This window comes from Symsagittifera roscoffensis, chromosome 1 (assembly GCF_963678635.1).
Source record: "Symsagittifera roscoffensis chromosome 1, txSymRosc1.1, whole genome shotgun sequence".
Classification (NCBI taxonomy): Eukaryota; Metazoa; Xenacoelomorpha; order Acoela; family Convolutidae; genus Symsagittifera; species Symsagittifera roscoffensis.
In genome coordinates, this window is record NC_087062.1 from 52,581,541 (window position 1) to 52,653,629 (window position 72,089).

General features: G+C 39.1%; 3 protein-coding genes across 3 annotated transcripts; all 3 read left to right on the top strand.

The window, feature by feature from the left end:
- Positions 1–17,085: 17,085 nt before the first annotated feature.
- On the top strand, positions 17,086–42,035 carry LOC134845505 (SAP30-binding protein-like). Its single transcript, XM_063862419.1, has 6 exons — positions 17,086–17,381; positions 27,442–27,660; positions 29,976–30,071; positions 30,552–30,674; positions 31,379–31,575; positions 41,504–42,035. The coding sequence occupies exons 1-6, from the start codon at positions 17,099–17,101 to the stop codon at positions 41,690–41,692; spliced, it is 1,107 nt and encodes a 368-aa protein (XP_063718489.1). The 5' UTR covers positions 17,086–17,098; the 3' UTR covers positions 41,693–42,035.
- A 91-nt stretch (positions 42,036–42,126) lies between these two features.
- Positions 42,127–44,502, top strand: LOC134856791 (WD and tetratricopeptide repeats protein 1-like). The gene has a single exon (XM_063873069.1). It carries the CDS (start codon positions 42,176–42,178, stop codon positions 44,285–44,287), a length of 2,112 nt encoding a protein of 703 aa, XP_063729139.1. The 5' UTR covers positions 42,127–42,175; the 3' UTR covers positions 44,288–44,502.
- Positions 44,503–53,908: 9,406 nt separating this feature from the next.
- On the top strand, positions 53,909–54,466 carry LOC134838729 (ran guanine nucleotide release factor-like). Its single transcript, XM_063854116.1, has one exon. The coding sequence runs from the start codon at positions 53,909–53,911 to the stop codon at positions 54,464–54,466; it is 558 nt and encodes a 185-aa protein (XP_063710186.1).
- The last annotated feature ends 17,623 nt before the right edge of the window (positions 54,467–72,089 follow it).

Below are 72,089 nucleotides of genomic sequence, written 5' to 3' on the forward strand. Positions count from 1 at the left end.
AGATCAAAATACGATTCAAAGATTCGTCCAAAAGGTGGTTTTTTAGCATTCTCGCCCTCTGTCTCTAGTTCTCCGGTTTCTCTTGCCGATTTCAATTTTTTTATTATCAGATTTTCGGTGTGGGTGAGTCCTACCCCCACTCCCCGGACAAAAATATCCATCGACGTCCCCGTCGATCGCCCAGAGTTTAGGAGATCGAGGTTGGATTGTGGAACACGTAGAGGACCATCTGGGGCGACCCAGTTGGACTCGGTATTGTCATGACTGATGTATTTGACGCCGTCTTTATCGACGTCCTGAATCGTCAGGATCGTCTCTTTTGGATCTGTCGGCAGATCATGGAGCCATTCGAGCACGCGCAAATTTGTTAGTTCCTGCTCATGAGTCTGTTCCGCTTCTGGTTCGAACTCCACTTCCGGTTCTGATCGATCGTCGATCCAATCTTGATCCATATCGTTCACAAGGTCGATTTCTTCTAGCATCGCCACTTCGTCCAGTCCCACCAGCGAGTCTATGATATCACTTACTACTATCCTGTCTACAACGAAGTCCTCGCCGTACGGATTGTATTTCTTCTGGTTTTTTCCTCTCTTGCTTTGGCGTGTTTCCATAGTGAGAGGAAAGTCAGGCTGTATTCCTTTGTCAATTTCGGTTTGTTCCGGGCAGTCCCAGTCTTCTTCGGCATAAGGTAGAGTTTCATCATCCACCTCTACTCGCTCGGTCAACTCGAGATCCAGTGGTAGATCGCAATCGTCCACCACCTCATTCCCGTCGTTCTTGTCGCGAGTACCCCTTTCATTATATCACAAGCAGGATCCACTATCAAATAGTCTCCCTCTTGCATTTCCGCTGGGATGCACCAATCCTCTGACGAGGCATTGTGTGGTTTGATATTCTCGTAATGAGCTGCTCTTCCAGTGCTCAATCGATAAAAACGACCTCCTTGGTGCACCTCTGTTATCTGAAATGGACCACGCCATTTCTTTAATAATTTCTTGGTTCCTTTTGGTGGAACCACTTCCTGGAACACCCAGACGTAGTCGCCAACTGAGTAGGCCTTCGCATCAGCTGTCCTTTTGTCAAACCTCCTTTTTTGTCTAATCTGCGCCTGTTGCGTATTCCTCCTGCATAAGTCATTGAGGTCCTGCTGTCTTCTAATAACATCCCGCACGTACGTTTGCGGTGATGTCCTCTTCCCCTCATATTCAGGGTAGAAAAACGTCAACGGGAGCGCTTTTTCATGACCCGTTAACATCATGTGCGGACTTATTCCCGTGGTGGAATGCTCCGTGCTGTTGTAAGCACCCATCACTTGCGGCAAGTGCTTATCCCAGTCATCCATGTAACGCGATCAATAGACTCTCAGCATGGATACCAGTGTGCGATTTTGCCTCTCGACTAGGCCATTCGTTTGCGGGTGATAAGTGGTCGAGTGGGCCTGCGCTACCTGCGACCTTTTCATCAACTCCTTCGTGAGATCGCCCACGAATGCTTTGCCATTGTCCGATTGGAACGTGATGGGGCAGCCATGCCTCGCTATCCACACATTTATCAAATGATCGCATGTTTCTTCCGCCGATGCTGTCATGCAGGGTGCTGCCTCCGCATACTTCGTAAAATGGTCGATCATTACCAGCACCTGATTATAGCCCGTTGCTGTCATACAGATTTTCTGATGATCAATTTGCACCACTTCGTTGAAACCTGACGACTCTATTGACTGTAGGGGGAACCTCAGCTTCCTGGGATCCTTCGCCTGCTCACATGACAGGCATGCTGCGATCCACTTCTCACAAGCCTTCTTCAATCCCGGCCATTCGAATCGTTTCTGTATCCTGTTATACACTTTGTCCACACCTTGATGGCCCATCTGATCATGTGAGCGAAAGAGCAATTCGGTCTGGTACAACTGTGGTAACACTATTGAATTGTATTTATAGAGGACCTTGTCCTCCTCTTTCCGTTTGCAGGCTACGATTCCGTCCTTGTTCAGGTACAACAAGTCGTTTCGCTTCAGGTAGAAATGCTTCAGGATTTTGTAGCTGTCTTCTTCCAAATCTCCCTTGTCAGGTGCTCCATTCTCGATCCATCTCTTCAGACTGCTCGTCATTCTATCATTTCGTTGAGCCCTTAGGAGATCCGACAGCCTGTACCTGGCTTTCAAATACGTCTTCACCACGTTCATTTGCCCACTCATTATCTCCGGAGCATGAGCATCGTCCATCAACTTGACACACCATATCTTTTTCAAAGGCGTCGCTTCCTGCACAGATGGTTCCAGATTGGTACGGACGACCGTACCATGTGGCAGCAATCTGGTTGAGCGTTTCGAAACTGCTATCAGCTCGAGCTCGTCTGCGGCATTATCTACCACAGTGCCCTCTTCATCTGAGGTGTATCTGTCCCTGTCTGGATCCTGATGTGTTTCTCGGTCCAGCCCACGCTGCTTCCAGTCTACCAATAAGGAGTGGATTGCGATCTCTGATATATCGGAATTGGAAGTTGTTTCAGACGTGTTGTCCCAGGACTGGGGTCCCGAGTCAACACTTGAGTCGACTGATTCTCCAACATCATACTCCAAGTTGTCTGAGATGTTTCTCGACTCCCCGGACAAAACTCTGTCCATCGGTCGCTTTGAACCCGACTCCCCGGACAAAATTCGGCCCCTAGGTGGTCTAGTCAACCTCTCCCCGGACAAGTCGTCCTGCACGGGCTCAAAGGTGTCCGACTCCTCAGACGAGTCGTCCTTGACTGGCTCGAAGGTATCAGACTCCCCGGACATTGCCTCGTCCACGGACGAACAATCTGGGCTCGGCTCGTATTCCTCTTTTGCATCCGTGAAGTGCACTCTCCTCGTGAAGCTAGATTTCGACCTGATCCTGACTTCCTCAGTAGTTTGGTTCTGATTCAGTGTTCCATATTCAGTGAACGAAGTTCTCAACAAGACCTCCTTCGGCATCGAGCTCACCAGCTGGTTGACAATCGACCTGCAATCCCGTTCAACGCCTCGGCTGCGAATGGACACTGGCCTCTTCTCTGTTCTCTCGGTGACAGTCAACTGCTGCATGGTCTCCATCCATTCACGATCATGTCTATCCACTTCCCTTTCCAACAAGTCACGGATTTTTCCCATGACGTCCGGCGCCACGTTCACCGTCCTGTTCAATAGAGCCATGCTGTTTATACCCAGCCTGGTTAGTTCTTGCTGTACCAAGTTGGATCGGACTAGCAGATCCAACGGAACGGGCTCGCCTCTAGCTAAAAGCTTTATCTCCGCGGCCGTCTCCACTGGAAGGTCAGGGTGTCCAGGTATAGGATGTCCTGACTTGTGTAACCACCTAGTAAGTGGCAGTTTGTCGTAGGTTTCTTTGTCCAGAAAGGAAAACCCGTCTTTGATCTCTGATTGGTTAGCCTGTTTATCCTCGAGGCGCTCATAAAATTCTGTCTTTTTACTGAGGCTATCTGCGTTCTGATGCTTGTCACGGGTACGGTGCTCTATGATCATGTGGTATCCATCCAGGCGCACGATCCAACGACCAATATAACTTTGGTCCATCGAATAGGTTTTCAGCCAGGCAAGGGCACGATTATCCACACGTAACTTGAAGGGAGCACTCCCCAAGTAGGCCCTGTATTTTTCCACGAAAGTGATCACCGCAAACATCTCCGCTTTTGGTGCGCCGTACTTCATTTCAGTATCACTCAGGACTTTACTCCCGTAGGCTATCGGACGAAGAACCGTTCTCCCGTTCCAATCCTGCTCTTGGTGAAGTATGCCCGATATCGCAACCACTGATGCATCCGTGTCCAGCACGAACATCCCCTTCTCTGTCGGCATGCCGAGGACCGGTGCCTCGCAAAGTTCACGTTTGATGTTTTCAAATGAAACTTGCGCCTCCTCAGTCCAGGTGAACTTTTTGCCCTTGTTTCTCATCAACCTCTGCATGGGGTATATTTTGTCAGCATACCCCTTGATGAACTCTCGATAATAATTAGCGAATCCCAAAAAACTCATCAGCTGTGTATCTGTCTTAGGTGCCTTCCAGGTCAGCACCGCTTCAACCGCTTCGGGATCTGGTCTCACTCCATGTTTGTCAACCAGGCGGCCCAGATACTTTATGGAATCCCTGAGGATTTCACACTTAGAGGGTTTACATTTCAGACCCGCCTGCTTCATGCAAGAAAACACCTCCTCCAACATCTCTATGTGGTCTTCTAAGGTTGGTGTTGCAATCACGACATCATCGACACAACACATGATGAGATTCCCGTATTTCTTAGTGACGCTCGTGAGTGCCTGGGCCATCAGTCGCTGGAATGTGGCCGTCGCGTTGCACAATCCGAATGGCATCCTCTTCCACTGGAACAATCCCAGCTCACACGCGAAGCCTGTTTTCTCTCGATCTTGCTTTCTGAGTGGCACTTGCCAGAATGCAGAGCCCAAATCCAACGTCGTGAAGAACTTCGCGTCTCCCAGCTTGGATAGGCTCTCATCGATGCGGGGAATCGGGTATGCGTCCTTTATAGTCACTGCGTTCAGATAACGGAAATCACAACAAAATCTGAGTTGTCCCCCTTTCTTTTTCGCCATGACCACGCCACAAGCCCATGGGGACTTCGACGGCTCGATCATGTCGTACTCCATTAACATCTCGATTTCCTTCCTACACGCTTCTGACTTGTTTGGGGTCATTCTTCTCGCCCCTTCCCTATGAGGTACCGAGCCCTCTTCTATCTCAATCTCGTGCTCTACAAAATTGCAACAACCTATGTCAGCCTTATGTTTCGAAAAAACGTCTGCGTTCCAATTTAGCACCGCCCTGAGCGAATCTAGTTCCTTGTCTGATATTTTACCCTTCAGATGTTCTATTTCAGGTAGCACAAGTTTATTCACTGCTAACTCTGCCTCCGTCGGTCTCTCAGGGAAGTTGGAACAACTAGACAGCCCATCATCTGTTTCCGACTTCATTGAAAACAATTTCCTAGAAGACTTCAATTCATTCACTCTTTTCATTATACATTCTTGGTTCGGATGCAATGGACATTTAGTTACATCAAACTTTTTCAAGTTCTCCACACTCTGAAAGTCTGTGTTCAGAGGCAAAGCGTAGCCAAGTTTCTTTCCCCTCTGTATTGTCACTGTTGTTGCTTCTGTGTTCAATAACACACTCACACACAGTCCGCTCTGAGTGAGTGAGAAGCTTCTTCCTAAAATAGCCGAGCTTTTACTGTTTGGATTTGGTACCAGGCACACCTGTCTGTCATTGCTGAGTTCATTCTGGTTCCTCATCCTAAACGTCGCTACTACGGCTTGGTTTGGTTTTAATCTAACTTTTCGATCCAGAAAAATTGGCACCTTGGCCTGATTAATTAAGATCTTATTAAGGGGTCTTTTTTCATACTTTCTCTCAGGATCCTTGATCCTAATCAATCCGTCATTGAGATCGATCGTGACGTCAAAGTTGCGAACGAAATCCCTTCCTAAGATGAACTGGTCGGATTTGTCCAAATTCTCTACTACTAGGAAGCTCATCCAAAGATGTCTTCCTCCGAGCTGTAGTGAAATGATTGGGGTTCGTCCGGCGACATAGATCGCTCCCTGATTGGCAGCTGCCAACCTGATGTTTGTCGGTATGAGATCCGACCTTTCGAAACCCATGTCGGTCCAAGTTTTGACTGGCATGACACTAACCACTGCTCCCGTGTCTAGCAGTCCCTTTACTGAAAGTTGTCTGCCTTGCACGTCCAGAACGTGTGCGGCCAGATCGGCCTCGCAACCAATATGCACCGCATCTTGTTCGAGCATCGCGTTGTGTCCGATTCGTCTTACCTTCAGTTCCTCTTGACCAATGTATATCCGGCCAATCTGATCGTTCGCATCAGTTATGTGAGCTTTCGTGTAGATATTGATGCCATCCACATTCATCAGGATCGGGTAAGGGCCATGGACATCGATATAATGTCCGTCCACTTTCATCAGCCTCGGACCTCCCGTTGTGAGCAGCGCTCGCACTGCCCTGGAGTCCAGTTTGGGATCCTTCTCCTTCAGGTAGTCGGCATAGATACCCAGGTGGACTAGTGTAATCTCGGATGGTTCACTCAAGTTCTTGACCACCTGGTGCCCTGCGACCGAGATGATGGACATTTTTTTGGTCCCCTCCTTCGTCTTGCCGAAAGTCCTACCAGATATAACGTTCAGTTTTAGTCCCTGTTTCCTGGGTTCCTCTTTGTCTTCTACTTTTGTCGTTTTACCCAGAACATTAAAACTTTCCCGAAGATCTGTGCCTTCCAGCTCCGACCTTACCCATTGCTCCACTTCTTTCGTTTGACATTCTGCAGCGCTGTCCTTGCCGCCAGGCCGTAATCCACCTTGAGTGGGCTAGACGACTCTGCTTCGAGGTTCGAGGCTACCACCTCGTCAGGCCATGTATTAACCTTTTTGGTCGTGAAGGTGCTCGGTGTAGTCTCCTTTCTCCGAGATTCAGCCTCGTTCATCAGACGTGCTCGACTGGCCTTGACACCCGAAAGCGCCTCTTCATGGCGGGGATGTTTCGCGTCCGCTACTGCATCCCAAAATTGAGTACAATCCGACTTGAAGTGTCCCTCCAAATTACAGAAGAAACATCTCGGACCATATTTCATGATGAGCCCTCTGACGTACTCTTCATGATCCTCGTCGGTCGCGTCGGCGTCCTCGAGAAAGTAGCCTATGGCCTTCATGTTCTGTTTGTATGCAGAACACGCGGAAACGTGATGGTCCATCGAACCACAATTCGCACACGACCTCCTCTTTTCCATGTCATCGCGAGGTTTGTACCAACTGGATTTCGCACCAGTGTTTGTCCCGCTATAGTTGCTATAATTGCTGTAACGGTTTTGCGCCCTCGGTTTTATTACTAAATACTCGCGTGACTACGCAAGTCGTCGGGCGTGGGTACCTGGTCAAGCGACAGGGTGAAGTGAGTGGCCAACATCGTCTTCAACTCCTCACTCCTTACTCCATCCATAAACTTCGAAGCAATCGCCAAGTTTCGCTCGGATATTCTCTCATCCGGGTTGCTTCTCCTCCTGAGCAATTCAAGGTCGTCCAAGAATTTATCTATTGATTCTTCATCTCTTTGACGCCTCTTCTCGAACTTCACCATAGCCTGGTGCCCTTGTACTCCAGAGCCGAAACGATTCAACAGGATGTCGAATATCTTGCGAGCGCTGTCTCTCTCATTGGCTCTTTTCGCCATTACACAACTTAATGCAGTACCCTCCAGGTTGCTCGTCAGCGCGCTGCACTCTTGTTTCTTGGAGAGATTCTCTTCCTCAAAGTGTAACTTCATCACCTCTATCCAAGTATCAATGCAGCCGTCTGACTCGTCTTTATATGACTTCGGCTTTTTCAGTGTCCTCCTTGACCTCTCTCCTCTCTCTGTTGACTTCGAGAGCTTGGTGATGAATGTTTCAAGAGATCTGTTCAGAGGCTCAAACATCGAGGCATACATCGTTGTGTCTTTTGAGACTGTAGTCAGATCCGGTACTGAACTGACTTGTGGCACGGTTGGCAATCTTGTCTCCGGGGTGGCATCTGCCTCCGGCGGGACTGGATTCGTCCAGCCAGGCCTCTGCGGGGCTGCCCTTGGCCGCTCCTTGTTTCTAGGTTCGTAGTTCGTTCTCGAGCCTTGCTGGGCTCTGGCATTGCTGCCCGTACCATCTCCAACATTCGCATGGCGTGAGCGCTCCCTTGGGTTGGAATGCTCCTGCCAACTACTCCCATTCAGGATCGCGTCAAGCTTCCGCATCATTAGGTCAGACTTTGCATCTAACCTCTTCTCCAGGCTAGTCATCGTGTGGGCGGTGGGCGTAGGTACTATCATGATCGCTCAACAATCGTTCGATCTCCCTGGTCATCCTAGCCTCTCTTTTGTATGACTCCTTGCTTGCCTGTGCCAGGCTCTCCGCCAGGCATTGATCGGTGTTGCGAATCAACTGAGCTTGATCAACCCTCGCCTGTGACTTCACGTGCGTTAGTTCATCTCTGAGATTCTCTTGACCCTTGTGAGCTCTCTCATCAACCTGATCTATTCTTTTAGTCATGTCCCGTCTCAGTTCATCCAGACCATTCATTACGCCAGCGAACATGTCACTTATGTCGCCAGTGGCCCCAAATGACGGGGTTAGTCCCAGAGTAGATGAGGTCAACTGCGGCTGCAGCCTGGTGCTTGACGACGCACCGCCCTTTTGCTTGCTCATGGACGTCATTAATCTGTCGAAGGTTGATGACGCTCCCATCGTTATCCCATCTGACATGGGCCTGGTCGGCGAGGCTGATAACGCCATCCCGTTCTTATCGTTCCTTGGGCACGGTGTGAAATTCACATCCGGATGGGATGTCTCCGGGTAGTCATAACTGGAAGTTAAACCTACAGTTGGTAGTGACGCCATGCGCTTGTCGTACAATGACTTCCAACTCTTCTTGGCCTTCGAACCCGGTTGTTCTTCACTCGGGCTTATACTCGACATCATTGCATTGTTGCTCTGCTTGGCCAGGGATGAGTGGGTACTAGCCGAATGTGAGTATTCTCCCCTCCACCTGTGACTCTTGGTCTCCGATATGGACATTCCCTTGAATAAGACTTCCTCTCGCGGCTCGACCTCGGAACGCTCCGAGGTCTCCTCCGTCCTTTCGACTTCCTCCCGCTCGAGGTCCTCGCTCGGCTCAAAGTCGGGTCGAATGAGCGTCTGTTCTTCCTCGTCAAAGGGGTCCACAAGCGTTTCGCTCGCGGTTCCGGTTTCGGCGCTCCGCCTTTGATCGCTATCGAGGTTTTTCTCGCTCCTCAATCTCATTTCGCTCACTGAAAGATCGGGTTGACCTTTAGTCGATTCGTTTTCGGCAAACACGTCAGAGGCGCTGCTAAATGAGGACTGGCTACTCCTAGTTTTAAATTTTCGCGTGCTGCCTTTACTCAGCCTGGGAATCTTAGTAGTCGATCCTAACGAGTCCCTGCGCTGCATGCTTTGTTACAAAAACAATTTTCGTATGATTTAATGGCGATGCACACGTACCGCAAACAAATTCAAGTTAAATTACTTAACGCTGCCTCCTCGATCTCGTAAGTATCAAGAGTGTCTCTTAGATTTCTCAATGACATAATTAGTGACTCCGTTAGAGTTACACACACACAGGGCCTGCTCAGTATTGATATAATGCTAGCTCAACCCTTTCGTAAATTATAACAGTATCACAAGATTTTCACAAGATATAATCAACACACCAAAAACAATAGATAATCAGATAAGAATATCCTACAGGTGACAGCGACCTTTTGTCAGTATCAATTTATCGCCACACAATTTATCAAGACACTGCTTTGTTAAAATTAAACAATCTTTGATAAAAAGCAGTGATGACTCAGAAACAGATCAATAAAACTTAGTGTTAAAGAAAAAAGACTTCCCTCAATCGGAACGATCCGAAAGAACAAAGCCCAGGACACAGTCTTCTCAAGTGGGTGTGTATTTGCTTAATACACCCACCGAGGTCTTCTTTTAGGTGCCCTGTAATTGCCCGAGCTGTCCTATTAAATGGCTCAAGGCAACCTCTGATCGAAAATTTCCAAAGTCTATGAAAAAGCTCTCCCACACCCGGACTGCTCCAAGTGCACGAGAGTAGGGAACAACTTTTCTTCTCAAGTGAGTGTGTATTTGCCTAATACACTCACCGAGGTATTCCTTTATTTGTTCCCGGATTGCCCGAACTTTCCTATTAAGTAGCTCAAGGCAACCACACAACCAAAATCACAATCAAAAAAAAATTTTGTTCGGGTACTTTTGATACACCCGGTCTAGAATCCAAAGTTGATCACAAATTTCCGGGTCAAAATGGGCTCTTATGATCCTAATAAGCGCCTAATATCCTAATATGACTTTGATTAAATTGATATTTTCCGTTTCCCAAATCGCCACGGAAGATTTCCTCAAATTTCTAACTTTGGGTTGTTTAGAAGGTTTAAGACACTCCGGAGGGTTACTTTGGAGGGTTGTTAAGACACTTAGCCTACTTCGGAGGGTACCTTAATCACCCAAGTCACTTCGGAGGGTCCCCCTAAAATTACTAAGGAGGGTCAATAAGATGCTTAATATGCTCCGGAGGCTTACTTCGGAGGGTACCTCCAAAATTTTCAAATTTCTGAGCTTCACTCAGAAGGGCCTTCAATTGACTTCAGGAAGCGTCAAAACAAGCTAAATTCTCTATCAGGGGGCTGTCTTAACTTCTTTGGATAACCTCGTGGAGATTTTCCACTAAGGAGGGTTGCTAAGGGCCTCAGCTGACTCCAGAGGGTTACCTCGGAGGGTTCCTCAAAAATCAAGAAAAAAGGTTATGTCCCCGCAACAAAGTCTCCAAAAGCGGTTTACCTGACTTAAAGCTAGGTTGGCTGACACGGTCAACCTTCCCAGTTGAATAGTTGAATAAAAAGATGTTTTGATAAAATTTTCTGCCGCTCGGAGGGTTGCCCGTAATTTGGACCCTCCGAACCAACAAATTCTAAAAAAATTTTCTTTTCCGAGATTATCAACCCAAAAACGGTTGCGGTCCGGAAAAGTGGTCCAAAATATCGACTTATGGTACCAAAATTACCCCGATCGGATGACTAGTCTTTGAGAAATCTCCAAAAACGTGTTTGTCCAAATGGCCTTTTTTCACCACCTATATAGGTTCTGAGAAACTTTTTCCGCAATTCCTATCGAAAGTGCCTAAAAATAATTGAAACGAGCGTAGTAGCCCTGTACGGCACTGGAATAGTGCAAAAAGTTGGATCAAAATTGGTTTGGAGACAAAAATTTGGCCAATAACTATCAAATTTGGACCCTCCGATTCCTTCCTTTTCCGATCCTTAAGTCGTTAGCTCTATCTACGGAGCTGATCGGAGGGTTACTCAAGAATTTCTCTAGTATACGAGCACGTTATGCTAGCACGCTCCTAACGCAAAAAATTTTATTGCTCTAACTCTAAAAACTCAAAAACTCGATCCCCAAAACAGATTGACAAAATCCGGAAAATTATCGAAATTTTGACCGAATTTTTTTTTTTTTTAACTTCTACTGAGTCTTTTCTCACGCGGTTTCCTTAGTTAGGGGGATCGAACTACGTAGCTACTCCCTATATAAATGCTTTTTGTTGTTCGGAAAAGCTCGGATATCCAAAAATTAGGGGGTCTACAGTTTGATCGAAAATCGATGATTTTCGACAAAATTGGGTGTTTTTTGGGTCTAACTTAGGAGATAAGTAATATGTAATAAGGATAATAACCTATTGGTAGTCGTTAATGAATAGTACTATACCCTCCTTTGCACCAAAATACCCGAATTAAGACCCTTAACTCGGAAATTTGTAATCGATGGAGGGTACAATCGGACCGCGCCAATCGTGCACCCCACCACTTAAGTTTTAATGAAATAGTACCCGAACGATACTAAAATTGCTTCACCGATACCCAACAGTCGTTGCGGATGTTGTCCTTGATGTCCCTGTTGAGTGTGGAACACGCTGATCAGCTTGCCACTCTACCCTCCGGCCACCATTAATCACAATTAACGTGCTTAAACACTCAAATTACACTCGAGGGAGGGTATCCAACCCTTCACCAAAACACACAATCTTTCTATCAGAAACGATATAAATCAATCTGAAACAACAACAAATAGGAAGGTCAGATCACATCTCGTCCGGAAACAATATATAAACTGTCACTTTACATTTTTTACTGTTTTTGGTCTTTTTTTGGATTTTTTACTGTTTTTTGTACTTTTTTGTTTTCAAATAAATTTATTTTTGGCTTTTTCTTAGTTATACACTATTTTTGTTTGGTTTTACGCTTTCTCTTTAATTGTTTTTAGTCCCGGGACCTCGGGACAAGCGGGTTCATGACTTCCCACCTAACCCTCCGGCCCCCGGAATTTTCGGTGTTAACTAAGTTAAAAAACTAAATTGTACTGGACGGAGGGTACGCACCTTCCCCCCAGTACAATAGCGGTCATTAAGGCCTCTAACTCGGGCATACGCCCGGAGCGGAGGGTTCGTCGCTGAAACGCTTGCTGATCATGATGGTCTTATGCCTTTGACAGGCCCACCCAGGAGCGCCATAAAAACGTCTATGTAACATTCGCCCAAATACTACACAGCGACGGAGCGTAGAAAAAGTACCTATTAACGACTGGCAGGCGTCAGTTACCTTAATCCTACTCGCTTTTCACCGTCTCGACCTTGCCAGTTGATTTTCTGGTCTGTCTAGGGCAAAGTAAAAAGTTACCATTTTTAGGCCATCAGTCAAACGACTTTTGATCAGCTTTCGTTTACATGCGAACACAACCACATAGCTGAGTCTCGGATCCTCAGACTACGTGATTGTCATTAAAAACACGGCTCGAACAACCTATTTTACTATATTTTTGTGTGACAGTTTTATATTAAATCCTTTGGAGATGGATTGACCCTTTCCTTTTTCTAGCTACTCATTTTCTGAAATATCAAACAATAACGGTGTTAATTAAGAGATCTATGACATTCCAGCAGCTATAAAGTTAGTTTATACAGTCCCTTCACATAGAACAGTCTCTGGGGGACCAAGCCTCCGCTCCCGTAATATTCCTGAGATAACGCTCTTATCTCCTCTAATTTGTGTCCCGGGAGGGTTCCGTGGTGTATTTCTTCCCCCACTGAAGCCTCCTTCTCCACCAATATCTGTTGACAAGTGTCTTATCGTGCGTTGTTGCCACGATAAAAGGCTTCGTATTTTCCGTCTCTGGTACGACTGTTTTTCACAATATCTGTCGTTGTTCTCATTTTCGTCACTTTTTCAGTCAAAATGGCCGTTTTTCGTATTTCTGAGAAATATTCTTCTTCCAATCGAAATTTTAAAAATAAAAAATCTAGAATATTCCGACCCTCCTTCGCAATACTTTTTCGTCAATAAGGCCTTTAGTCGTTCTTTTTTACGTCGCCGGAAGGTTGTGCTGTGCCATCTGGCAGAATGGCACACTTCTAAAATTAATTAAACATTTTTAAACTAATTTGTCTGGAAGTTTCTGAGTCATAATTTCGATTTAGACATGTACGTTTTGAATAAAAAACCAAAAATTATTTTAGGACTCAATTTTCAGTGTCAACTCCCTGCTCCTAAACTCATCGCGCTAACACTAGAGGCAATACATATCAGGAAAGAGAAACCGGGCTTGAACACGCGCGATGAGTTTAGGAGCAGGGAGTTAACACTGAAAAGTTAGTCCTAAAATAATTTTTGGTTTTTTATTCAAAATGTACATGTCTAAATCGAAATTATGACTCAGAAACTCCCAGACAAATTAGTTTAAAGAGGTTGAAGTAATTTTAGAGGTTAAAAGTATTTTAATCTTAATAGTAATTTAGAGTTCAACTGTGATTGGCTAATTTTTTATCATGATGGTTTAGAACCAAATTGTATGTGATTTATTGTAAATAACATTTGTAAATTGATGTTTTATCGTCATTTAGAGTAGTTTATTGTAAAAATCCTGACGATGCACATACATAGTTGCAAAAACGTTAGAAATTTACTTTTTAGCAAAAATTTCTGCCTTTTAGAATGTAATAAGTAGGTAGGCGGTACTGCTGAGCTGAAGTCTGAGATTATAGAACAAACAGCCAACACTCATAAGCTACTGACACTAGAGGCGTTGCATATTTGGAGGGAGAGGCCGAGGATCAACACACTCGATGAATTCAGGAGCCGCGAATTAACACTGAAATTATAGTCTACATATAACATGGCTAAAAGTTAAAAAACTGAGATGTCAGAATCGAAAATATTCCCAAATCGAAATTTTATAAACATGCAAGAACAAAAAACTAAGAAATCTCAGAAATTTACAGGAAAATGTTATTCATGATTACGTAATGTATTATGTAATTACAGTTGTATAAACGATTGGTGTGAGAGAAAATATTTTCTCCTGAATTTAAAAAAAAATAAGTTCAAACTAAGATGATTTACCATGGGAGACCAGATGATATTGTTAATGGAAAACGAATGGAATCCAGCCTCAAAATCTTAAGTGTAACTCAAATTTGGTAGTCATATTGAGTCAGTTTGAAATCGCGCCTCACAGAGCCTCTATCTCTTGTATAAGCTCAAATGTCTAGGTTATGCGAAAAAAGAACTCGAACTACTATACAAGTCGCTGGTTCTGTCTGTTATGACATGTTGCCTTAGCGTTGGGGGTGGATGAGTCGAGCACAACTGGACAAATTGGACAGTGTTCAGAGAAAGGCTGTGCATTTGGGTATCTTGGAGGATTTCAAAACGATGAAGACCATTCTGCAAGAAAAGAGATGCTTGTTTTTTTTTGAGAAGATATCAACCCAGTCTGAACACGTGCTGAAAAAACTCATTCCAGAGCGCTCTTGTTTTGTGCAAACGACAGTCCGCAAAAGACTACCGACAACATCTGTGGTTACTCAAGGAAAATATAGACGGTTTTTTCCAGATAGCATTTTTACTCCATTAATTTCTTTCAACCTGCCCAATTATATCTCGAATCTTCTGATATGATTTATTTTGTATTCTCAGTTGTCGCGAGAAACCCGAGCATGACAGGGTCGATTCGAGTTTTTGAACAATTACTTTTTATCCCAAATCAAGGCCGATTTTCAAAATATGACCGACTGGCACAATATGATAGACCCGAAGTCGCATGTCAGGTCAGTCTTATGGAGTCACTTTCAATTTGGTTTGTTCTGTGCTGGTGTTAGCTTTCTCAATGTGATTGGATTGATCTCTAACCATCTGAGTCTCTTTAATTCTATCCACATTATACTTAACTCTTCCATATCTAGAAAAATGGTTTTGACTGGATAATGCGATGAAGGGACTTCTGACTGTAACCTCAGTTTTTATGATATTTTCGACTTTCTGATTCCCCCACAGAAAAACAGTAAATGATGAACAGCAAATAATAGTCCATTTTCTGAAGCAGTAAGTTCACGGTGCTGGGGTCTGAGTTTTATTTGGAACTTTTTTTTAGTTTTCCAGATATAAGAATGGATGGAAGCTCCACTACAGGAATGCTGTCTTCATTAGCAACTTATGCGGACTCAGATGAAGAGATCGGAAACACACCTACAAATCAGGCTACAGAAGGCGTGGCTGAAGTGATTATAAATAATGTCGACGACCGGAATTCTATTGAACTTGATGGTAAAAACATTGAAGAGATGAGCGAAAATGCCTCAGTAATGGGAAAACCAGAGGGTGGTAGTCAAGGCGGAGAGTACAACATGCTTCCTAGTGAATTTGATAGTGATTATGATAGAGATTTTTCAGGTCAGTGTCCTTGCTTTTTCTGGAAAGAGATAATAAGATAAATTAGATAGGATCTGAGCTCACTGCTGGAAAGGGTTCACAATGAGAGCCTGAGCAGCAATTTTTCTAACGCGTTTTTTTTGATGCGAGAATTTCTTTGCTTGATTTAGCCCAATTTTATTTTACTCTTTTTATTGTTCCGATCATTGTCTCCGGGTTTGATTTAGTTATTGTTCCGACCATTTGAAATATTTGGACGAACTTTGTATTCGGGTGTATTTTTTTTGTTTCTCACGCAAAATCAAGCATCACAAAAGAATTAGTTTTTAATTTTTGGTCTAATTTTGAGCTAATAAGTTTTGTCAAATGTCAAAATAAGGTTTGCAGGCTTACGATAGCTTTTTTAATCTTAACTTAAGCCGCGTTATTTAGTTTTTTCGAGAAAAGTTAGTTTTTGATTTTCGGCATTTTGGGAGTCAAAAACTTCAAAAGTTCAAAGAAGTTCTGCTGTTTTTCTCTGGTATATTTTTTTCGTTTTTCTAGTAATTTGCCAACAGAAACTGTTTTGCAAATGGCAAATTTGATTATGACTGTCGAATATACCTTATTTCTATTTTTTCGTTTAGATCTTACTATCACACCACACAAAAACGATACTAATTTATACAGTTAGAATTAAAATAACAACGTACCACATAAAACTGAAGCTTTTTCGTCAAAATGACATCATCAGTATCAATCTGAAGTAATATGTTTGATAACATTGCAAACCAAAGTAAAAAAAAACAAAGGAAAAGATAAAAAGAAAAAATAGAATAAAGGATTTTTGTCGTCAGAATACTCTGATACAAAGAAATAAGGCCTTATTTCTTTGTATCAGAGTATTCTGGCGAGAAATATCCTTTATTTTTTTCTTTCTTTTTATCTTTTCCTCTGTTTTTACTTTGGTTTGCATTGTTATCAAACAAATAACTTCAGAATGATGCTGATGAGGTCATTTTGACGAAAGCGTTTCAGTTTACGTGGTACGTTGTTATTTTATTTCGATCTGTTCACTTATCAACGTAATGTAACCTTTCCACTTTTTACGAAGTTATTACAAAACCGCAATCAGCACTTTTTGCGGGTCAACTACATTAAATGGTTGAAGAAAAGACGAAACATCTCTTACCGAAGGTCTTTCGTGTCGGAATGTCTGGCGAACGACCTTATCCCGAGTTTTTTACGGTTCCGAGTACCAGAAAGTTGTTGTTTTGAGCAATCGATAGTGCAAATTCCAGAACCGGTTGCTGAAAAAAGAACTCTCGCAGGTGAGTAAACAGCTTCCGGTGACTTTGCTGCGCCTTGATGAGGCAAGAAAAATTTTGGCCGCCGTTCTCCCGCCGTTGCTGACGCAAGGAATGGAACTCAAAAATTTCTCACCGCCACAGCAAGAAGATCACAGTGCTCGCGGACAAGCAACAGAAACCCCTCCGTGCCGTGGGCAACACAGTGAGAGTGTTGGGAGATATTAACCATCTGAGTCTCTTTACTTCTATCCACATTATACTTAACTCTTCCATATCTAGAAAAATGGTTTTGACTGGATAATGCGATGAAGGGACTTCTGACTGCAACCTCAGTTTTTATGATATTTTCGACTTTCTGATTCCCCCACAGAAAAACAGTAAATGATGAACAGCAAATAATAGTCCATTTTCTGAAGCAGTAAGTTCACGGTGCTGGGGTCTGAGTTTTATTTGGAACTTTTTTTTAGTTTTCCAGATATAAGAATGGATGGAAGCTCCACTACAGGAATGCTGTCTTCATTAGCAACTTATGCGGACTCAGATGAAGAGATCGGAAACACACCTACAAATCAGGCTACAGAAGGCGTGGCTGAAGTGATTATAAATAATGTCGACGACCGGAATTCTATTGAACTTGATGGTAAAAACATTGAAGAGATGAGCGAAAATGCCTCAGTAATGGGAAAACCAGAGGGTGGTAGTCAAGGCGGAGAGTACAACATGCTTCCTAGTGAATTTGATAGTGATTATGATAGAGATTTTTCAGGTCAGTGTCCTTGCTTTTTCTGGAAAGAGATAATAAGATAAATTAGATAGGATCTGAGCTCACTGCTGGAAAGGGTTCACAATGAGAGCCTGAGCAGCAATTTTTCTAACGCGTTTTTTTTGATGCGAGAATTTCTTTGCTTGATTTAGCCCAATTTTATTTTACTCTTTTTATTGTTCCGATCATTGTCTCCGGGTTTGATTTAGTTATTGTTCCGACCATTTGAAATATTTGGACGAACTTTGTATTCGGGTGTATTTTTTTGTTTCTCACGCAAAATCAAGCATCACAAAAGAATTAGTTTTTAATTTTTGGTCTAATTTTGAGCTAATCATTTTTGTCAAATGTCAAAATAAGGTTTGCAGGCTTACGATAGCTTTTTTAATCTTAACTTAAGCCGCGTTATTTAGTTTTTTCGAGAAAAGTTAGTTTTTGATTTTCGGCATTTTGGGAGTCAAAAACTTCAAAAGTTCAAAGAAATTCTGCTGTTTTTCTCTGGTATATTTTTTTCGTTTTTCTAGTAATTTGCCAACAGAAACTGTTTTGCAAATGGCAAATTTGACTATGACTGTCGAATATACCTTATTTCTATTTTTTCGTTTAGATCTTACTATCACACCACACAAAAACGATACTAATTTATACAGTTAGAATTAAAATAACAACGTACCACATAAAACTGAAGCTTTTTCGTCAAAATGACATCATCAGTATCAATCTGAAGTAATATGTTTGATAACATTGCAAACCAAAGTAAAAAAAAACAAAGGAAAAGATAAAAAGAAAAAATAGAACAAAGGATTTTTGTCGTCAGAATACTCTGATACAAAGAAATAAGGCCTTATTTCTTTGTATCAGAGTATTCTGGCGAGAAATATCCTTTATTTTTTTCTTTCTTTTTATCTTTTCCTTTGTTTTTACTTTGGTTTGCATTGTTATCAAACAAATAACTTCAGAATGATGCTGATGAGGTCATTTTGACGAAAGCGTTTCAGTTTACGTGGTACGTTGTTATTTTATTTCGATCTGTTCACTTATCAACGTAATGTAACCTTTCCACTTTTTACGAAGTTATTACAAAACCGCAATCAGCACTTTTTGCGGGTCAACTACATTAAATGGTTGAAGAAAAGACGAAATATCTCTTACCGAAGGTCTTTCGTGTCGGAATGTCTGGCGAACGACCTTATCCCGAACTTTTTACGGTTCCGAGTACCAGAAAGTTGTTGTTTTGAGCAATCGATAGTGCAAATTCCAGAACCGGTTGCTGAAAAAAGAACTCTCGCAGGTGAGTAAACAGCTTCCGGTGACTTTGCTGCGCCTTGATGAGGCAAGAAAAATTTTGGCCGCCGTTCTCCCGCCGTTGCTGACGCAAGGAATGGAACTCAAAAATTTCTCACCGCCACAGCAAGAAGATCACAGTGCTCGCGGACAAGCAACAGAAACCCCTCCGTGCCGTGGGCAACACAGTGAGAGTGTTGGGAGATATTAACCCTCCTAGTTTAGTGGTGGATCTGCTCTTCCTTGGCACGAAGCACCCGATCCTCGACAAGTTCGATGAGACCTCCTTCTTGGCGGACTTTGATTCTTTTCTAAGGGCGACGAGACGGAAAGGAAATAAAAGTTACGACTTAAACGATTTGAAAGGTGCTGCTTTTAATTATGCGAGAGCTGCCAAAAAACAGAGACCAGACCGGGCCGTGGAGAAGGTGAAACAGTACTTGAAGAAGAACGACTTGAAAGCGGTCCTTTTCGACAAAGGTGCTGGGTACTGCTTGATGACGTCAGATGAGTACGAGTCACGTCTCAACTGTATTCTTAGTGGACAACAGTTTGACACGCTTGCCCCGGAAAAGAGGCCACTGGTCATCCGTGTGGAAGAATAGTTCATTCGTGAATTGCGTTCATTACTGGCGGCCAAGAAAGTTACGACTGGGTTCTTCGAGGAAGTCAAGTCCACAGGTTCCACACCAGCCCGCCTATACGGTCTCGCCAAGGTACATAAGAAGGACACCATTTTACGCCCTGTCCTGTCTTTACCTGGCAGTTGTTGCGACAAGCTGAACAAAACACTGGCCAAGTTGTTTGACGACATCCCCGGTTCGAACATTGAGACATGTCTTCGCAGATGAAAGAGCTTTTAAGAGCGGCTGTTCTGGAGGATGATGATGAGATGGTGTTCTCTATGGATGTCAAGAGTTTATACACCAATGTGCCTGTCCTGGAAGCCATTAATTTAGCGGCTGATAAGGTGTATCAACGGGAAGAACAACCGGCCTTCGACAAGTCGACGTTTATCCAGTTGATGCGACTTGCAGTGTGCAATATGTGTTTCCTCACCGGTGGCACGTGGTATACGCAGAGCGACGGGTTTGCCATGTGTTCCACACTTGCTGTCAATTTGGCTAATTTTTGGTTAAAGGAGTTTGAAGGTATTCTGGCGGGTGAACCTTTAGCGGATTCTACGACAGAGGTCACGCAGAACACAAATTCCAACACTTGCAAAGGCTGCTTGAAACGTGTGACATTCCGGGGCTTCTCGATCCGCTGCCACTGGTGCGCCACTTGGTACCATCGGAAGTGCGCGAACCTGTCATTGAAATAGATTAAGGAGTTTCAACGCGCCAAACGACCCTGGTTTTGTTGATGTTCCAGGACTTCGTTTAGTGCTCGGTCCACTACGCCTCCTGCTTATGTGTTTGGTCGCTACGTGGACGACATAATCAGGACGGCAAAGAAAGAAGAGGTTCCGGACATCCTGGCTGTGGCAAACTCTTTGCACCAGTGCTTGGAATTCACGATTGAAGAAGAAACAGAGGGAAAAATCCCCTTTCTGGATATGCTGCTAGATCGAACAGCCAACCGAATCCCACTTCCTGGTACTCTAAACCAACGAACACTGGTCTCATAATGTCGTTTCGCGCCTGCGCCCCTACCAGGTATAAAAGAAATATTATCGAGGGTTTTTTGCACCGTCTGTACAACACCACCTCGTCTTGGACAGCTTCGACCAGAGTCTGCGAAGATCACTTGGGAGAAAAATCAATAACCTCCGGACTTCTATGAACCCATCGTAGCAGACACTATCAGTGAGTTCCTTACCTCTGACACCAACGAGGATAACACCACGGGGCCCACGACTCGTAGCAACACTCCACTCAATAGGACTGAAAGACCGCTCCTAATTCTACAGTATAGAGGAACCATTTCCGATAAGCTACTTCAAAAAGTCAGAAGCTCCATTAATGGTTCTGTAGTTTTCACTACCCGCAAACTCAAGACCTTGTTGCCGTCCTTGAAAACGCCAATCCTAAAGATCTGAGAAGTCAAGTTGTGTATCAAATCGATTGTCCTGGATGTAATGCCAGCTATGTCGGCCAAACATGCCGTCATCTCACAACTAGACTGATGGAGCACAGGGAGGCGAATGCTCGTGTGGGCAGCCACTTTAGGGTGTGTGGTTTGAGTGCCGATAACATTATCGCCAAGATTTTTGACGTCTCGCCTGACAGGTCAAAGCTGTTGACGTTCGAAGCCCTCCATATTGCGACGAAGAACCCTGCCTTGAACAACAGGGAGGAGTACCGCGCGCGAGAGCTGACCTTACGCCTGTAGCGGCCTTATTTCTTTTTATCTTTTCCTTTGTTTATATTTTCCTTTGCTTTCCCCCGTTGATGCTGATGATGTCATTTTGACGAAAGCGCTTCAGTTTTATGTGGTACGTTGTTATTTTATTTTTGACACTAATATAAGACAAAATGTCTTACGGTCCGTGCATTCTGTCATATTTGCTCAGTAACCGGCTATCCTTTTTTTCTAAGTTTTCTTTTACTCAAAACCAGGTACTGCAACAAATTATCAGAATGGGTGGGTCGGTTGATATATCATATCAAAACTCTTTCAGTTGTGATTCGAATTACATATGTAAGTCCTGAAGAAGTAGTCTGTGTTCAGGAAAAATTGTTTAAAATTTTTGATTTTCAGCTTTATTTCGAGCAAATGAAGCGCTGATTTTCAGCTTTATTTCGAGCAAATGAAGCGAGCGAAGAGTTGTTAAAATAGGAAAGACTTTCATTTAAGCCGTGAAAAATTTTTTTTTAATTCCAAATAAACAAGTTTTTGAAGCTTCTCTTAGCGCTTTTTTGGGAACGAATGGTTTTGTCGAAACCCAAACTATTTGTATTTACCATATCAACCTTATTTCTCATTTGAAGCTATTGCTCATGAATTCGTTCATATGTTTTTCTTACCTTTTCGTATACACGTCTACATTACAAACAAAGATATATATTCGTTTCACAAGTGCTTGGGTAGCGTGAGCCTGACCGCCGTATGTTGATAAAACTATTTGGCAAAACAACGCACCTTCAATTGTCAGTACTCGTGACTCATAATTCCTTCGTTTCTGTTTTCTGTCTTCGATACGTTTGTTGAATGTCGCCACTGTTCGTTTTGCAGAGTGGGCTGAACACCCGGACGTCAAACAGTACTTTCGCGAAATTCCCACCCCAAACACCACTTGCGCTGATGTCCATTCCGGCACCAGCTTGAGAGTTTGAACCTGTTGTCAAGGGTCGGTCTACTTTCTGCAGTTGAGGTTCCACCGCTACATCGTGGCAAACTTGTGACAAGACGTTCGCGAACAAGTCTAGTGTTTCATTCTGCCGAATTATGGAAAGTCCACCAGTCTCATGACTCAATGCCTGTTCAACATTGAAATCTTGCTTAAGCTCACTTGACAGGCATGTCATCAGAGGTCAAGCCATATTTCAGACATATAGAAAGACGAAAGTTTGACCTGCTAAGTGAGAATCCTTCTGACTCCATGTGTAGCAATGTTAAACTTGCAGAGGCATCACGTTTGCTTGCTAGCCACAATATTTTCTTGAGATCATCAGGTGACTTCCAAAACTTCGCACAAATGTCTCTTTGATTTGTCTCGATTCTCTTTGTACACATGATTTTTCTTTCTCTGCTGCAGACTGATGATATTTTCCGTCGGTTCAGAGCTTCAGGTTACAACAACTTTGGTTAGTGGTTCGCTAATGTGTAGCGAATTCTCATAGTGATTTTGGCAGGTTAGATCGGTGACACCTAGGCCTCCTTCTCTGCAAGGTAATTTCGCTACTTTTATTAGTCCTTTTAAGGTATTTTGCTCGATGTTTGGTAAGAAAGTAAGAATCTATGCATGCTTGTAAGAGCTGTATCAGTTCTGTGATGTCTGAATTTGTTCTGAGAAGAAAGTTACAGTAATCATTAATTTATTGTAAAAATTAACTTGAAAAGTTTCTAAAACTGTCCAGAAAAATTGGATTGAAACCTAAGCGTTTTAGCTTAAATTCGAACAATTGAAATGGGTGAATAGGTGTTTTAATAGGCGATGCTTTTGTTGAAGCCTTTGAAATTTAAGTTTTAACCCAAGGAAACAAATTTTAAAAACTACCAATCGGGTTTAGCAATAAAAAGTTTCTAAATTTTCAAAAATTCTCTGTAAAACAATTTTTTTGAGATAAGTTTTATTCGTCTATGATTTATTTTTGCAGATGGGGGAGAAAGAGAAAGAGCCAAAAAATGGAACAGCTGAGGTGATTCACGTTGACAATTGAAATTCTACAGAAACTTGATGGCAAATTTTTTGAAGAGATGAGCAAAAATGCTTAATTAAGGGAAACAAGAAGGTTGCATTGATCTCTGTTTACTTTTTGAAATGAGAACATCGAAGAATATTACGCGTTTTGGTTCTTTTTGATTTGTGATTGTACTTTTACTGAATTATTATCATAGCGAAGCTTTGCCGTTTTGTTTGATAAATTTGGCGTAGTATCAATATGAGTTTCAGTTCCATTTACCACTTTCAAATTCATTTTGATTTTCTGCCATAAGTAATGTTTTCGGATAATGTTTGTCTGCCTAGTTTTTGGTGGCTTCGTTCTAGTTAGTTGCCAAAGCATAAATTTTTGAAAAGGCCTTTTTAACTACTTTTGAACGTCATTTTCAAATGTTTTATTAGTCCTGTTAAATTAAACTGGCGTTATTCTTTTTTTTTGTTAAAACAATGTTTTTATTTTATTTTTACTTTTTCTTCACAAATAAAAAGAAACATACATTTTAGTTTTTATGTTTATGTGATAATGGTTTATGTGATAATGTTTATGTGATAAGGATTATTGTGTTTTTCTTTTGCATTGTTTCAACCGGCTAGTTTTTTGAAATTTTCTCTTGTTAGACTTTTGTTCACATAAAGTTCATATACGTCCACGATCAAAGCTGCAAGGAAGCACAGGTTCCCGCAGTGGAGAACTCTATTCGTCCTAATTATGTTTTTTTCCTAAGAAATTTGAAATTAGTAATCATGTCTTCACCCAGAAAAGTTTTGGCATACTCCGGTATTTATGCCGTTGTACATTTGTGCGGTTGGACAATTTTCTTTGTTCCGGTTTATATCGGCGAGATTTGTATTTACTCATATACTAGTGCAGTTGTTTTGGTTTTTGTTTTTTGTTAAGTGGTTCGCAATGATGACGACCATTTCAGATGATAGTTTCTCTGATGATGCACACAATGTGCGAAAGCGCTCAGAGATAAACATTGATTGTATGCTTTGTTATTCATTCTGCTGGTATCAATTTTACTACCAACGTCACTTTGGAGGAAAATATTACTGCAAAGAGACATCTGGAACGTTTGGCTGAAGTACAGAAAGTGCCTTATTCGTCATCGAAAAAGCGTCTACCGGAAGAACTTTTTGAGAGACTGTCGCACGAATGACCTGATACCATGGGTTTTTGCAGTTCCGTGTCCCCGAGAATGGGTGTTTCGAAGAGATTATTGTACATAATTTCCAGCGACGCATGTTGCGCAAAGAACTTGCCGCATCATTGCGAGCGATTGAGGATACGAGTAATCGTCTCGCGGTGCAGCGGTTGACAATAGCGAAACCTACCAGAGCACATAATGAGGATTGTAGTGTTCCATTCGCGCGCGCTTGCACGACAGGTGAATAAAGAAACATGTGAGCGTCATGACAAGAAAATAGCCGGTCTTGCGACGAAGCAGGATAAACCTCTCCGCGGTATTGGAACCACTGTGCGCACCATTGGTGATGTTGAACTCCCGCGCTGGGCTACTGATGTTTTATCATTGGGACTCAAGCACCCCGTTCGTACGAAGTTTATTGAGCTACATTTCTTGGCGGACGCTGATACTTTTCTAGCTGAATTGAAAAGAGAATGTGCAAGTGTCGACACTCTCAATGAGGTCAACGCCTCTGTGACTTGGTATATCAAGTCGGAAAAACATTAAGGTGCCCACCGACTTGTGGAGAAGGTTAGCAAGCACCTGAAGGACAATGCCCTCAGAGCGGTTCCTTTTGACAAAGGAGCAGGGCTCTGCATCATGAAAGAAACAGACTACAGCATGAGCTTGCAGAAAGTCCTCTTCTGTCGTCAATTCACAGAACTGCAGACTGAAGGAGCAAAACCACTTACCATCAAGATTGAGGAAGACCTCAATCAGGAACTCCTTTCTCTTTTGCGGGCTGGAAAAATTTCAGAACGCTTCTATAACGAACCCGTTCAACAGGTACACCGCCAAGATTGTATGGTCTCGCCAAAGTCCACAAAAAGGACACTCCGCTGAGACCTGTGCTCTCCTTGTCGGGTAGCATTTACTTAATCATTTACGTAGCATACACGACCTTAATCGCAAGCTTTCACTGTTTTTCCAAGACATAGCAGTTGCAAGTATTGAGACATCCACTGTTGATATGAGGAATCGCCTTGTTGCTGCTGAGTTGGAACCAGACGAGGTGGTTTCCTCGATGGATGTGGAAAGTCTCTATACCAACGTGCCCGTGGTGGAAGCGATTCTCCTTGCAGCAGACAAGTTGTATGCAAGTGAAAAGCAGCCTCCCATTGATAAGGACACTTTTATTCGCCTTTTCAGTTTAGCAGTTACCAACGTGAATTTCATGGCTAACGGTCGATGGTACAATGCGACGGTGTTGCCATGGGATCAGCATTAGCGGTTATTTTAGCTAACTTGTGGCTCAGTCAATATGAGGGAGTCCTTTCCGGTGCAGACACCACTCTGTCGGTTAGCAATGCACGTTCAAGCTCCTTACAAGTGTTTGCATGCGCTGCCAAAACAAGGTTACCAAACGAGGCTACTCGATCAGATGTAATGTATGTCTCATCTGGTGCCATCGCAAATGCACGGATCTAAAAGTTGATGCCATCAGGAGGTACAGCCGCAACAAAACACCCTGGTATTGTGGTTGTCATTCCAACAGCGCTCGAGTGCAAGTCTGCATCCCGAAAGCCAAGTTTTGGCAGGTATGTCGACGACATTATTAGAACAGCGAGAGTGACTGACATTGATGACATCATGTCACAGGCCAATAAACTACACCCGTGCCTCAGGTTCACTTCCGAAAGAGAAGTAAACAATAAAAACCGTTTCTGGACTTGATGGTGGAACATAAAGATAAGAAACTCAGGACGGCCTGGTATAGCAAGCCCGCGGATACAGATCTCATGTTGTCTTTCCGTTCACGTGCCCCGAAACTGTACAAGCGAAATATCATAGAAGGTACAGCCTGTCGCATCAATAACACCACGTCGAGCTGGAACAAATTCCACTATTCACTAGTTTCAGCAAAGTGCATATTCGGGAAGAACCAGTACCCACCGCCATATTACGATCCCATAGTCGAGAACGCAATCAGTAAAGTGTTTACTCAAAAGGAACAACGGGCTACAGATGCGAAATTGAAAGAAAGGAAGTCAAGTCCCACTCTGCTGATGGAATATAGAGGACACATTTCCGATCGTTTCAGTAGAATTATCAGGAAGGAAGATCACAGAAGCATGCGTTCTGTTTACCACACGGAAAATGAAAACTGTCTTACCTTCTTTGAAGAGCAAGATACCAGATGATCTGAAAAGCCGAGTCGTTTACGAAATGACCTGTTCTGGATGCAAGTCCAGCGATGTCGGTCAGACGACACGGCATTTGATAACCCGACTAGCAGAACATGCCCGTTTCAGCTCACCCGTGGGAAGTCACCTCGAAACTGCATCGGAGAGGCTTCAGAAATTTGCTCCGATTCTGGACCAGACAAGATCCAGGACGACTACTAACGCCTGAGGCCCTCTATATCGCAAGGAGACAACCGACACTGAACCAACGCGAAGAATACAGGCAGCGACAGCTCACCCTCAAGTTGTGATGGACACTTTTCTTTGTTCCGGTTTATATCGGTGAGATTTGTATTTACTCATATACTAGTGCAGTTGTTTTGATTTTTTTGTTAACTGGTTCGCAATGATGACGACCATTTCAGATGATAGTTTCTCTGATGATGCACACAATGTGCGAAAGCGCTCAGAAATAAACATTGATTGTATGCTTTGTTTTACTTTATGCCGTCAGTTTTCTCATTTAATTTCTCATTTAAATCAGTTTTCTCATTTAATTCTCTTATCCCAATCTGAGATAAGTAAAACTGTTGTCAAGAAAGTGCAAAAAAATGATCGCAGAGATTCAATTTTTGATGAAGTGATTCATCTTCTACCTCTTCTCGATTTCATTTAGTTTTACTTAAAGTGCACAGAGAAGTGACATGTCATAAATTCTGCAAAAGAGAAATACTGCTTTCTTGTTGAGTCGCTTTTTTGTGATGAATTCAATAGTTTCCTAAAGAAGATTTTTCGTTATTTGTGCTAGATTTCGAAAAGCAATTTATCGGTAGTGATGTGACCCCGTTTTGCCTCTGTCATATTTGATCTGATCTATGAAGCTGCAAACTTGGAAAAAGAACTGGTTGTTTTTCGTTGGCACTGCCACTGAAAGACTTCAGTATGGTATCTCCTTTAACTATAGATGATGCGTCTTAATAATATGCGAATTTTGACAGTAACAACACTGAAAAACAAAGTTTATACTGATCATTTCCCGATCTATCCGGGCTGAAAGTAAAATTTATGCATAGATATCTGATGATTTTTACTATTTTAACATAATCGGTGGTAGCTGAAACTCAGTCGTTTCTCTTTTGCAGACGAAGAGGAGGAACGGCGTCGAAGCAAAGGAGGGATACTTGTGTCGTATACAGAGCCAGGCGAAGACCACGATGATGAAGCAGGCAATGCGGAAAGCAAATCAGACGCAGAAAACGCAGCAACAGATGAAGCTAAGCCAGAAGAAATTGAACCTGAAAGTCAAGAATTTATACCCGAATGGATGAAAGGAGTAGATTTATCTGAGCCAAATTCTTTAGGTTAGCTTCTTCATTCTTGTTACGACCGCGTCATCATTTTTGCGCCTTTTTGTGCCTAAAAGGCCCCTATCATGGTCAGATAAAAGTGGTATCGGATCTTGTTAACTATTTCCCCTCTATTTCGATTTTCAGAAATTCAACTTTGGCTGCCATATTTTCAATAGCTTAAAACAATTTTCAGAAAATTTTTTATAGGTATATATATAGAAAGTAATACAAATAAGAAAGCGCGAAAATGAAAACCCTATAAATTTTTGACATTTTTGAAATGCATGTTGTATACAGAAATGGTTGTCAAAAATAACACATGGATTGGAGGGGGACCAGTTTTCAGTGCAATTCGGATTCTAAAAAAGTATTTGAAAATTTTCTCTCTTTCCGACCGTTATCACAGGATAATTCGTCGGAAAGCTGATTTAACTACTGTTTTTTTTAGTATACAGTCATCCATATTACCGCATTGTTCAACAACGATCATTACCTCAACTCTGAAGCTTTATTTTAGTCTCTCTGACACCCCACTCCAAAAAAATAATAAGCGTCTTTTTTGTTACAAATACTGTTATTCTAACGTTCTGGTGTGCTACTGCACAGCAACCGGGTATACTTATTGGAACCTGATCTAAACTATATTTTATGATTGGATAAATTGGATATTTTACCACTGTGAAGTATTTAATATTAACCAATCATAATCCATCTAACTAACAACCCACTTATTTGTAAGTGCTGAAATTACTTGTAATTTCAGCACCAGGGAGATTTGAATTTAACTTAGAAATTAGTTGTCTCTCCAAGAGAACTTCAGCAGCCGCAACAAACCAGTATACCCTAGATCTATTGAGCCTAGCAGAGACTAGTTAAACACCCTGAGACTAGAAAGTATAAGAGTAAGATTAGGATCGGTATTAGACTAAGAAGTTGCACGAATCTATCCGGCCGAAAATAAGATAGCGTGACGAGCAGACGGTGTACCCTATCCGAAATTACTCTATGAGTTATACCAAATCGGTTCTAACTCATTATGATATATCAATTCTTGTGAAGTTTCCCAGTTCCGAAGAACCTAATTTAGGGATTATCTTTTCAATTTTAAATAAAATCAGGACACATACTAAATTTTAGAATTGATTAAGTAACTCAACTTCAACTAAAACAGTTTAGTCGGAAACTTTTATGTGAAAAGGAACAAAGTGGAGACAATTATTTCAGGTGTGTTTTTAAGGGAAAGTTTTTTTAGACCAAATTTGATTTTTTCACTTAAAGAGTAGATGAATGTGGTTCAGGCTTTAATATAGGTCGTGTTGATTTTTTTGGTTATTTTTCAGGAAAAAGTTTTTGGCAATTTTGTTTCAGGAAAAAGTTTGAAGTTTGTTCACGCTCAGTTTTGATTTTTCGCGGTTTGACTTGTGATTTTTAAGCTCAGTGCATTTCCATTGTTAAAAGGAAGGCAAACTCCACTATCGAACAGCAAAAATGTAAAAGTCACGAAAAACGTGATCGACTTTCAGTTTCGAAAGTGGATTTTAATTTTCAGATGTTGCAGAGGAATTAAAAATTTACCTATTAATCCAGATTAGTTTACAAATTAGTTTAATTGAATCAACAAAGTGTCAAATCATAAATTGTTCTTGAAATTCAAAGAGCTTAAAGGCCATCTATTTCTTTCTTCGAAATTAGAGATTTAAAAAAAAAGAAGTCAGTTTTTTCTGTTTACTTGCTGTCCTTGATTATTTTGTTTTCTTAAACGTAAACAACAAATATATTTATTATCAACTTGCATAGTGGACAGGGGGATTTAGTGTTCGGCTTAACGTGCGTTTTTTGACGAATTAGATAAAAGTTTTTGAATACTTATCTAACACCGGCGATTGTGTTTCTGGACATGGTTTCCGCAAATGTATCATAATTCCAGGGCTTTTTTAAACTTACTTTCGACTTAGTCTTTCCTTATTAGCTTGCAATGTTTCATTTGTTTGGCATTGCAAATCGTACGAAGCTTGGTTTCACCTCTGTGTTCGATTTTGCTCTCTTATAAACATGTGCAAATGGCGCACAAAATAGTGATGACTTTTTTCAAAAATAAGTTTTAATTATGAGACTTCCCAATAAAATGAAAAAATATTTATTTGCCCAGTTTTCTCCAGTTGAGTTAATTTTTGTGATTGAGTTTTTGAGAATAGTGAAATTCGAAGAGTTTTAAGGTGATATTTTCCTCTATATCAACTCGATTTAAAATAATTAATAAAATGTCTAGCATTTTGTTTCGGTTCGTTTGTGACAATTCTCCAGGTGGTGATGTATAACTGTTTCAGCCGCTCTTTTGCATAAGATCAAGCCGAAGAGAGAAGAAATTTGCCTGCCCCCAAGCTGCAATAAGAAATGTTCACTGGAGCTACAAGAGAAATTTGGTGAGGTTTTTATTGTTTGTAATTATCTATTTGCATACCAGCCGATCTTGCGTGATAGTTCCAGGTAGCTGTTATGTTTCATTATTCAAGCAGCTGATCTTAGTGATTCTTAAATTGGAAATCTTAACCAAAAAACTATATGGCGGCGTATATTGTACCTATTCGTTTTTAATCGATTACAAAGTGGTAAAACGAAAAATCAGGAACCTCAAGTAAACGTCAGATGAAGTCAAGTGATGTTTCATATTGAAGCCTTTTAGTCGTGATAAGATTGATGTTTATCGTCGGTATAATCGCCCATTGACTTTAATTCTAATCGATGAGAAAACGCGTTTTCCATCAAATTAGAATTACGCCTGAAAAAATTGAATATTTACGCTTGAATATTACGATGCAATTCAATTCTTAGTTTCTAGAAATGGCGTATAGATATTTCGTTTTCTTTTGAAAATTTGAAAAAAAAGCCCCCTTGTTTTCCAGAAAGGCATCACGCAGCGGTGAGGTCGGGTAAAGATTTCATCAAATTGGTTGAGTCGAAAACCGAGTACAGAAATCCGAGTATCTACGAGAAATTAATTCAGCATCTTCATATCAATGAAAAAGGTATAGTTGCTCAGCTCTTTTTTTTGATCCTGATTGACCCTCACAGAAAAAAAAACTACATAAATACTGTTTTTGAATAATCTTCGATAAATAGTTTCTATTTTGTCTGTTCATTGTGGTGGAAAAATTATGGTATCACTGGCTACTTGCAAATATTGTCTCTAATAGTCCTTTGAAGCACCCCCGCCCTGAAAGGCTAGTTCTGATTTTTTATGCATCTCCGTGTGATGAATTGATGAAATACTTATATGTATTCTGTTATACACTTTCGCTCAGCAAGCCTTATGAAATCGGATTAAAGACTTCGAACAAAATCACTTGATAGATTGTTTTATAATAGTTTCAAATTTTTTGGCCTCTCCGACATAATTGAGACGGTAAAGATCGACTTTTTTTGAACTGAGGAAAGAACGACCTTTTTTGAACGAACGACCAGGACTTTTTTTGAACTGAGGACTAAATATTATGTTTCAAAACCTTATCGGTCTATCGTTTGTCTAGTTATGTTTTGTTGGCTTAGTTGCCACATTATGGAATTTTCTTGTGCTGTAAGCAATTTTTGTTGCAGTGGTAAGTATTTTTGATTCACTCCTGTTTTTGAAAGTTGTTGCGATTTTTATGTAGTATTGAAAATTCTCCGATCACTGTTGCGAAGCCCTGCTACGGCTGTGTATATAATACAAATCTGGAAAAGCATTGTTTAGGTACAAACTTTCCCAAGAGTGTTTTCAACCCTAGAGGTTTTCCAAGAACTGCCTATTACGACGAATTAGCTCGGATCCAAAACGAACTACATGCGAAGAAGCAGCAACAGAAGAACAATAGTCCTCAAACTACCACTGGGTTTAACGCAGTTCAAAGTGCCAATACAACTAGCAACGCAGCATCTACAGTAATTTATGTAAGAAAATGAACTAATGAATTTTAAGAGTAATGAACATAGTGAGTACTCTTATACAGTGCTGATTTAAATCATCCCGACAAAATGAACAAAACTTTGAATTTTCAACCACGTTTTTCTCAAATTGGGTTAGGATTAGACAAAAAGGGAAGAGAACAAAAAGTGCTTAGAGTTCCATCAGAATTGATATGGTGCAATTTTTCTCCGAAATTCTCAACCAAAGTTTTACCCCAAAAAAGGGTCATTTTGGCTTTTTTTCAATTAAACAAAAATTACGCTGAAACTACTTGTTAATTGATGAGAATTATATTTCACAATAATCCTCTTACACAGCCAAACAAAGTTCTAGAAGGGTTAAGTCTCCAAAAACATGTATAATGGAAAATATTTTGCTTGATAGTCAAGAAACGTGATTTTTACTATATAAACCTTAAATCTTTGCTTAGAAACAAGTTTCAAAAAAAATTACTCAACTTTTTGGAGATATAACTTTTCTGGAACTTTGGTGCGCTGTGTAAGAGGCTTCTTGTAATATATGTTTCTTATCAATTAACAAATTAGTTTCAGCGTAATTTTTTGATCAATTGAAAAAAGCCAAAATGACTTTTTTGGGGTAAATTTTTGATTGAGAATTTTGGAGAAAGAATTGCACCATATTAGTTCTGATGAAATCCTAAGCAACGTTTGTTCTCTTCACTTTTTATCTAATCTTAACCCAATTTGAGAAATACTTCAAGTTTTTTTTGTTCGGATAATTTAAATCAGCACTGTATAGGTCTTATGTTTTTTTTTTCAGGAAAAGTCCTGAAGTTTGTTCACTCTCAGTTTTGATTTTTTTTCGCGGCTTGACTTGTGATTTCTTTTTAAGTTAAGTGTATTTCCATTGGTAAAAAGAAGGCAAACTCCACTACTGAACAGCAAATTGTAAAGGTCATGAAAAACGTGATCGGCTTTGATTTCGAAAATGGAAATTATTTATCAAATTTCCCAGCGAAATAAAAGTTTTACGCATTGATCCAGTTTTCTCAAATTATGTTAACTTTAGCAAAAATGAGTCCATCATAAATTGTTCTACAAACTCAAAGAGCTTTAGGCCATCTATTTTTCTTCGAAATAAAAAAGTTGAAGGCTGTCGAAAAATTAGTCCGTTTTTTTTTCAGTTTCACTGTATTCATTACTCTTTCCAACTGTTAGTTTGCTATGCTTTCAACTTCAACGCGAAAAGTTTTTCAACTGAGTAAGCTACTGATTTGTGGACTTGAATGTTGAAGGCGAAACTCAAAGTATCTGTTTTTATGATTAAAGACGGGTAAAATAAATTCTGTAAGGCTTTCCTACAGAACTTTTTATCATTGATACAACGTTAGGACTCTAAAGATGAGCAAAATACTGCAGGAGATATCCTTGTGAAAATAACACACATAAATCCAATGTTCTTGCACGCCTCGTTGGTTCAGCCAAAAATGGTCCAAGTTCCAGAATTTTTTTCAGGGTATTTTAAAGAAACCAGAAATCTTTGACCTTTGCTGAAATGTAATGTAGCGAAAAAAGATTGCAGGGGCGGATTTAGGGGAAGGGAGTAATTGCCCTGCATTTAATAGCAAAATAGTGTTACTTCGGGAGAAAAATTACAGAATATTAGTTTCTTATCAGGTTATTCTTTTAAGAGGTGATGAACATAGCTCAGATTCTAATAGAGGTCGCGATGATTTTCTGTTTCGTTTTTTAAAAGAAATTTCAAGAAACACCTAAAATTTTTCAGGTTCAAATTTAAATTTTCGGGGTTCGTTTTTTTGATTTCTTTTTCAATTTCAGTTCTTTTCCTTTGTTAAAAGGAAGGCAAACGGCTCTTTTTCCTTCCCCCCTCCACCTCACACGAGCTTCAATATATTAGTGTAACGAGTGGTTTTTCGAGGTTGAGTATGAAGACCAAATATGTTTGTCGTGTCCTTATTTGTCTGTATGTAAATTTTGATAACAATCGGACAATGTTGTCAATAAATTTACATGCAAAATTTGCAGGCGGGGGGTGGGGGAAGAAAAAAGAGCCAGGCAAACTCCTACATCAAACAACAAAAGTTTAAAGGTAATGATAAGTCTTTAATAATGATAAGTCTTCGAGAGTGGAATTTAATTTTCAGATTTCCCATCGAAGTAAAAAATGTTACTTAGTGATCAAGATCCAGTTTTCTCAAATTGGGATAATTTTTTATCAACTATGTTTCAACCATAAATTTTTCCTGAATGTCGAAAGAGCTTCAAAGCCATCGTTTTGTTTGCTTGCGTTCATTGCCTCTTTTCCAACTCCAAAAATGTTCCAGAATTTCAAAGAGCTTCAAAGCCATTTTTTTTTAAATTCAAAGTACCTTATTTTTTTTTCTGTTAATCTGCGTTTAATGACGCTCTTTTATGTCATTGTCTGTTGGCTATCTTATGATAAATTTCAGCTTTTAAGCTAAGTTTTTTTTGAAATTCGAAAGTTGAGTTTTGAAAAAATTAAGTCAGTATTTTTTTGTTAACTTGCTTTCATTGACTCTTTTCCAACAGCCTGTTGGCTTTGTTTTCAAAAGTCGATGAACGTATTTCATACTTTTATATCAGTTATGATGATTCTTTTAGTTGTTTTCCTTTCGGGAAAATTATTGAAGTTTGTTCATGCTCTTATTTGGTTTCTCGCGGTTTCATTAATGATTTCTTTGAATTTCAATTCATGTCACTTTTAAAAAGAAGGTAAACTCCATTCATTGTTCTATAGTTTTTTAGAGCTTCTCAGCCGTTTTTTTAAACGTAAAAAAAACAAGTAGGAAAAGTACATGAAAGCAATTTAACAGAAAAATTCGGAAAATTTTTGTTAACTTGCTTTAATGTACTCTTCCAAGTATCTGTTGACAATGTTTTGATAAATTCTAGCGTTTTCGACCAATTTTTTTCCGGGTTATTCTTAGCTCACAAAAGCGATTTTCTAAAACGCTAGCGAGACGGGCAGTCTGGAGCCTTTGGAGGTTACTTTTGAAAGTTTTTTCGGAAAGTCAAAACGATGCAAAATTCACTTCACCCGGTTGATTTCCATACAAGGTCTCGAATAGTTAAAAACTTTGCTGTATAAGACAAAACCATGTCTGTTGAAAGGATGTGTCGACCATTCTTCAGATTGCATCAGGGCAGTCTTATTTATTAACAATCAGAAGCATGGCTTGCAAGCTCCATATTAACTAAATATTATAAAAACTTGACATTAGAAAAGCTTAACCATAAAATCTTAACATTATGCACAAAAATTGTAGGATCCGATTTTTTCGTAGTGCTGAAAATTGTAGAGTGAACTCAATTTTCACGCTATGTTCCAAAGTCTAGCTCATTGTTTTTAAGTGATTGAGAACTCAAGGCTCCTTTCCAAAAGTTTTTGAAAGAGTAATATTTCTTATTTTTGGTGGAAACCAAATTTTGATATAAATTTGATTGCATTCTGTCAACTAAACGCAAACAAAATTTCAGGTCCGAAACAAAGAAACAGCTTGCTTACGCTTTTAGTACAAGCTGTTATTGATACTAGGGTACGTCAATAATTTAGCTCCCAAAAATGTGCCACATAAATCACTACTAAAACGTTTATTTTTCGTTTTCCTATTTTGGCGGGGTTGGGCGTTCGGAAAATGCGTAAGCAACGGTATATCTGGCTATCTTGACCAACTCCAGCTATTTAATGGAAGATAATACGTTTTTCCATTCCATTCGATCAAGGCAGTCTGTAGGTTTCCCGTTTAAGGCAGTCCCGTTAAAGACAATCGATTCAGCGTTTTTCAGGTCTTTCTACTGGCTTTTTCCCTGGAACTGAAACACGGTCATTTGATTTTAGCGCATCGACGTTTTCTTTTCGTTAAACTCGGCAAAGCCATCGTAGCCGTGACCGCACTTATAGTTTGTACAGATCTTCAGACTTGTCGTTTTAATAAATGCTTCGTTCGTATAGGTCGCGATGATTTTCTGTTTCGTTTTTTAAAAGAAATTTCAAGAAACTCCTAAAATTGTTCAGGTTCAAATTTAATTTTTCGGGGTTCGATTTTTGATTTCTTTTTTAATTTCAGTTCTTTTCCTTGGTTAAAAGGAAGGCAAACGGATCTTTTTCCTCCCCCCTCCACCTCACACGAATTTCAATATATTAGTGTAACGAGTGGTTTTTCGAGGTTGAGTATGAAGACCAAATATGTTTGTCGTGTCCTTATTTGTCTGTATGTAAATTTTGATAACAATCGGACAATGTTTTCAACAAATTTACATGCAAAATTTGCAGGTTTGGGGGGAGGGAAGGAAAAAGAGCCAGGCAAACTCCTACATCAAACAACAAAAGTTTAAAGGTAATGATAAGTCTTCAATAATGATAAGTTTTCTAGTTTCGAGAGTGGAATTTAATTTCAGATTTCCCATCGAAATAAAAAAATTACGTAGTGATCAAGATCCAGTTTTCTCAAATTGGGAGAATTTTTTATCAACAATGTTTCAACCATAAATTTTTCCTGAATTTCGAAAGAATTTCAAAGCCATCTTTTTGTTTGTCTGCATTCATTGCCTCTTTTCCAACTCCCAAAATTGTTCCAGAATTTCAAAGAGCTTCAAAGCCATTTTTTTTTAAAATTCAAAGTACCTTTTTTTTCTGTTTATCTGCGTTTAATGACGCTCTTTTATGTCATTGTCTGTTGGCTATCTTTTGATAAATTTCAGCTTTTAAGTCATTTTTTTTTTGGAATTCGAAAGTTGAGTTTCGAAAAAATTAAGTCGGTGTTTTTTGGGATAATTTTTTATCAACAAAGTTTCAACCATAAATTTTTCCTGAATTTCGAAAGAGCTTCAAAGCTATCTTTTTGTTTGCCTGCATTCATTGCCTCTTTTCCAACTCCCAAAATTGTTCCAGAATTTCAAAGAGCTTCAAAGCCATTTTTTTAAAATTAAAAGAACCTCATTTTTTTTCTGTTTATCTGCGTTTAACGACGCTCTTTTATGTCATTGTCTGTTGGCTATCTTATGATAAATTTCAGCTTTTAAGCCATGTTTTTTTTTGAAATTCGAAAGTTGAGTTTTGAAAAAATTAAGTCAGTATTTTTTTGTTAACTTGCTTTCATTGACTCTTTTCCAACAGCCTGTTGGCTTTGTTTTCAAAAGTCGATGAACGTATTTCATACTTTTATATCAGTCATGATGATTCTTTTAGTTGTTTTTCTTTCAGGAAATTATTGAAGTTTGTTCATGCTCTAATTTGGTTTCTTGCGGTTCCATTCATGATTTCTTTCAATTTCAGTTCATGTCACTTTTAAAAAGAAGGTAAACTCCATTCATTGTTCTATAATTTTTTAGAACTTCTAAGCCGTTTTTTTAAACGTAAAAAAAAACAAGTAGGAAAAGAACATGAAAGCAATTTAACAGAAAAATTCGGAAAACTTTTCTGTTAACTTGCTTTCATGTTGTCTTCCAACTATCTGTTGACAATGTTTTGATAAATTCTAGCGTTTTCGACCGATTTTTTTCCGGGTGACTTTTAGCTCACAAAAGCGATTTTCTCAAACGCTAGCGAAATGGGCGGTCTAGAGCCTTTGGAGGTTACTTTTGAAAGTTTTTTCGGAAAGTCAAAACGATGCAAAATTCACTTCACCCGGCTGATTTCCATACAAGGTCTCGAATAGTTAAAATTTGCTGTTTAAGACAAAACCATGTCTGTTGAAAGGATATGTCGACCATTCTTCAGATTGCATCAGGGCAGTCTTATTTTTTAACAATCAGAAGCATGGCTTGCAAGCTCCATATTAACTAAATATTATAAAAACTTTACATTAGAAAAGCTTAACCATAAAATCTTAACATAATGCACAAAAATTGTAGGATCCGATTTTTTCGTAGAGCTGAAAATTGTAGAGTAAACTCAATTTTCACGCTATGTTCCAAAGTCTAGCTCATTGTTTTTAAGTGATTGAGAACTCAAAGGTTCCTTTCCAAAAGTTTTTGAAAGAGTAATAATTCTTATTTTTGGTGGAAACCAAATTCTGATATAAATTTGATTGCATTCTGTCAACTGACTGCAAATAAAATTTCAGGTTCGAAACAAAGCAACGGCTTGCTTAGGCTTTTAGTACAAGCTGTTATTGATACTAGGGTACGTCAATAATTTAGCTCTCAAAACTGTGCCACATAATTCACTACTACTACTAATACGTATATTTTTCGTTTTCCTATTTTGGTGTGGTTGGGCGTTCGGAAAGTGCGTAAGCAACGGTATATCTGGCTGGCTAGACCAACTCCAGCTATTTAATGGAATGGAAGATAATACGTTTTTCCATTCCATTCGATCAAGGCAGTCTGTAGGTTTCCGTTAAAAGGCAGTCCCGTTAATGACAATCGATTCAGCGTTTTTCAGGTGTCTATTGGCCTTTTCCCTTGAACTGAAACACGGTCATTTGATTTTAGCGCATGGACGTTTTCTTTTCGTTAAACTCGGCAAAGCCATCGTAGCCGTGACCGCACTTATAGTTTGTCCAGATCACTCAGACTTGTCGTTTTAATAAATGCTTCGTTCGTAACTCTGTGTTCATATGTGACTCCTGTAATCCTACACAGAGGTTTCATATCAAAACTTAAGAATTTTTATAAAGCCTTGTAAGTATTAAACTTCTCAATGGACTCAGATTTCGTTTCAGCTGATATCTCTAGATCATATGAACATAGCATATCCCAGTGTGTAGAATGGCAGTTTTTCGTAGCATCTTCCATTTCTGTTGTAAGAACAGTTGGCTAAGTGCTAATCCCTGATACACGCCTACTTTAATTTCGAATTAATTACTGCATCCATGGGGCCGGTGAACTCTGGTTTTCGACGCGATGTACAGATGCATTGTCAGTCGTACCTTATTTTTTTGAACTTAGTTGCGTCAGAGCCCATGAGATCAGTTACCTGGTAACACGGTCGAAAGCTTTTTCGAGATCAACAAATAAGCGATGCAGGGGTTTTTCTTTTCTGCAGATAGTTCCTGGAACTCGAATAAGAAAAACGGCATAGGTAGTTGATCTACCACCTGTTAAGCCAAATTCTATTTTTATCAATTGTCTCAGACGCTTTTCTCGTCCTTTTTTGAAAATTTTTAATGCCTGTTCTAGTTATCGGTTGCCTCTGTAGTACACGCATTCTAACAGTTTCACTTTCTCTCTCCAATCGCAAGGGATTAGACCAGACAAATAATTAAGGAAACCATATTCAGTAATTTTTTACGATAGTAAAAGTACTTGAGCAAAATACGTTTGTTGTCTTGCATAAAACATTGGTGTAGTGATTTTTCAGAAATTAGAAAATGGTCCTAGAACCGACTATTGAGGCTTTCCTCATCTTCCTCGTAAGTAACCATTTAAAAGACCTACCATAAACAACCGTAGATTGGAAACGATCTGATATATAGCATTCAGACAGTTTAAGTACAATGCCTAATATTCCATATAACTCAGCCAAAGCGTGTGATGAAGTACTTCAAAAACTTTTCCTAGAGAAGCGGGTGAATAAGTGCTTGCAAAATGTTTGTTAAACAACAAAAAAATTTTGCAGTTGATGAGAATTTTGTTTCTAAAGTGAACCCCTTCAGTCAATCTCGCGTGTGTATCAGCGGTAAGAAAAAAAGGCTGAATAATAATTTGAAATTCGAAAGTTTCTTTGAAAGTTGAAGCTTTCAAAAACAACGTTTTTTTCTTTCTTTGCTTCATTGAATCTCTTCCAACTCTTTGTTGGTTAGGTTATATTATCGTAAATTCTTGTCTCTAATCTCCTATACATATATTTAAATCATATTTGAATCTTTTCGCAGCTCTTATTCTTGTTTTCTTTCTCCGCACTTTTTCATCTTTTGATGAATGTATTTCAGATTCCTATATAGGTCGTGCTGATTTCTGATTTTTTTTGTTCAGGCTCAAATTTTCACGTTCAGTTCATTTCCTTTGTTAAAAGGAAAGCAAACTCCACTATCGAGCAGCCAAAGTGTAATGGTTGGGAGAAACGCTGTGTAATGGTTTCGAAATTGGAATTTATCAGATTTTCCAGCGAAGTGAAAATTTTACCTATTGATCCAGCTTTCTAAAATTGGGTTAATTTTATCGAAAAATTGTCAATCATAAATTGTTCAAGAAACTCTGAAAGCTTTAGGGAATCTGTTTTTTATGGAAATTCATTTGTGTTTCTAAGAGTAATGATGCATTGAAGACTCATATAATTCTTGGTTATTTTATTTTTTGTTTTTCAGGAAAAAGTTAAAATGTCTAATAACTACAGATGTGCATTCATGCATATTAATGCATTTATGAATGCACTTAGTTATATCTTCACTTTTGCAGTTAAATTGAAATTCATCTGCTGAAAGTTACGTTAATAACACTCTCCAAATACGAACGTGGAAATGGCGCAAAAATTTTACCTATTGATCCAGCTTTCTCAAGCTGGGTTACAAAGCGCCGGTCTTAAATTGTTCTTGAAGTTGAAACAATTCTACAAATTCTTTTTTTCGAGATTATTAACAAATTCAGTGTATATTTTCTTTTTTTCTTACGTTCATTACTGTAAGTTGGCTCTGTTTTCTAATTACTTGCGTTCATTGACTCTTTTCTAACTGTGGCAGATTTTCAAAATGTTTTTGAAAGTTTTGTCGACCTTTTTTTTTGCCTCGACCAAATTGATTTTGGGAGAACTTCCAGAACACTATAAAAGCTCTATTTCGACATTTTTGATAAAGAGGCAATTTTTGAAAAAAAGTCAAAAAGCTGTTTTTGAGAAACTTTGACAAAAAACTGTTTTTTCGCCGGGCGCTCCCCTTCAAAATAAGAGTATATTAGCGCCGAAGGTCCCTTCAAGAAATTTTTGGGTAGGTCAGTACCCAGTTTCGGTGGAATCCTCAGGCGACGGACCGAATGAGCGAAAATGAAAATCAGCTACTCAGGGACATATCTAGGATTTTCTCGCGGGGGGATTTTAATAGGGCGTATCTAAGATTTTCTCGATGGGGGATTTATTTTTTTTTGTTCTACCAAATTGATTCTTTAGTTCGACCTTTTTTGGTCAAACTTTGTGCGCCGTAGGCAAATTTTGAAAAACAAGCCACAGAAGACTTTGTTAGCCATTTTTTGGAAGATTTTCACCAAGAAACTGCGTTTTTTTCGGCGCGCGCTTTCCCCTCAAAATTAGTATATATTGGCTCCGAAGGCGCCTTTAGAACATTTTTAGGGTCCGTCACCAAAAATATCTGAAAACAGTACATAGGGGGACCTTTTGAGTCGGCAGCCGATACCCCCCCCCGCCCCCCTGGTCGGAACATTCAGGGCTTTGCCCTGGTGAACGAGCAGTCTTGTTAAACTGTCACGAATCGTTGAATCATCTGGTTTTAATATTAATTAATCTAATTGTGATAGGCCAAGAAGCCGAAGGGCCAACAAACCGAACATAGGAGTACCATTCCAACAAGCCTAGAATTAATATTGTTATGCAACATAACAGCAGATTGTCGTCACTGTTTTTATGCAAGTGTTACGTAATTCTGATGTAATTTCGGCTTCAAGATATGGCAGTTTGTAGACATGGCGGTTTGTTGAACATCCACCGATCTAACATTACTGAACGTCTGTTCTTAGTTTTTCGTTCGTGTATATGAAACCTGCTGCGAACAATCTTATTGATCCGATTAGCCTGACCACTAATTTGCCATAATTCGCCATATATTGCGTTTTTGTGTCTAAATATTATTACAGATAAGCCTTCAACTTAAATCGTTTTACTTAGAGAGCTGCTACTCTAAATATTTAGTTACAGCAAAAAAAAAGATTAATTAGCTATCATAACATTGTTCATTTGCGAGCTTCCACTGGATGATAAGAGTCTATATTAGCCTAACTAGTTCCTTTTTTGTTACTTTAGTCGGATAAAGTGATAGACATGAAGCGACCGGTAGGTGGGGGATCTGGCGCGGCCGATGATGCAGCTTCTCGGAAGACCAAATGGGACATGCCTCCTCCCTCGCTTTCTGGATCCACTTCAAGTACAGTGGCCTCCTCTACCCTTATTCCAGCATCTGGACCCTTAAAGAAACCGAAGATAGATCTTTGAAAAGTTTAATTGATGCTTAAAATTTATTGAAGCCGACACCAGATAACTTCGGACACCAGATTGCGTGAAATGGAGAGATTCTTTGCGAACTGGGAGATCAGAGTTGCCCTGGCTATGAACATTTATTTGTTTGCCCCATTTTTCTTTGTGTTGGCATGCCTAGAAATTTCAAATTGGGTTTTTGTTTGCCAATGAACTGAATAAGATAATTCATTTTGGTTTTCTAATTAAATCTGACACGTCTCAGTATTTTTTTTGCTGTAAACTTCAATTTGAGGTCAAACTCCGGATGATCTCTGTTTGATGTATTTTTTGTTTTCATATAAAATATTATCTTATCAAATTTATTAGATCGCGAATAAGAGCATGTTCATGCGGATAGATCTATATGGATTAAAATTTTATTCTCTAAATTATTGCTAACTTTCAGACAGAAAATGATTTTTGCTGGTTAAGCGATTACGTCAGTTTTCTTCTTTAAAAATGAAGCACTTGTCCTTACCCGAACACATTTCCAACAGAGCTAGCAACTCTAAGTACAACGAGCGATTTTCAGAGAGCCTCTACCTGAACGACTCGTACATCAACCGCCTTTCTTTAGAAGCTGAACTAAGTGGTCACAAGGGCTGTGTGAATTGTCTGGAATGGACGAGAGATGGACTCCTGCTCGCAAGTGGCTCTGACGATTTGACTGTTCGAATATGGTGCCCGCAGAGAAGGAAGCAAATCAGCGAAATTAGTACAGGGCACAGGTCGAACATATTCTCAGTTAAATTCATAGAAGATACAAACAATTCTTTGATCGCCAGCTCAGCAGCAGATGCACAAGTGCGAGTGCACAATGTGGAGAAGGGAGACACAGTTAACACTTTTGCATGTCACCGCTACAGAGTGAAACGGTTGTGCACTTCTAAAGTGAGTCCCTCTCTCATTTGGAGTGCAGGTGAGGATGGCACAGTTCGCATGTTAGACCTCAGAGAAAATCACACGTGCAGCTCCTCAAGAAGTTGCAAAAATGTCTGCATAAATCTCAATGGGGAGAACATCAGCAATGGCAACCAACCTTCAGAAGCAAAGTGTCTAGCAATATCGCCCAGTAGACCCTACATAGCCGTAGGGAGCAGTGACGAGTATGTCCGATTATTTGACATGCGCAAGCTGCGAGTCTGTGGCGAAACATTTGTGGCCGCTTTTGGTCCGATGAGAGCATATGATCCATCGGCATTTTACTGCGTACCCGGACACATTGCAAACCAGGATCTAGGCATCTCCAAGAAAAACGGGCGGACCACAAGAATGGGTTTCAGCTCATTTAGGACAGTTAGTTCAACCTTTGTGACCTTTAACGAGAGTGGAAGTGAACTATTAGTTAACCTAGGAAGTGAGCAGATTTATCTTTATGATATGATGACCTACATGCATTCGTTCAAATATTCTTTCCCAGAAACTAGATATAAGTTTCTTGATACCGTGAAGAAAATATCTAATAAAAAAGACGAGAACGAATGCGACTCTCGCAATGGCGAATGTGCTGTAAGTGATATTGGTGCTACCTCAATCTTGGCAAATTTAACGTTGAATGATAATACAAAATGCACTACCAAAATCATTGACGAATGGACTACCTTGAAAGAAAGAGCAAATGAATTCTTCAGAGAAGAAAAGTACATGAATGCAGTTAGCTGTTACAGCCGATTGCTGCAGATGACGAGCTACAATGCGCATATAATATATGCTAACAGAGCTCTAGCCTTAATGAAGCGCAAGTGGTCGGGTGACGTTTATGCCGCTCTGCTTGACCTGAGAAAGTCAATCGAGTATGACCCCCTTTATGGCAAGGCACATCTGAGGTTAATCAAGTGCATGCTAGAATTCGAGTGGGTTGAAGAGGCCTACCATTGGTCGCTATTATTGCAGAAACATGTCGATGCAATGAAATGCGACGAGTCATTCACTCGGTTGCATCATGAGCTGAGCGAGTTAAGAGAAAAGCGAGACTACAAAGACTCCAATCGAGGAATGACAAACTCCGAATCGAGCTCACCGAGTGGGCCAAGTGTACCTTCGGCTAGTCATCACATCACGCAACAGGAATTGCTGCAGCAACAAAAAGCTATGGACTTCAAAGGTAGATTCTGTGGGCACTGCAATGCTGCAACTGATATCAAGGAAGCAAATTTTTTCGGAAATGGAGATGGACAGTACATTGTTGCGGGATCGGACGATGGCTCATTCTTCATTTGGGACAAATACACTACTAACTTGTTGCGTGTCATGATTGGAGATGAGAGCATAGTAAACTGTCTGCAACCCAACCCGAGATTGTGCATGTTGGCCACATCAGGGATAGATGACACAATCAAGCTGTGGAGTCCAGGTCGAACCAATGTGGAGAATCCGCACCTGAGAACAGACTTGACCTCTGTAGCTTCTTCCAATCAGAAGAGACTTCACCAGGATCCAATCGAGACTTTCTTCAGTCTGAACTTCACGACGATGAGCCACAGATTCGCATCGAGCGCACACTCGAGTGATGACGAGGGCGCTGGCAGCACAGATGAAGCAGCTGCACCCGACACTTGTAGGACCAGTTAGTTCTGGTCAAAACAAAATTCTGAATGTGCATTTTGTAAAATCCAACTATAAATTATTACTTAGTTAGTGTCAAGTGTAAGAAATAGTTTACTCCGAAACATTATTCATTTTTCACAATCATCTAAAGGAAGTAGTGTCTGTAGAAAATCTTTTCTGCTGTTTATATGAGGTGAAGTGTGTCAAATTTTGGCGGTCATTGGCTCAAATAATACCTCAAATGCCACTGTCTGAATTCGTATCTACAGTTTCAACTGATTTAACGCTAGTTTCACCCGTTTATGTAAGTATTCATTTGAATGGTAATTTCTTCTTTTTTTTCACCCGGGTATCCTATATGTTTTGGTTTGCCATCATGGCAAAACAATAAAACGTTATACGTGCGTTTCCGAACGTTACTTACCAAGCAACAACTTCATTGAGACCAAAGAACAAATGTCCTACGGTCCTTTCAATAAAGTTTTGATTCCTATCTGAAATGTTTACTTAAGCGGAGCGTAGTTCAATATTACGAACCCAACACTAGTCACAAACAAAATTCTCATTTTTTTTGGTGGCACTTTTGCTGCAATAACATTATCTCAGGTTTACGTTTGCTGCATCTATACTATATTTAAATGCGAGTGACAGCTATCTCCCATGTTTAAGCATAATAATTTTGCATGTGTAACGAAAGAATTTTTTCATGTTTAAGCTATAGAATAAATTGCAATGCTTAAGAAAATTTTTCAATTAGTTTTTCGCAGGAGTCATTAATTTTTCAGTATTTTTTTTCGAGGCCAAATTCAGTCTGTCTATCTGAATACCTGCTTTTTTAATTAATTTGATCATGTCTGTCTACCCGTCGCCTAATATATATATATATTTTTTTTCTTTCTGCTCGACAGGTACCGGCTTATATTACATCGGCTTAATGGCCTCATATTGCGTCTTTCGACTAGTGAAATTGTATGTGTGGTTTGACGTTGAGGGGGACTTCACAACTTAAAAAAATTTCGGCCTGTGTGTGAAGGTAATGATTTTTTTCCCAGGAAAGTCTTAAAATTTGTTCGTTCAATTTTGTTTTTTCGCTGTTTGCTTTTCGATTTTTTCTACGTTCGATTCATTTCCTTTGTTAAAAAGAAGGCTATCTCTATTGAACAACAAAAATGTAAACGCCATGAAAACGTGATCGAATTTCAGTTTCGGAAGTGAGTTTGAATTTCACAGCGGAATCAAAAATTTACCTTTTAATCCAGTTTTGAATTGGGTTTACTTTGTCAAAACAGTGTCAACCATAAATCTAGTCTATATTTAAATGCGAGTGACAGCTATCTCCCATGTTTAAGCACTATAATTTTGCATGTTTAAGGAAAGAATTTTTTCATGTTTAAGCTATTCCATATATTGCAATGCTTAAGAAAATCTTTCAATTTGTTTTCGGCAAGGTCATTAATTTTTCAGTATTTTTTTTTCGAGGCCAAATTAAGTCTGTCTGTATTTTAATTAATTTTTATGTCTGTCTACCCGTCGTCTAATTTTTCAACTTTCATCTATTATCTTTTATATATTTAAATGCGGGCTTCACTATCTCGCCATGTTAAAGCTTTTTCAACGTATTATTTTTGCATGTTTAACAAAAGAATTTTTTTACGTTTAAGCTAAATCGTGTATTGCAATGGTTAAAGTTTTATTTTCGATTTTCCAGTTTAAATTCAGTGTTTATTCCATCAATTTTGAAATTAGCAATCCAATAGAAGGATTTTCTCAGAGTTTTCCCAGGTTTTTAGCTTACGAGATAGGCAATTTTCGAGGTTTTTCAAAAATCTTTTTAGCTTACGAGATAGGCAATTTTCGAGGTTTTTCAAAAATTTTCTAGAAAAAAAAATTTCTCAATTTTTGAAGTTCTTGCCCTGTAGTTAGGTGCTGTCAGATTACTCTCAGGGGTTGCGATTCTTGCCTACAATTCTCACTTCTCAAATCTTATTAGTTTTCGAGATATGACGTTTATCATGATTTTTTCAAAAACTTAGTTTCAAAAAATTCCAAAACGTTGAAAATTTCAATCCTGTTCTTGGATAATATGAGGGTACTCTCAGGGGTTGCGAATCTTGCCTTTGATTATGGCTGCTCAAATCCCTGTAGTTTTCGAGATATGACGTTTTTTGGATTTTTTCAAAATTTTTCAGAAAACTTCAATATAAAAAATTTAACAAAACTTGAAATCACCATCTCTGTAGTGAGGCTCTGTCAGGGTACTGTCAGGAGTTGCGAATTTTGTCTCCCAATATGACTGCTCAAATCTTTGTAGTTTTCGAGATATGACGTTTTTTTAATGATTTTCTCCGAAATTTTCAAAAAAAAACTTAAATGTTAAAAAGTTCCGAAACTTTGAAGATATCAATCTTGTTATTGGAATCTTTGGGGGTACTCGCAGGGAGTTGCAAATCTTGCCTCTGAAGATGGCTGCTCAAATTCATGTAGTTTTCGAAATATGACGTTTTTTAGGATTTTTTTCAAATTTTTCAGAAAAATTAGATGAAAAAAAATTCGCAAAACTTGATATTCTCATATCTGTAGTGAGGCTCTGTCAGGGTACTCTCAGAAGTTGCGAATTTTGCCTCCCAATATGACTGCTCAAAACCTTGTAGCTTTCGAGATAGACGTTTTCTATGCTTTTCTTCGAAATTAAAAAAAAAACCTAAATGTTAGAAAGTTACAAAACTTTGAAGATGTCTATCCTGTTATTGGAGTCTTTGAGGGTACTATGAGGGGTTGTGAATCTTTCCTCTGAATAGGACTGCTCAAAATCTTGCAGTTTTCCAGATATGACGAAGTGTGATTTTTTCAAAAAAGTTTCATGAAAATTAAATTTTTTTTTCTTCAAAGTTTGAAATTCCTAACCTGTAGTTGCGGGGCTGTCAGAGTAATCTCAGGAGTTACAAATTCGACCTCCATTTAATACCGTCCAAATCGTTTTTGTTTAAGAGATAAGACGATATTTGTGTTTTTTTTTTGGAAATTTTCAGAAAACTCAAATTACGAAATAATTCGTTCAAATGAAATTCCCAACCCTGTAGTTGTGAACTTTCAAAAAATTTTATTCATCGATTGAACAGAATAAAGCCACTTGTTTAGAAGAACAGTACAATAATATTTACAATAAAAAGAACAGCACAATTTTCCAACTTTTGTTGTTGTAAGCTCGGTGCATATAAGTTCTTGTGACACGGTTTGATTGCTTGACTCTTTTCCGTGTTTCACGGTGATTGGTTGGTTGTCAATCATTTGTTTTCAGTACTCTGGCTCAGTTGAAACAGGTGGAATTATTGGTTTTGTCTCGACCTGTGGCCAGCAAGCACTGTGACTCCCGGGGTGCCCGTGAGTAGGAGGAGAGTCCCAATTCCAGTGTTGGGCCCGTCGATTGTACCAGCGGCGTCACTAGATGCTAGTGGCATCACTTGTTTGTACAAGCAGTTGTAAGTTGGTTATGTTTTCGGCTCGATGTGGAGGCCCTTATTCCTCTGGCTGGTACCCCAGAGATGACCTCGTCATCATGTGAGCCATGCTGTTAGCTGAGGTTTAAGAATTCAGCAGCTTTGATGGAGTCTTCTCATAAACTCAATTATGAGATCTGTTGGGTTTTGTTGGTAGTTGAACAGATGTTTAGTATCGTGAGGCACAGTACTAAGTAAAGAGCATTCATTTTTCATTTGAAGATCTATTCTGCTCGTTTAGGAGGATAGACTTACTATTCTCGGAACATAGTTGTGTTAAAATGACTCTTGTGTCTCGTAATAGTTTGAAATTATCGTTATTGATTTTTATTGGGAGGGATCCATTGACTTCATTGTAGGTGCAACGGATATATCTTGACACAGCATTTCGATGAATATATCCTAGTTCTTTTTGGTATTCAACCATGTTGATTTTTTTTGTTTTCATCCAAAAACAAATGAATTTCATCGCCAAAGCGATTTTTCACCGTTGAGCGGATTTGTCAAACAGTGTTAGTTGTCCTCAATTCGGTTGGGTATGGCGAAGCTTGTGAATTCAGTTGTTTGGCGTCACTGTTAGATGCTTGTAAAGTGATATCATCAGTATAGGATATATTATTTATATTAGCGGGGGGCTTTGGTTGAATGCTCATTTAGATATTGAATAACATAGGCGAGAGTACTCCACGTTGAGGCACACCTTGTTTGCACTTGACTAATTTGATTTGGAGTTTCGAACTCCACAAAAATGAACCGCCCATGAAGATAAACTGATATCCATCATCTCCACAAAATTGAACCGCCCATGAAGATAAACTGATATCCATCATCTCCACAAAATTGAACCGCCCATGAAGATAAACTGATATCCATTATCTAGTGTTGTTCGAATTGTTGGCCTCCAGAATGTCTTTCTGAAGCGTTGTATGGTTGACCGTGTCGAAAGCCGCAGTTAAATCTAACTCTTCAAAAAAAGTATGGTCCCAAAGTTCGTTTATTCAGGCCTGCTCGGATGTTATCAGAGATGCAATTTAGAGCAGTGATGGTTGATCTGCCCCTTCTGAAGCCATGTCAATGCTCCTCCAAGTGTACGCTGTTGAAATTATGAGTAGTCTGCGTTCGGTCAGTTTAGCCAGCGGGGACAAAAGGGCAATTGGCCGATAGCTTTTAGATTCCTGAGCCAGTTAATTTGGTTTCAGCAAAAGAATCACTTTTCCAATTTCCATATTTGTAGAATAGTACAGCAGCTAATTGAGAGGTTAAGTAATGTAATCGCAGAAGCCTGAGACGGTGAAGGTGTATTTGAGCTAATTTGTCTGGTCCAAGAGCTTTGATTTTTTCGATGTTTTGATTCCAAATTGAACCTCCGATATTGGTGTATTGGTTTCGTTTAAAGGAAGCTTTTAAAGTTTTCTCACAATGCTACATATTTATTGCACTGTTGATTGAATTTGTTGGCGCTTACTTGGGATTCGTATATTGGTTCACTGCGCTCAGCAAATTTAGTAGCTTGGTTATTCGTGATTCTGCGGTTATCAATGTGATTTAACTATTCCACAAATTGCTGGTTTTATCTGAGTGTGTTAGCCCATTCACAAACTGTCCATTTTTGCTTTTCGTTCTTGCACGATTTTGCCATTCAAGCAGTTCATTTCTGATATTTCGTGGTTGCCGGGATTTTCACGTTCAAGCAGTTTTTAGTATAATTTTTGTAAGGGTAGCCCTGCCCAAGTGAGAGTCTGTTGGGAGCTTTTAGTTGTTTCCGTGGTTGTAGTGTGGCTTTTTTCGTTTATAACGACCATGATCGATGAGTCAATGTCTAATGCTATGGAGTTTCCCCTGGTATCGTCGTTTGCTTTCGAGCACCATAGTTAACTGCGTGCATTAAACACACCCATGGTTATGGTGTCCTTTATATCGAGCAAATGACTAATGTTCGGTTTAAAGCCACTAGGGCAGCTGGATGAGGGTGGTTATGTGGACATTGATGAATTTTGTGGTGCTTTGCGATGTGACAATTTCTATGCTTTGTTATTCAATGGAATTATCTGATTGCGGTGCGGCGGTGTCCAGTGTTTGATTTTTATATCATCTCTGATGGGAGAAGCTAGACCACCATCTCTACCTCTTCCTTCTGGTCTCTGTTTTGTAACAACGGAGAATCCAGGCCGCGATTTGCTGGTCAGATTGGTTTCTTGAATAGCTGCTACTCCAATCTGGTTTGACTCTATTCATTGTATAACGCTGTTTTTTTTTCTGTCTAAGACCCTTGCAATTAAACTGTAAGGTATTAGAATTGTAGTTTTCAGTCTTTTGGTTACTTATGATTATGTTTGCTTAAAACTAATTGGCTTCTATAATATCATGGCTGTTTAAACTGCTTTCGCCTTAATGAATGCAGTTTTTGCTATGAACATTGTCCTTCCATTCTCCTGTGTGGACGTCAGTGTGGTGCATTTGAGTATGACACATCCTCCATAATGACACCATATACAAACAGAATGTTTGCAGAAGTATTTTATGCAGGTTGGATATTTGAACGTGGGTCTGGGGATTGCCCGATGCCTCCTCGAACGAGGAGAAGTAATAAAGCAGTCCTTTAGGCTCTGGCTATATTGAATTTAGTTAACAGGTAAGCCAGGATAATCTGTTCCCGCGTCAAAAACCGGACGGTTGCAGCATCCGATATTGAATGGATTTTGAGCCGGTCCTTTGTGGGGTCAGGAATGGTACAACTACTTGAAGGCATCCTTTCTCTGCAGCAAAAATTTCCAGCTCATTATATCTGGCAATCTTTAATATATTGAAATGCGGGCTTCATTATCTCGCCACGTTCAAGCTTTTTCAATGTAATCTTTTAGCATGTTTAACTAAAGAACTTTTTCACATTTAAGCTAAATCGTATATTGCAATAGTTAAGAATTTTGCGTTTATTTGTTCAAGTTTAAATTAAGCAGCCCAATAGTGGGATGTTGCCAATTTGTCCCCCAGGAGTTGCGAATTTGGCCTCTAGTTATGAATGCCCAAAACCTTTTAGTGTACGAGATACGACGAGTTTGGTGATTTTTTCAAAAATATTCAAAATCTCAAATTACTAATATTTCAAATTTGAAAATCTATAACCCTGTAGTTGGCTTCTGTCAGTATTCTCAAGGTTTAGTTATCTTGTCTCCAAATATGACTGCTCAAACCTTTGTAGTTTTCCAGATATGGTGTGTTTTGTGATGTTTCAAAAATTTTTCAGAATTTGGTAGCCCTGTAGTTGGGGGTTGTCAGAGTACTCTCGGGGGTTTTGGCTCTTGCCTCCAAATGTGACTGCTATATTATTTGTAATTTAAGAGATCAGAAAATTTTTATGGTTTTTTTTTCAATTCTCTAAATTTGAAACCCCCAACGCTGTACTTGGGTAATGTGAGAGTAATCTCAGGAGTTGCAAATCATGCGTCTTAATACGGCTGCTTATTTGCCTATAGTTTATTTACGTGAGGTGACGTTATTTATGCAATTTTATGTTTTTTCAACATTTGACGTAAAAAAACTTGAGTAATAATTTTTTTAAACAAAATTTGAAATTACGAATCCTGTAATTGGGTGCTTTCAATCAGTGGATGCAGATCTTATTTCCAATAATTGTGGTTTTTATGAGTTGTCAAAATTTCGAAGAACCGGAGGTGCGTTTCACCAGTTTTTTTTTGCAATGCTTAATTTTTTTATAATTTGTCTAAATACTTTGCAATGTATTACAGGCAAAGTTAGTGTGCATGTATTCAGCTCACAATGTACAATTTTAATGCAAAATGTGTGTCATTTTATCTCTGGTGTCACTTTTGCTGAATCGATCAGCAATTTATTAGCATATGTAGCTGCTTAATTGTTTTAATTTTAATTAAGGTTTTTAATTTTTTTTTCTTTTTTCATTTTACAGTAAATTTTGTGTCGTTTTCTTGCTTGTATTTGCAAAGCGCAGCTTTGCCTCTGTGTATAAGTTTGTGATTACTCTTCAGTATGTTTTGTATCATTTGGCAATTTTATCAGCGTTATTAACATGCATTTTTTTCCATTTAACATTTCAGCTCACAAACCTGTGAAAAAAAAACACATTCAGCTGCTGCCTCGTGCAAGTCCTTAATGCCCAACCTCTTGAATTGTCATTTACGAGTAGCTGGGTGGCCAGTCAATAAGCAGAATGGTCTAAGAGCTGAGTAGGCCCGAGAGCAGAAAAACAGAAAAATAATAATTTTTACAATCTGATCGGTAAATTAAGCATAAGAACTGTCAATATTACCAAAAAAATGAATAATTTATGCATAACTGAAGTAACTCAATCAATATGTTTTTTAAAATTCAATCTAAAAACTTGATGAAGTTTTATTTCATGCAGAATTTTTTCGTTTCCTTGTTATTTTTGACCATTCTAATAATTGTTTTGTCAATTAGCCCGAATAAACAAATAAAAGTTTTTCTGCTCTTGGACCCATTCTGCACTTGGACCATTCTGCTTATTGCTCAGCCTCCGAGTACCTGTTTTTTTTAAAGGTGATTATGAATTTTTGAATGAGTTCCGTTTCAACTTGGGCAGTCTCATTTTTTAATTTTCAAATGCGAGTTATATTAAGTAGTTCAGCGTGGGATTTAGCAATAAGACTAAGTAGTTGTTGACCTACCGCAACTAGTCAAAGTTGAATATATATATATATATATATATAACCAGCTCATAGTTCCTTCCCACTTCTAGAATCGGTCAGAACAACAATTGTTTATAAAAAAATTTTTTTTATAGAAAACACTAACAGCATCTTTGAACGAATTGTTGGTTTAAAGTTTAAGTACGCGAAGTAATTCTTAAAGCCAGGCACTATTTTTGTCAATTTAGAGTCGAAGTATTGTATTTATGACGCCTATATAGGTCGCGATGTTCAGTTTTGATTTTTCGCGGTTTGATTTTTCAGTTCTTTTTTATTACGTTCGCTTCATTTTCCTTATTAAAAGGAAGGCTAACTCTATTATCGAACAGCAAAAATATAAATTTACAATTTAGTTTTTCTTCCATTATTCTCAACTGTAACTGAGTTACGGAGAGCTCTTAAGCGAAGAGTAGCACGTTTCCAGTAGCAAGGTTTTTTAGGGCTTAGCGAGAAGTTTTGAGAACTAGTGATGAGTATCGAGAACTGCGAGAATTGACTGGTTTTTAAGAGTTGATGAACGTAGTGAAGACTTATACAGATCGTGATGGCTTTTCTACTGGAAAAGTCTTCAAATTTGTTTTGATTTCTTTGTAAGTTGTGTTCATTTCCTTTGTTTAAATGGAAGGCAGACTCCATTATCGAAAAGCGTACAGTAAAGGGGTGCGTACAGTAAACCGATGTGTCAGTAAATTACCAGATCAGTAAACGATTTACGTATTAATTACATCAATTGTGGAATTACAGATTTATAGAATAAATGTTTCCTTAGCTGGATTAATAATTTTGAAACTAAGGGGCGCATGGGAAGAGTTATTTGATTCCATTTTTGGCCTCAGTTATTGTTGTGAGGAAAGAATTTGTCATTTTGTAAAAATCTCAGTTTTTAGCTAATGGGATCACTTATTAGAATCATGAATTTTTGGTTTACTGACCTGGTCCGCCCGTTTTCGGTTTACTGATACATCGATTTAATGATCAAACAACGAAAAGAATAGGTGTAAAGGTCTCGAAAAATTTTTAAAGTTGATTTTAAGTTGTGTCAAAAAAGTGTCAGGCCAATTATCAGAAAAAAAATTAGTGGAGTTTGTGTAGCATGAAGTCTTTATGTTTTTGGTAATTGAGTTCCGTAAGAATTGTTTAAAAAATCCAAGGATTTTTGGCCGACAATTTTCAAATGATTCATGTAATTGTTTCTGTTTTTCGTGCGAGCCAGATTATCTTGCGAACTTCTATCGCAAGTGGTGCGAAGCACTGCTTCGCCTCTGTGTGAAAATGTTTCCCCCAAAAAACACATGAGAACTGTTGAAGGTTCACCGGATATGAGCATTTTTGTTACTTCTGGTATTTGAAATTATGTGATGCGTTCAATATTAGGTTTGCATAGCAAACACTTTTTTAAAATCAAATTCTCCCATCAGATGACGGACGCCGATCGTTCTAGAGATTATGTACTTGTTTCTTGTATGGCACTTCTATTCAAAGAACAAGGACTCTTTGGAGGTGCGCTCAAGTGTTCTTTTCCTCAAAACTTTTACGATGCCAGTGATGTCAGGCCAGTTCCAGACAATCAAGAAGTGTTTATGAACAAACAATGCAACCAAAACATCATTTTTGACATTCTTGAAAGTCCAGCAGCTCAAAATGACTTAAACGAGCATCCGGCTACTTTTCATTTCAAAGAACTTGTTGAGGACCACGAACTGGGAGATATTTCGGACGGAATTGAGGACACCGACTTGTTTCAAATAGACCCTGAAAACTTCACTAAAGAATGTATCGTTGAAATATCAACTGTTCGAGGTGTGAAAAAAAGAACACACAGGGACGGATCTCTTGAAAACATAAGACTGACCGTCGTTGTATTTCGTATCTTGATTCACAAGACAGACATTGTGGTTACATTCAATGATTCAGAATTCGAGAAGGACGGCGAAAGTGATCAGAAGTGGTCGGGGGATAATTTTGTGACCATTTTGAGATCTCTCAAACTGATTGACTCTTCGTTGTTTGTTGATGAGTAGCATGGCAAAAGGATACTCAATTGTTTTTTGAAGCAAACTATTGATTCCTGTTCGTTTTCGTCATTATGCAACTAGTAGCAAATATTTAAAATATATTTCAAAATAATTGAATTTTGTTGATAAGTAAATCTTAAGAGGTATGCTATGCGTATAATTTGTCTGACCAAAAGGGATTGATTTTAAGAACAGCTATGAGTTCCCAACTGCACCATCTTGAAATTGAAAGAATAGATGAAAATGCAGTTGACTTCTACACCGATCACATCGTTTCTCAGTCCAGTAGTGGATCTTTCGAACTGACTGGCTTCACTCAAGATCTCTCCGCTTGTTGGATGACTAGAGGCCCCTCCTTTTCTTTATTCGACACCAAAACAGGAAATCAACTGTGGTCACTCTCGTTTACCAGTGCAGGAAATAGTGAAGTGGACAATGGATATATTTCTACTATGTGTCACTATGTGGACCAAGACACAAATGATAGCGTGTTTTTAGTCGCGCTGCATTGTCCTAAATCGGATACGCTTTACTTGGTTTCCAATCAGGAAATTGTGAAATCACTCAAACTCCCGGCCATGTGCGTGACTATGAATTGCTCCAGGAAAAGGGAAAATTTAGAACAGTCGAGCTCGTTTGCATTTTTGGGTTTGAAGCCAGCAAAAGTATTAATATTTTGGCTGAATATACATGAGTTAGCGCAGCGCCATGCACCGTGTCTGGACTTGGAAATAAACGAAAGTAGTTCTCCAAACATCCAGCCAGAAGGCTTGGTAGATAACATTCTGCCATGCTGGTCGTTAGAACAATGTGTTTCAGATGGCAGGTCCTTCAAATACTCTGCTCCAGACGGTTCTGTTCTCAAGACGTTTCTCAAAGAAGTAGCTGTAACTTCGATTAGCTATCTGGAAGCGTTAGGCGTAGACGTTTTGGCTGTAGGATTCAGTGTTGGTTGTTTCTATCTGTTCAGCTTGAATGGCCTTGGTCTCATGTACTCGTCACAGAATGTTCAAGAGCTTTCGCTGTCTTCAGTGAGAAACTTCGTGTTCCAAGTGCCTCCAGACGACCCGAGAAAATGTATCTATCTCTGGGCAGGTTACTCAAGTAACCCATCCAGTTACATGTCCGGATTACATCATTGTCAAACGGCACATGACACGACGACTGCGCTCCACTATCATGAAGATTTTGCATGTGTGGTGTTGTACCAGCTGAACTTCGACGACACAGGAGACTGTCTCTTGAGAACGTGCATTCCCTGGTTCAAGCTAAATCTGCGCTCGGATATTCACTCGCAACGGGATTCTTCGTCGATCGAGACCTATAACAGAAGTGCTATTATGTCTATGGGAACGTGTTCGAAGACTGAGGGGGGTTCTGGCAGTACTGGGGAAGGGTCCTCCCAAGTATACATGTCTTGGAGGTTCTCAAATGACGCCTCGAGATTACACGAGAATGATGAAGTTGGCGTAGCTCAGACGGAAACACAAGTCGGAATATTTGACCTGAACTGTTGGTACGAAGCTCAAATGCCAAAATCTGTCCGAGTTCTAACAGGGCAAAAGTTTTGCCCTTACTTTTCTGTGTATAACTGTATTAATATAGTGGATAACCCGAACGTCTCATTTCATAATTTTGCTGTAGTTCCGAACTCTATGCGACAGTTCAGCTTTAGAGACCACCCTACGCCTTTGTTTGCATCTTTTCTCTGCTCCTATGACTTCGAGTGCTGCTTTCTAACAGAGCTGGGAATTGTGAATTGCGAAACGATCAGCCTCCAGCAATCAGTGTTGGAAAACTTGGAGCAAGTTGATATATCAGATGCATCAAATGTGGAGTCACTGTACAAGGCTGCCATTGTTAGTAAATTGATACCGGTCCCACAAATAGCATCAGGTGACCAAGATGTGAATTCGCGGATAGGCCAACTTAAACAAATATTGGCACTTCTGGGAAAATACTGCAAAACTTGGTCAATGATGCGAGTCTGTAAGATGGCGAGAAAAATTGAAGACCATTGTGATGACATTAACTTTTTTGATCTAGTCCAACAAATTTGGTCTGATTTTGACGTGTTAAGTGTGAATTGTTCCTCTTTTTGCAGCTCTCTGATGAACTTTGACATGCCTGAAATTGATCGAGGGTTCAAACGTCAGTTCCAAAATTATCTTGCGCAGTTATTGTCGTATGTATCGTTTTTTGATAGATTTTGTGCAAATTATGAAAATGAAGATGGACCAATTGGACCGGAAGAGGCTGATGCTGCTAGGAAAGTTCTGGAACATTATCAAGTTGTGGCCTGGCTGTTGGAAAAACGCTACCTGCCGGAAATGCATCCGGACACTATGGACGTTGAGTCAGATAAAGGATTCCTTTACCCAGCCGATAAAATTGAAATGGTCTACGAGAAAACGATTCAACTCTCTAAACAGCGACTGAATGTAAACTGTTTGCTATTTGAACGGCTTCTAGAAGTGCTAGGAGTTGAGCTTCAATACCCTGTGAAGTCGTTTGCCAGTGCTTTGAAGACTCTTTTCTTGAATCCCAAAAGTGAGCAGCCATTTGCAATCAGACTGGCTTTGTTGAACTACATTATGACGGATGTGTTTGCAGTTCTCAATTCGCAACAGAATGAGGAGGAAGTGGTAGTTATGCCGGTGAGTCAAGATGAAAACTGGATAGAAGTCATTAAGTGTTTATGGAGGCTGGATCATGGGGGAGACAGACTATCTGCAATCGCGAGGTGTAACTTAGAAATATTACCGGTTGAGATGGTGGCTGAAATTGTTTCTCGTCTACATGCTTGGGAGCAAATGCAACCTGCTTATGTTTTATTTAAAAAACATGAGGCTGACCAAATTGAACATTTTGATCCCCTTATGACTATATCGCTGTTCGTTTATGGAAGAGAGTGGAGAAAAGTGACAGAATTTGTGAAGAACGACCAGAATCTTCTTCGGTTCCTCCTGCAAAAGATTGAGTATTTTCAGTATGTAGAGAAACTGATAGATCTAAGATGCAGTGAACAGTTCTGGGAGAAGTTTTGCGAGTTCATCGAAACAGAGGAGGGCAGTAGATTTGCCTATATTGGGGCTTTGAAAGATGCAGTACTGCCTCGTAACAAATCAGATTTCAAGCCGCGTCGAAAGCACTTTGAAAATATCAGTGAGCTAGGAAATGTTGCGGCAATTTGCAGAATGATCCACGAAAGCCAGCCAGAAAAGGAAATGAAAAATCCGTTGGCAAATTTACAAAGTCAAGTTAAGCAACAGCCAGAGCGAAATTCAAATGGCAGCCGCAAAGAGTTTCTTCAGCCCAAAGTTGTTACGAGGAATATGAATAAGAAAATAATAACACTCGATTCCAAAAAAATTCTCTCAGCTCAACAAAGAAGCATGGAAGTGACTGCAGTTCGCTCTTCAGCTGCTAAAAGTCGCATATCACTGTTTGAAAGCTCACCAAGTTTGAGAGTGGTGGCCAAATCGCGCAAATTGGACACAAGCTTGAACGAAAGCAAATTTAGGTCACCTGCTGCAATCAATGTGTTGTCATCCGCTGAGATAAATGTATCTAGGGCGAGTTGCGATAGATCGTTCACTTCGAGTAGCATTGCTGGAAGTCGGAAATCGATTCTGAAAACAGACAGAAGTGAGGTTGAACGTTGCGATTCGACAGGCTTCTTGAGTCGGGTTTTGATGAACCCAAATGTGGACCTGTCATCTACTGCCAGTAGTTTCTCGCTCTTCGAGTCTGAATCCGATCAGTCTTTTGGAGTAGCTAACAAAAGTGGTATACCGAAAGACTCGCCTAAAGTCAATGTGAGTTTCGGAGATACAATAAGCAACACCAAAAGTTCGAAGAACCGAATCTACGTTGACGAGGAAATCAGTATCAGGAAAGCTAATATCAGTTTTTCTTCCAATGAAGACCACAATATTACTGTGCCGAACGCCGAGTTGATTCTGACAGACGACGAACAATTGAGTGGCTCGGGAGCTGATGTAAATGTTTCCAGAAGGGTCAACTGTTCCTCCAAAGTGGGCTCAGCTTCCATTCTCGACGATAGTTTCAGTTTCGATGCTCCTGGTTCGGTTCTTTTCCACAGTCCAAAGGTAGTGATTGACCAACCTATTGAGGACTCAGGGCCTCCGGAGACATTCCAGTTTTCGGAACCATTGCCAATGAATGTTGCTGGTTCGGGGGAAGCAGTCAAATTTGCATTGAAGGAAAAAGAATCGAACTTTCCAGGACACGGTGACAGAGAAATCTTCGCAAAAACTGCATTCAAAGCGAGCACAAAATTTGACAAATCTGTGGTAGAAAGTGAGTCTATAGTATCATTTGGAGTAGAACGAAATCGGCAACAGTCAAAAAGCTACTGGGAGTTCAAACCGAGTTGCAGTGTGAAAAGCTCAGCGACTGCAGAAACTCAACCTAATTTTTCGTTGCCATTGAATGAAGAGGGATTGAATTCGATTGCTTCAAAAGAAGCAGTTAATGCGTCTAAGGGTCTGCAAGGTGTTCGTAAGTCTGTGAGGAAATCGAGGACTTCTCGAACACCTTCAAAAGTATAGTCGCTTCTGAGGCTATGATTACAAGTGACTGTGATTGGCATGAGTGATTACGTTCGAGCTGTGGGCTAAGGAAGATTTGTTGCATGATGATTCGCAAAACACGTTTGAAACTCTTGTATTGCTGTTGATTTGCTGTTGTTTTGAGCAGCTTTGTGTAAAATCCGTTTTGATTTCATTGTTTTATGACTTGGACCGGTAGAATATAACTCGCTAGGGCAATGGAAAACCATTAGACACCGTGTTGTTAAAAAATGTAGGTGGCCATGATTTTACCCGGTACCGCTACAACTTGCAACAGAAGACAACTGGCAAAAAAGACAACTCGTAAAACTTTAAGAAAAAGACAACTCGCAAAAAAAGACAGACAACTCGCTTAAAACTCGGAAGAAAACTAAGTTTCACTTTAATCTAAATGTGATTAAAAAAAGCGGTAAAACATGAAAGCCTTTGAGGCGTCAAAATTTCTTTGGTATAAAGGGTTTTTGCACATCGAAGTTAAATGACAGCTTTCTCACTGCGAAATAAGATCATTGTTTCGCTAGTTCTTAAGAGTTTTTGATATCTTTCGTTGAAATTGTTCATATTTAGGACATTAATAGGGCTTGTCTCCGGATTTGAATCAAATCAAATGATTTTCTGTTAATCTTTGCTCCTTCCTTATTTGCTGAATGAATTTTGATACAGTGGGGGTGAGCATAACCGATTCTTAATTGAAAAGCTACGTGCCTTCTTCGACCGAATTGTTGATTTTTTATTTCCATTTATCGCATAGCTGGTTTGAAATCAGAATAGTATAATTCCACGTACATGTTCCCCCGCCCACTTTTCGAAAAAATCGAGATATGAATGGGGCTCATCTTTCTCAGTGGTTGTTGCGTAGAGTTTCTAGTCCCAACTTTAAGTCGCAGTTAGGAACGATAGCCAGCGCAGTAGTTGATTTCACTTTCTTTCTTGATTCTGTGTTTTCTGTTTTTAACCGCATGTCCTAATTTTTGTATTTTTTGTCAGTTGGTTTGTGTCAAACGAAACAAATCACCATTTTAGGTCGCTGTGTAGAATTTCGATTTGAAAGCAGAAATTGCTGCTTTTTCGAAATCAAAAACCATTTCTGTTGGCTATAATAAAGGGTTAAGTTCACGTAAGACACGAAATGATTTTTGCTATTGCTATTGAATTTTTTGTTGTAACAAAGTAAACCATTGGGAGGGAGCATTTATGTATAACAGCATGTACAGTATATACTTGATAGAATAATTAGAGGCAACTCTTAAATGTGCCATTAGCGTGCCAAGTTGTGTAAAGCTCGAGAATGCCCAAGTTTTCCTCAGTGGTGAACACCTGAAGTGGTCGGAATCCCCCAGCCCAGTCATAAGCCAAGAAATGCTCCACCTTAGAGTGGTTTGAAGTTCCATGGGTATTTCGTGTCCCACACGGTCTTTGGCACAACTCCAAAGTCTCTTTCTCGTTAAATTACCCTTGCATCAGACGTGAAATTGGGAATTCTTGCTGCGAATTCTTCAGAAACGGTGCTCGTTACCTTTTTATAAATAGATCAGTGATGTTCTTGCGCGTTGGCTGCTCTTCCTTTTACTTTCTGCATGACGCTGAAATGTTTTGGAGTATCTTTTTTTTGCCCCCAGAAGTACAGCAAAAAGTGAGGACTATTTTTTGATACAATTTGTCAAAGTTTGGTTTTTGGTACATTGCCCCCACAATTTTAACTGTTATGCACGTTAAACGGTCATGCTTTACCCTTTTTGAACCGAATTTCTTCAAATTTTAAATTAAAAAATGCGAAAAAGTTACCACATTTGTATAAAACTCACTTTTCAACTTCTTGTTTTTGAGGCAACACTGTATGTAAATGATAACGCTTGCAATTAGCAAGCGTTAATCTAATTTTTTTCTCCACAATGAAATCATCACGTGTAAATATTTGTGATTTGCTAGGTCTTTTTGAGCTCCAAGTTTTTAACCCGCTTCATTCATTAAATCGAACTTCTTTAATTTTTTCATCTTCAAAGATCAAGATTTGTTTTCCCGCGTTGACTTGTAGTCGATTGCAACGTTATTTGAATAAGTGGAAATATATTTAGAAACCAAAATGATTATATACCAATTAATGCAATCAAGGTTTTGGAAACAAAAAGACTCGTGTCTTTCCCCAATATATATTATCATTAAAATAAAAAATTGACTGATATTCAGTGGGGGATTACGGGTCTTAGTTTGGGGATAGTTGAAGGATTATCTTACGAGTTTATTGCGAGTTATCGCGTTTTGCGACTCGTAATTGCTAATTTATAGGAGTTGTCTTTTGTTGCGAGTTTTCGTGTTACGATTTAATCCAGAAAAAGAGAACGCTTTTCAGAGACTATGATATTTCAAATGAAAAAACTGTAGTAATAGGATGTGTAAAATAGTATCAAAAAGAGCTCTTAGGACGATGAAGGGAACGATTAATTGAGGAAATGAAAAATTGGTGTGACCTAACACTGGTGTCACTGCACAGTTGGGGTGGTATTGATGGGATGGCAGGTATCATCAATTGCCACTTGTGGTCAACTGAAGAATACATGTGACATCGAAAGCAGTCACATCGATTTTTTGGTTGTTTCAGAGGCATGCTAATAGATAGTCAACAGTGTCTTACTGCAACAGTTTCCGAAAGCAACGATCAAGAAAGAATCGGTAGGACCAATTTCAGATGTCGCGTGATGGTGAGAAGACTCTCTCCCGGATACTGTGCACGATTAAGCGGAGATCTTAAATCAGTTGACATTCCAAGTGTGCATTCGAAACAAAGCTACAGCCAAATTTTGTCGTTTGATCGACAAGTAAGCGTAAGTTTGGAACGTATTGATGTGCCCAACGAAGCAATTCGGTATGAAATTGATGGATTGTCATTTTTCAAAGATAATGCTCAACTGCGACCAGTGATACAAAGACTTGTTCCCAGCGCAGATGAGGGCATCAAAGAAACGAATGATGAAGATTTAGATTTGAGAAAAAGGCTTCCATCTAATCGGACTTACCAGCCAATTGTGCTCTCAGATGAAGTTGGTTCAAATGCATTGGTCAACCTACAGACCGAATGTACGAAACCTAGCGTGTGTACCCCAAACTCGGTGCCGGATAGTAGTGCAGCTAGTGCCTATTTAGAAGAAGACATGGAGCAACAGTCAGTGGACTCAGATGACAGTGCCTTTGACCAGTCCTTCCTGGATGCCTGGGATGCCACGATGATCGACTGGAATGATGACTCATGGCAGTATCCACAGTTTCCTCCAACTCAGGGTGAAAATGGAAGAGCAGTTTTTAGTTCAAACCAGTCGCCTTCAATTTCTTCAGGAAGTGCTCTTCACGTCACTGTTTCCCCCGCTGATGTAGTTCAAGCAGAAAGCGCACAAGAAGTTATATCATCAGAGGTTGCCATGGCAGACGAAGACACTTCAGTTAATCAACCTCTCCAATTTTTCAACGATTTTGTGATTGAGCTAGAGCAAATCGACCCATATGACTTCATTTCTGCTATTCATGGAGGCTGACACGCAGAGATAGCAAAACTGAAAACTCTTGCACTTAAAACTAAGTTATGAAATAAATTAACGGTAGCTTCATTGAAAGTGGTTTCATCATATTTTCAAGATTTCGATTTATAATAGTTCTTATCAATTAAGCTTCTTGATTTTAAGAGCCGATGAATGTAGTTCAGACTCTTATTACCCTTGCGATAAATGGTAAACCGAACTTTAGTTTCAGTTCATAAATACACTAACAAGCCTGCCAGCGTTACTGTATTAGCTCGAACGTTCTTTTTTCTATCCTAACCCGCAAAGAAAAGTGTTCATTAAAAATGTTTTTTTTTTTATTTCACTTTTGCTATAATCTTGATCTATGGCATAGGAAGTTTCATAGCATCTGTTTTCTGCTCTATTTGTTGCTAGTGTTTGTGATTATTCAAGCGTCCGTGGCTGAGTGGTTAGTGTAAGATAATCATAATATCTAGGTCACAGGATTGAATCCGACACGAAGACGTTTTTTTTTAAATTCGACGCTTATTTTTGATTTCTTATTGCACTTAAAAGAGCTGCATTTTGTCGCGTTCTCGCTAGTGTTTGCGAAACGCAGCTTAGCTTCTGTATAAATTCAAATTTCTTTGCGTTTCCGGCATCTTGTTCTGGAGCTGGAGGTAACGAATACGCCTGGCATGGCAAAGTTCCTGGGTTTGAATCTGACAGGACCTATTTTTTTTCAAACGGTAAATATTCTGTTTCAAAAATGTTGTCGGCGTATTACTTTTTTGCTTATGTTTTGTCGACTTATTTGCCACATCGTAAAATTTTTTTGTTGTACGCAAGGCTTATTGTAGTTGCTTGAAATGTTTTGATTTTTTTCTGCTGCTTGTATTTTTACTAACTTTGATGTTGTATGTTTTCTTTTTTGTTCATTTTTAATCGCTGAAAAACTTTATTCTGCCCAAATTTTTTCGGCTTATAATTTATCGATTTACTGTCCTGTTTCTGAACTGTTTCAATGAAAAATATATCTAGGGGCATCTCTAAATTGCTTAAAATGCTAAACAAAAAAAGAAATTTGAGATTTTCATGACAAAATATATATATATATATATTTTTTTCTTTCTGCTCGACAGGTACCGGCTTATATTACATCGGCTTAATGGCCTCATATTGCGTCTTTCGACTAGTGAAATTTTATGTGTGGTTTGACGTTGAGGGGGACTTCACAACTTAAAAAAATTTCGGCCTGTGTGTGAAGGTAATGATTTTTTTCCCAGGAAAGTCTTAAAATTTGTTCGTTCAATTTTGTTTTTTCGCTGTTTGCTTTTCGATTTTTTCTACGTTCGATTCATTTCCTTTGTTAAAAAGAAGGCTATCTCTATTGAACAACAAAAATGTAAACGCCATGAAAACGTGATCGAATTTCAGTTTCGGAAGTGAGTTTGAATTTCACAGCGGAATCAAAAATTTACCTTTTAATCCAGTTTTGAATTGGGTTTACTTTGTCAAAACAGTGTCAACCATAAATCTAGTCTATATTTAAATGCGAGTGACAGCTATCTCCCATGTTTAAGCACTATAATTTTGCATGTTTAAGGAAAGAATTTTTTCATGTTTAAGCTATTCCATATATTGCAATGCTTAAGAAAATCTTTCAATTAGTTTTCGGCAAGGTCATTAATTTTTCAGTATTTTTTTTTCGAGGCCAAATTAAGTCTGTCTGTATTTTAATTAATTTTTATGTCTGTCTACCCGTCGTCTAATTTTTCAACTTTCATCTATTATCTTTTATATATTTAAATGCGGGCTTCACTATCTCGCCATGTTAAAGCTTTTTCAACGTATTATTTTTGCATGTTTAACAAAAGAATTTTTTTACGTTTAAGCTAAATCGTGTATTGCAATGGTTAAAGTTTTATTTTCGATTTTCCAGTTTAAATTCAGTGTTTATTTCATCCAGTTTAAAATTAGCAACCCAATAGTAGGACATTGTCCGAGTTTTCCCAGGTTTTGCGATTCTGGCCTCCATATATGAATAACCAAATCCTTTTAGTTTACGAGATAGGCAATATTCGAGATTTTTCAAAAATTTCCAGAAAAATTATAAAAAATTCTCAATTTTTGAAATTTTCACCCTGTAGTTGGTTGCCTTCGGCATACTCTCAGGCGTTGCGAATCTTGCCTCCAATTCTCACTGCTCAAATCCTTGTAGTTTTCGAGATATGACGTTTTTTTTTAATTTTTTTTTTCAAAAAAACATTTCAAAAACATAGTTTTTAAAAATTTCCAATACGTTGAAGATCTCAATCCTGTTGTTAGATATGGTGAGGGTACTCTCAGGGTTGCGAATCTTGCTTTTGATTGCGAATCTTGCTTTTGATCTTGAAATATCGAGATATGACGTTTTTTATGATTTTCGAATCTTGCTTTTGATCTTGAAATATCGAGATATGACGTTTTTTATGATTTTCTTCGAAATTTTCAAAAAAAGTTAAATGTTAAAAAATTCCAAAAGGTTGAAGATCTCGATCCTGTTATTGGAATCTGTGAGGGTACTCTCAGCGGGCTTCGAATTTTGCCTCTGATTATGAATGCTCAAGTTCTTGTAGTTTTCGAGATATGACGTTTTTTTTAGGTTTTTTTTCAAAATTTTTCAGAAAAATTAGGGAAAAAAAATTCACAAAACTTAATATTTTCTTCTCTGTAGAGGCTCTGTCAGGGTTCTCTCAGGAATTGCGAGTTGTCCCTCCCAATTTGACTGCTGAAATCCTTGTAGTTCTCCAGATACGACGTTTTTTGTGATTTTCTTCGAAATTAAAAAAAAAAAACTTAAATGTTAAAAAGTTACAAAACTTTGAAGATGTCAATCCTGTTATTGGAGTCTTTGAGGGTACTATGAGGGGTTGCGAATCTTAGTTCATTTTAAATTTTTCGAAGAACTTACATAAAAAATTTATAGTTCTTCAAAATTTGTATAAAAAACTTGAATAAAAAACTTTGCAAAATTTGTAATTACGAACCCTGTAACTGAATGCTGTCAGAGTACACTCAAAGAATAGTTTTTTGAGTTGTTGAAAATCCGAAGCACCGAAGGTGCGGTACACGCTAGTTATTCTTGAAATCCAATGGGCTTTGTGGCCATATATTTTTTCGACTCTTCGCCAACTTCGACTCTTCCATTTGTCTTTTGGTTGTCTTATTCTTGGGCGGAAAATTTATTAGGTTATGTGCACTTAAGCTCACTCACGGAAAGTTGTTTGTACCAGGGTAAATGGCTGAACGTTTTTTTACTTATCTGGAAAAGCTTTTTTTGTTGCTAACTTTTGATACATATCTGAATTGTTCTCATGAAATTCCCTCTCCTCGACACCTAATTTCAAAAACTTAGTGATATATTTTGCGTCTGGTAACCTATTATATGTACCAATTAGCTTACTTCTTTTCATTTTTGCTCAGCCATAATTGCTCGTCGTTCCAGGAAACTAGAATATAATGGACAGTTACTACAAAAAATGGCATTTTTCGAACAGCAATTTTAAATCATTATTGCTTGTTGAATTAATTGATCAAAAATTTTTTTGTGTTTTTTATGCTTGCGATAAGCAAGGGTTATCAAACTAGAATATAGATTTTTTTTGGGTTAACAACTAATTTAACAAAACAACTTGAATCAATGGACTTCAATCACATGCACTCTCCACTCACGTGCTGTCAAGCTGAGTCTCCGGCAAACCTGGCACAGAGGTCACAAGTACATAATAAATAGTTACTTTAGGGTAGTTTCATGGGGACTTGGAAGTTTTGAATGCTTTTTTCTTACAAAAATAAGTTTTTTGGCTCAACTGGTGTCTGCTCAAAGATTTTCGGCATTGTGCCCGCTTCGTAAGTTTTGTTCAGTTACTAATTTGAATTTCAAATGTCTTGCTAGGCATGTTTGCTTAGAATTCCTGTTTGATAAAAGCAGGCATTATGAAAGTGTATGGGATTGGGTTTTTTAATTGAGACGCTTTGAAAAATTTTATCACTTTTTGCGAAAATAAAAATTTTTCTCAAAAATTTTTCTGCATATTTTCTAAATAGGGGGGAAACAGAAAAACCGCCCACATTTTTGTGTGCTTGTATACTCCGCTGCTCCTTCGAAATCTGTGAGGAAAATATTTGATCAATGTTTTTCGATTTTTTTTTCTGAAAAACTGACGTACCAAATATGAAATTTAATTTGGATGAATAAAACAGAGTTGAAAAATTTCGCTCCAGTAGTGGCTACGCCCAACCTTTCTTTAGACATAAAGTTATGTCCCTTGGAATAGTCAGTTTTGATTTTTTCGAAAATTTTTTGAATCTTTTTTAAGTTTTCTTGAAATCCAACCTCCTAAACCTGAAGGTGTCGTTTCGATTCAGATAGACGGGTAGTGGGAAGCTCCCCTATATTAGCTGCCACTCACAGTTTTTTACTAAAAAATCTTATCTTCCTCGGAAATTTTTGGTCAATTTTTTGAGCGTTTTTTTAAAAGAATTTAACCGGAAAATACCCTCCCATATCTGAGATCTGGGTTCAATCCAAAGTACTGGTTGAAGCAGGCGCCTTTGAATACGCGACTGCCCCCAATTTTTTTCAACTCAAAAATTATGTCCATCGGAGAAATCAAAATTTTGATTTTTTGACCGTTTTTTGAATTTTTTTTTACTTTTCTCGAAAAATAGCCTCTCAAACCTGAGGTTGTCGTTTCAATGAAGATAGCGGGTAGTGCGAAGCTCCCCTGCATTAGCGGCCACTCTAAAGTATTTAAAAAACTTATCTTTCCGTACAAGTCATTTTTTGAGCTCTTTTTTTTTAATTTAAGAATTTTACCGGAAAACACCCTCCCATATCTGAGATCTGGGTTCAATCCAATGTACTGGTTGTAGCAGGCGCCTTTGAATACGCGACTGCCCCCAATTTTTTATAAACTCAAAAATTATGTCCATCGGAGAAATCAAAATTTTGATTTTTTGACCGTTTTTTGAATTTTTTTTTACTTTTCTCGAAAAATAGCCTCTCAAACCTGAGGTTGTCGTTTCAATGGAGATAGCGGGTAGTGGGAAGCTCCCCTTTATTAGCGGCCACTCAAAATTGTTTGAAAAACTTATCTTCCCGTACCAGTTATTTTTTTGAGATTTTTTTTTAATTTAAGAATTTTACCGGAAAATACCCTCCCATATCTGAGATCTGGGTTCAATCCAAAGTACTGGTTGAAGCAGGCGCCTTTGAATACGCGACTGCCCCCAATTTTTTTTAACTAAAAAATTATGTCCATCGGAGAAATCAAAATTTTGATTTTTTGACCGTTTTTTGAATTTTTTTTTACTTTTCTCGAAAAATAGCCTCTCAAACCTGAGGTTGTCGTTTCAATGAAGATAGCAGGTAGTGGGAAGCTCCCCTGCATTAGCGGCCACTCTAAAGTATTTAAAAAACTTATCTTTCCGTACCAGTTATTTTGTTGAGATTTTTTTTTAATTTAAGAATTTTACCGGAAAATACCCTCCCATATTTGAGATCTGGGTTCAATCCAATGTACTGGTTGTAGCAGGCGCTTTTGAATACGCGACTGCCCCCAATTTTTTTTAACTAAAAAATTATGTCCATCGGAGAAATCAAAATTTTGATTTTTTGACCGTTTTTTGAATTTTTTTTTACTTTTCTCGAAAAATAGCCTCTCAAACCTGAGGTTGTCGTTTCAATGAAGATAGCGGGTAGTGGGAAGCTCCCCTGCATTAGCGGCCACTCTAAAGTATTTAAAAAACTTATCTTTCCGTACAAGTCATTTTTTGAGCTCTTTTTTTTTAATTTAAGAATTTTACCGGAAAACACCCTCCCATATCTGAGATCTGGGTTCAATCCAATGTACTGGTTGTAGCAGGCGCCTTTGAATACGCGACTGCCCCCAATTTTTTATAAACTCAAAAATTATGTCCATCGGAGAAATCAAAATTTTGATTTTTTGACCGTTTTTTGAATTTTTTTTTACTTTTCTCGAAAAATAGCCTCTCAAACCTGAGGTTGTCGTTTCAATGGAGATAGCGGGTAGTGGGAAGCTCCCCTTTATTAGCGGCCACTCAAAATTGTTTGAAAAACTTATCTTCCCGTACCAGTTATTTTTTTGAGATTTTTTTTTAATTTAAGAATTTTACCGGAAAATACCCTCCCATATCTGAGATCTGGGTTCAATCCAAAGTACTGGTTGAAGCAGGCGCCTTTGAATACGCGACTGCCCCCAATTTTTTTAACTAAAAAATTATGTCCATCGGAGAAATCAAAATTTTGATTTTTTGACCGTTTTTTGAATTTTTTTTTACTTTTCTCGAAAAATAGCCTCTCAAACCTGAGGTTGTCGTTTCAATGAAGATAGCGGGTAGTGGGAAGCTCCCCTGCATTAGCGGCCACTCTAAAGTATTTAAAAAACTTATCTTTCCGTACCAGTTATTTTGTTGAGATTTTTTTTTAATTTAAGAATTTTACCGGAAAATACCCTCCCATATTTGAGATCTGGGTTCAATCCAATGTACTGGTTGTAGCAGGCGCTTTTGAATACGCGACTGCCCCCAATTTTTTATAAACTCAAAAATTATGTCCATCGGAGAAATCAAAATTTTGATTTTTTGACCGTTTTTTGAATTTTTTTTTACTTTTCTCGAAAAATAGCCTCTCAAATCTGAGGTTGTCGTTTCAATGGAGATAGCGGGTAGTGGGAAGCTCCCCTGCATTAGCGGCCACTCTAAAGTATTTTAAAAACTTATCTTTCCGTACAAGTCATTTTTTGAGCTCTTTTTTTTAATTTAAGAATTTTACCGGAAAACACCCTCCCATATCTGAGATCTGGGTTCAATCCAATGTACTGGTTGTAGCAGGCGCCTTTGAATACGCGACTGCCCCTAATTTTTTTTAACCTAAAAATTATGTCCATCGGAGAAATCAAAATTTTGAATTTTGACCGTTTTTTGAAATGTTTGACTTTTCTCGAGAACTACCCTCCCAAACCTGGGTTTTTAGGTTCAATCGAAATTTTAGGTTGGGTGAATCACTTCTGCATAAGCGGCTACGCCCGTTTTTCTTAAACAAAACAGACAACAACATAGGTTAAACAGACACAACAGGTTTAATAGGTTGAACAGACACTATAGGTTGTTGAAAGCTTACGTATATAGTTTACTATGCCCAGTTTTTTTAAAATATAGTCTCTAAATGGTGAAAATTATGGAAATTTGACTGTTTTCTGGACGTTTTTTGACTATTCAATATTTACCGTGCTAATTCGCAGTTTAAATTTTCAATGTGTTCAATCGCGCAACCAGATTTTGGGAATCTTTTCTACTTTACCGGTCGCGATCTGCTTTTTGCTGAAAAAAATTACGGATTTCGGAAAGGCAGGTTTTTGAACTTCGACCGTGTTTTAGAACTTTTTGACTTTTTTAATGAATACCTTTTCAAAATTTGCAAAAAATTGCGATAGAAAGATCCAGTAGCTGGATTTTTATCCTGCAAAAGCAGTTACTCATTGGTAAGTGAAAGCTTGTCTTCGCAAAAAATCCAATATCTCAAAAGTTTTCAATCTGCTCATTTTTTTAGCAGAGAAACAGCTAAGGTTTTGTGCAGATTCCAATTTTTGAAACTACGCATGTCCAGCATAAGTATAACAAATTCAGAAAATGTCAAAGTCGTACCCCCAGCTTTAGCGAATGTCATACCACAATGTATGAATGATGTTGATATCGAATCCGAACGGATTGGTAAACTACGAATAGCTCTAACTGAGAGCATAAATAAAACAACTAGTTCGTAAAATCTTTATTCATGAAATGAACGGCATAACATAATACCAATCTAATGGAACATCAGTCAAGGTCATCTGACCAGCTCAAAGCAGTGAGCTTAAGAACAATATTTATATTATACTTTTTTGCCTATCCGGCTGGATGACATTCCCCCCGTAAGAAAATAACACAGCTTTTAAATGGAGTTTTAGGTGCCATTGGGACCGGAGTTCTTACGTCCCGTTAGGACGATTTTGAGTTTTTAGGTCCCGAAGAGGACTATGGTTATTTTTTTTGTCTGTTGAGCGTCGACTTCGATTTCCTGGTCATCTTTATTGTGTTTCTCATGTTGCTCCTCAAGATCATCTTTTTTCTCATCGCTGTCAACATTTGTGTTTTGTATATTCGCTATGACAAGAACCTCCATATTTTGTTTCTCTGGACTCTCTGCAGGAGACACTAAATCGACGATTTCCGCTGACTGCTGTTCCTCTTCTTTACTCTTTGGTCGTATGGCTTCCAGAAATTGAACGCAAGCTTTGTATTCCCACGATTTCTCATGGAAACCCATTCCGAAATGAGGCTTTTTAGGCTTGGCATATGATCGGGTGTTGAGGTTGTTGTTTGTTCGTGGCAGCTTTTTGATGTTTCGTCCGAGGGCGATTCAATTGAAAATTTATTCGTTGTTGATTGTGCCAGGTTTCCGATTGCCTTTATTGGGACCGGGTTTCCCAGAGCCGCAACGAGAGTTGATTGCCTTTGCCGACCCGATTTTCTTGTTGGTTGTTGTTGCTGTTGGGTGACGTTTTCCGGCGTGTTCTTGTTGTTTACCCTTTTCGGTGATGGTGCTATGTTCTCTGACGTTGATGATCCCGAATCGCTTGATCAAATTGGTGTGGCGCTTTTCGATCTTCGAGCTTCCGACTGGAGTTTCATCCCTCTTGATGGCGTCCGTGGAGCCAGCCTTCCCCCTGTTCTTTTTACTGTAGCTTATTTTTTGGTCGGACTGCTTTGTAGTTCTTTTACCGAGTTAGTTTGACTGGGAGTCCCGACGTATCTTCTTTGAACATAGGATGTCGTGGGGCGTTCGGGTTTTTCTAGATCTAAAAAACGCAAACAGGGTCCTCTTCTCCGATTGGATTTTGATGTCACATAATCACTAAGTCTTGATGGTCGACATGGACCGTAAATTAAAGCGTTAGGTACAAATGCAAAACCACTTTTTCTTAACAATCTCTGTTGTTTCCCTTTCGTTTGTACCCACGCTGTATGTGGCGTTTATGTTAGTATTTTCCCGTCAATCATTTTGTATTTTTGTTCAAATGTATTTGGTTTTTTCACTTTCGTGGCCAGTCTAACCGTCTTCCGTGCTACTTGTTCTATTTTCTTTCTTATATTTGGGTTAATTGGTTGTTGGATCCCTTTAACCCTTGGGTTAATTGGTTGTTGGATATCTTGAGTTTAATTTTTTTTCCTTTTCTAGAGCTAGTGTTTGCCTAGTTTCACCTGCACTTGATTGTTGAAGATTGTCTAAAAATGAAGGTTGCTTGACAATAGTGGGTTCGGGTATTCTGCGTTTGGTTGTGATCTCATCCTCGGACCGCTTCTGGAGGTAGTGCATAGTTTCTGCCTGAATTGGAGGGTGAAGCAGGTTTTTCCGATGTAAACAAGAGTGTTTGGCGTTTTCCCAATTTAAGTTGTTTGGTGAACTATTTGTTGCTATATTTGAAAGTGGAGTATTAG

What these genes read in the sequence shown, in the direction of transcription:
- LOC134856791 (XM_063873069.1), top strand. Translation starts at nt 42,176, where the DNA reads ATGAAGCACTTGTCCTTACCCGAACACATTTCCAACAGAGCTAGCAAC.
- LOC134838729 (XM_063854116.1), top strand. Translation starts at nt 53,909, where the DNA reads ATGGCACTTCTATTCAAAGAACAAGGACTCTTTGGAGGTGCGCTCAAG.
- LOC134845505 (XM_063862419.1), top strand. Translation starts at nt 17,099, where the DNA reads ATGGATGGAAGCTCCACTACAGGAATGCTGTCTTCATTAGCAACTTAT. An exon ending in ATCTGAGCCAAATTCTTTAG is followed by an intron (nt 27,661 to 29,975) that starts GTTAGCTTCTTC and finishes TAACTGTTTCAG; the next exon opens with CCGCTCTTTTGCATAAGATC. An exon ending in GGAGCTACAAGAGAAATTTG is followed by an intron (nt 30,072 to 30,551) that starts GTGAGGTTTTTA and finishes CTTGTTTTCCAG; the next exon opens with AAAGGCATCACGCAGCGGTG.